Genomic DNA, 72089 nt, shown 5'->3' with positions numbered 1-72089 from the left:
TTTGGGCTTTGTTAACTTTCTCTGTTGATTTATTGTTTTCAATTTCATTGATTTCTGCTCTAGGTTTTATTTCTTTTCTTCTGCTTACTTTGGATTTAATTTGTTCTTTATTTCATTTCCTAAGATGGAAGGTTAAATTATTATTAATGTCAGATTTTTCTTATTTTCTGATATATACATTTAATGTAATTTTCCTCTGAATGCTCCCACAAGTTTTGCTAAGTTGTATTTTCTTTTTACTTCAAAATGATTTTTTAATTTCTCATGCAATTTCTTCTTTGATCCATGTTATTTGATGGCCGGGTGTGGTGCCTCAAGCCTGTGCTCCCAGCACTTTGGGAGACTGAGGAGGGTGGATCACGAGGTCAGGAGATTGAGACCATCCTGGCTAACACGGTGAAACCCCATCTCTACTAAAAATATAAAAATTAGCGGGGTGTGGTGGTAGGCGCCTGTAGTCCCAGCTACTCGGGAGGCTGAGGCAGGAGAATGGTGTGAACCCGGGAGGTGGAGCTTGTAGTGAGCAGAGATAACACCACTGCACTCGACCTGGGCAAAAGAGTGAGACTCCATCTCAAAAAAAAAGAAAAGAAAGGAAAAGAAAGAATAAAAGAAAGTCTTGCTTCATCTCCAAGTATTTTGGGATTTTTTTCAACTTTCTGTTATTGACTTGTAATTTAATTCCACTGTGGACTGAAAGCAGAGATTGTATGATTTTTACTGTTTTATATATGTTAAGATGGGTTTTACGGCTCCAGAATGTGGTCTGTCTCAGTGAAGGTCCCATATGAGCTTGAGAAAATATATAATTTGATGGTTTTAGATGGAAGTAGTCTATAGCTTTCCTTTATATCCAGTGTTTCGGTGGTGGTATTATGTTTAGCTATGTCCTTACTGATTTTCTGCCTGCTGGTTCTGTCCATTTCTGATAGAGGAGTGTAGAAGTATCCACCTATAGTAATGAATTCTTCTATTTCTCTTTATAGTTCTGTCATTTTTTGCCTCATGGAGTTTGACACTCTGTTTTTGTTAGGTACACACACATTAAAGATTGTTATGTCTTCCTGGAATATTTTATCCCTATGTAATGCTCCTCTTTTTCCTGCGTGATTACTTTTCTTGTTCTAAAGTTGGATCTGTCTGAAATTAATAAGCTGTTCTTACTTTCTTTTGATTAGTGTTAGCGTGGTATATCTCTTTCCATTCCTTTACTTTTAATATATATGTCTTCATAGCTAAAGTGGGTTTCTTGTAGGCGTCATATAGTTGAGTTTTGTTTTGGATTCACTCTGACAATCTCTGTCTTTTGATTACTGTATTAGACACTGATATTTGAAATGATTATTGATATAGTTGAATTATCATCTACCATCTTTATTACTGTTTTCTATTTAGTGCCCTTGTTCTTCACTCCTTTTTTTGGTCTTCTAAACTTTTTCTGCCTTTTGTAATTTTAGTTGAGTATTCCATATGATCCCATTTTCTTTCTTTTCTTAGTATATCAATTATACTTCTTTTTTTGTGGTTGCCCTAGAGTTTGCCCTATCCATTTACAACTAATCCAGGTCGACTTTCGAATAACACTATATCACTTCATAGGTAGTGTAAGTATCTTATAATAACAAAATATTCCTAATTCTTGCTGGGCACGGTGGCTCACGCCTGTAATCCCAGCACTTTGGGAGGCCAAGGCAGGCGGATCACAAGGTCAGGAGATCGAGACCATCCTGGCTAACACGGTGAAACCCCGTCTCTACTAAAAATACAAAAAATTAGCCAGGCGTGGTGGCAGGCACCTGTAGTCCCAGCTACTCAGGAGGCTGAGGCAGGAGAATGGCATGAACCCAGGAGGCGGAGCTTGCAGTGAGCGGAGATTGCACCACTGCACTCCAATCTGGGCGACAGAGTGAGACTCCGTCTCAAAAAAGAAAAAAAAAATTCGTAATTCTTGCTTTCCATCTCTTGTATCATTGCTGTCATTCTTCTCACTTATACATAAGCGTACATAGGAATATATATATGTTATAATATAATGTAAGCATACATTGGAATATATATTATATAATGTAAGCATACATTATTGAGTAGACTGGTGATATTATATTGAATAAACTGTTATCTGTTAGGTCAATTAAGAATTAGAGGCTGAGGGGAGTGGGTCACCTGAGGTCAGGAGTTTGAGACCAGCCTGACCAATATGGAGAAACTCCATCTCTACTAAAAATACAAGATTAGCAGGGCATGGTGGTACATGCCTGTAATCCCAGCTACTTGGGAGGTTGAGGCAGGAGAATTGCTTGAACCCGGGAGGCAGAGGTTGCAGTGAGCTGAGATCGCACCATTACACTCCAACCTGAGCAACAAGAGCAAAACTCCATCTCAAAAAAAAAAAGAATTAGAAAAACAAGTTTTCATTTTACCTTCACTTAATTATTTTCTGATGCCCTTCCTTTATTGAGATCCGTGTTTCTGACTTACATAATTTCCCTTCTTTCTGAAGAATTCCTTTTAACATTTCCTGCAAGGCAGGTCTACTGGCAACAAATTCCCTAAATTTTTGTTTATCTGAGAAAATCCTTATTTTTACTTTACTATTGAAGAATAATTTTGCAGGATGTAGAATTCTTAGTTGGTGAGTGTTTTCTTTCAACACTTTCAATTACAATTAGGTTTTCCTATCCTTGCACTTGTTCACAGAGAGGTTTCTGCTTGTGAGTTTCTGCTCTGATAAGTTGTGATTCTCTATATCCACCTGCCTGTCTCTCCAATTTGGGGGACAGCTTTTTGCCCTGTGCACTTACTTTTCTGACAGATCTAAGATTCATTGACTTTTCAAGTTGTTTAGCTTTTTTATGTGTTAGTATCGAGTGGTTTATTCCAATCTCTTTACATGTTAGACTAGAAACCAGTAGTCTCTCATTGCATTTTCAGAGTAATAACTTTATTTACTTTATTTAACCTTAATTACAATGGATTAAACATGTGCAAATAGAAGAATACATGGAGTCTCTTATTTATCCTATGAGAAAGAGTGGTCATAATACTTCTCTTATTGTTACTGGGATCTGATTTTCTTTGCCATTTGGGCTACTAAGAACTTGTAAAGTGACAGAATTAAATATTGCTTCACTGAACTAGCTGGTTCAGTGAAGAACGTCAGGTTGTATAATCTATTTGTACTATGCACAAAATCAGGCAATAATGAGGATACAATTTAGAACACAGCAAACCTCAGACCAAAGTTATTAAGATGAAGAGAGGCTATTCATACTTTCCTCCCCACCACCATTCCTTTGCCCACCCAACATAGTCCTATAATTGCCACCTCAGTGCAGGGCTGGTGTGAAGAAAAGCACAGAAGACCTATGGAGAGAGAGATGCTCGAGAAACCTGGCAAGTGGGTGCAGGGAACTGGGGAGAGAAGAAATTGTTGCTGTAGACTGAATTTGGATCCCTGTTCCAGTTTTGAGGAGGCCTGGTAGGGTTTCGAATTCCTTTTTAATTACTTTTTTTTGGCCACAAGACTATGGCTTCTTGAATGCAGTGCTGCCCTGACATTGAACTGTGTGGGTCCTGGGATTTAGAAGGCTTGCAGAAGCAACTCTACTGTATAGCTGGGTTGGCTTGTGGGGCTTATCTGCTTCAACATGCCTACTGTATGCTGTGCTAACATTTTCTTAAAGGAAGATGATTACTACAAGAATAAAAAAGAAAGTAGAAAATGACATGTAATCTATAAAATAGTTTCTGAGGAGAAATATATTCCTGCCTGGCACAAATAAAATGATTTTTGTATTGTTGTTACTAGAAGAGAGTCAAGTCTACTTTTCAAAACTGAAAACCTCAAAGTTTTGCCTGGAGAAATTTCCTTTTGCAGGAGGATTTTGAAAACTTCGACTTTGATCTACTTTGTTTGATCCATGGGAAGTAATATTAGTAATATCTCAGGGTTCAGCAGAGTAACCCCATTAACTTGCCATGATCATGAAATGATTACTTCTGCTTAACAAAGGCATATTAAAAATAAGACAGAGCCTCCAACCAAAGGCATTTCATGTGTCCTAAGTAGCCCTATATAATGGACACATAACCATTCTCAATAAACCAAATAATCTAGCTTGTCTTCAGAAGTTCAAGCTGATAATAGTATGAGGTAAGTCTTATACCATGCTTGGCAGGACTCTGGTAAGGGATGCAGGCTCTAGGCCACCTCTACCACCTCTTCCTCAACTGTATTTGCTCATTGCAGAACCTGTTTTATATCTTAGGTTAATGTATAAGATGTCATTTGAACAAAGGATTCTGTGCACCCCCCGACCCCGCTGCAATGGTTTGAAAGCCATGGAGTATTCATAGCTACAAATGGGCTTTGTTTTCAAACAATGTATGAGTCACTTACTTGGAACTCAGAACACACGTCTACTCCAGTAGAAATAATATTAAAGATTGTAGGTAGGATCCTAAACTGGTCCATAGATGCCTGATTTGTAACCCACTGTGTCCTGGAAAAGCAGGACAGCTACCGGAACTTCTACAGCAGGTGGGTATTTTAGAAGTAGTAGGTTCAGTATTGTTCTAATAAAGGTCAGAAAATATTAGTAATAACAAAGAATAGTACTTCTTGAACACACTGTATGTGCCAGTCTCTCTTCTGTGTGGTTTATGAGTGCCATCTCATGTAGGATTAATTAAAGTTGACCCTACAGAATTGTGTGTCAGGCACTCCACAGATTTTCTCATTTAGGCTTCTTTTTTATTTATTTATTTATTTATTTATTTATTTATTTATTTTTAATTTTTTTGAGACAGAGTCTCGCTCTGTTGCCCAGGCTGGAGTGCAGTGGCATGATCTCGGCTCACTGCAAGCTCTGCCTCCCAGGTTCATGCCATTCTCCTGCCTCAGCTTCCGGAGTAGCTGGGACTACAGGTACCCACCACCACGCCTGGCTAATTTTTTGTATTTTTAGTAGAGATGGGGTTTCACTGTGTTAGCCAGGATGGTCTCATTCTCCTGACCTCGTGATCCGCCCACCTTGGCCTCCCAAAGTGCTGGGATTACAGGCATGAGCCATCATGCCTGGCCTCATTTAGGCTTCTTGACCACCTATTTTACAAACAGAAAAACTAAGTCAGAGAAAATGATTAACTTGCTTTGATTTGTTCACATTTTGATCAGATTTTCTGATATCTGGAAGAGTGATTTCTTTCAAGTCATTGGTCCCATCTGGTCCTGATACCTGCAGAAGTGCACTTGTGGCCACAATGGGAGAGGTCATAGGCCAGAGGGTGTGACAAACTGGGCAGCAAGTCAGCAGGACCAGGGGAGAGAACAAGTTTGTAACCTGAGTCTCCACTCATCACCTGTGGGACTCCAGCACATTGTGTTAACTCTCTTGGCCCTGTTGTCCTCATCTTTCTACAAGCATAGTCATAGGATCTACTTCATGGGGTTTCAGTAAGGATTAAGTGGGGACCCATTAAATGTCTGAGCAAAGTGTCAGGTGCCCAGTAGCTATAACTCATATCTGTTCCATGTTCCCCTGAGTCACTGAACTAAAAGCCAAATGTCTTACTTCTTTCTGTCTACCATGGACTCCTGACCCACATAAGACTTCAGGCATTTCTGGCAATGTCTAGGGAGACCCAATTATATAATCAAACATTACAATGGGAAAATCCTGTGGTACCCAGGATAATAAAAATGGTAGGTGGCAGACATCTCACCTCAGATTCAGCTCCGTGATAGTATGATAGTATTATTAGTCCTGTACACCTTGAACCTTCTCAGTCTTTTCTAGAAAGGTCTTGAAACTTCTGAAAGAAGTGAGTTGGACCTTGAAGCAAACAATACAGGAGAGGGACAGCCCCTCAGGCTTTCCTGGTGGAAAGTCTGAAAGAAGATGGCAGACACAGAGGCCCAGGAATGGTGTCTGGGCCACAGTGCCAGTATTCCAGAATTCCCAGCCAGTGAACTTCAGAGTCAGGGACAAAGGCTGGCTATGAAGGGCCTGCAGCCAGGATGCTTCAGATTTGCTGTTGGCCATGGGGCTTCTCCAGTATTTACCTATATTTTATTTTATTTAAATGTTGTGAGTGGAGGAAGGGAAGGCTTACCTTTAAAATGAAAACTGGTTTGTGAACCCATGAAGGAAAATGTTAGAAATGGATAGAGATCTGCCTGGGCAGAGAAGTAGCTCCTCAAGCAACATAATTGGGTAGAATTCTCCAAACACCTCAGGCTACAGGAGAGAAAACAGGGCAGAAGGGCTAAGGACAACCAAGTTTTTGAAAAAAAAAAGTATACCTACATATGAACATAAGTTTATCGTAAATTGAAGTCACATAAAGAATTGTAGGCCAGGTGCCGTGGCTCACACCTGTAATCCCAACACTTTGGGAGGCCAAGGTGGGTGGATCACTTGAGGCCAGTAGTTTGAGACCAACCTTAGCATCATGGCCAAACCCCATCTCTACTAAAAACACAAAAATTAGCCGAGCGTGGTGGCATGCGCCTGTAGTCTCAGCTAATTGGGAGTCTGAGGCAGAAGAATCACTTGAACCTGGGAGGTGGAGGTTGCAGTGAGCCAAGGTCACGCCACTGCACTCCAGCCTGGGTGAAAGAGTCAGACTCTGTCTCAAAAAAAAAAAAAAAAAAAAAAAGGAATTGCAGCACAGAATTTATAAACAATAAAAATATCCAATAATCTTAATTGAAAATTCTATATACCTATATAAAGTCATAACTTCAGTGTGACTTCCTATTTCATGGAAAATTTATGGTTTTTATAATTTGCAACTCCATACTGTGACAAAATCAGACAATGAATAAATGCCTGATGACTATTTTAATGAGCAAAATCAGTCATATCATTGAAAAATTCCAATGAATATACAACTAATGAATGTTGGTTGGTTGGTATTTTCATGAGACAAAAGTGAAATAGTGAAGATATAGTTGAAACTTCACTCAATTATGTGAGCAACTTCTTTGCTGAATCCGATAATAGTTGTCTAATGCCAAAAAACTGCTATATAGGACACCCTTTTAAGTTTAATTATATAATTTAATTATATTATTAGATTTTTCTCAATCACTTTGTTAAATTGAGACAATAAATAAAACAACTTACACCAATTCCTGTGGTCTAAATACTCCCATAATGGCCATTTGAAGCTATTAAGTTCATGTCACTGAATGCAGAATTGGGAAGAGATGCACAGTACCACTGTTACATATACCACTGTACACATACCATTGTTACATACTATACAGATATGACAGATGTAAATTTCCTCCAGAACATAAATAATAGGAGTAAAATACTTAGGACGTAATGAGTTTTTAGTATTTATGACCTTTGACTTTAATATAATATAGTATGATTTATTTAATTGCATATCTAACTTAATTTTTAATACAGCTTTGTTTAGCCAGCCCACAAAATCCTTGAAAGCTTAGCAATCAGTGACAGGGAAGTGGACCATGTTCCTGCTTGCTCAGGCTGTGGATCTGGGGTAGCCTCCTTACCCCCACCATGAAGACTTTGGTGCATTTCACCAGGAGCTCCTCCACCACCCCCATCAGGGCTAGTGCTTGTGCTCACCATTGGAGTATCCAAGTGGTAGGCTTGGCAGTCCAGCTCCACTCAGCTTTATTCCCCTCTCCCTGCATCTGGGGCTGAGCAGGGAATTCAGGCCACTCTACATTCCACAGATCAGCCCATTGCCTGAGGCAACAGAGAGACTTTCCCAGTAAACAAAATCAAGCATATACCATCTGCTTCTCTTGAAGCCAGCTCTTACCCACAAAATCTTACCGCAGACGGAAGCTGCTGACCCATGTGCACTGGAGGACAGATATACTTCCTGAGACCTCTGCCACCCTGGCTCTGCAGGAGGCTGTGAGCCTGCTTACATGTCCAGTACATTACTACTACAACCAGAATATGAGAAAGCCACCACACAATGGCTATCTATAACCAGGGAACTCATACAGCATCATGGCCACTAAAAGCACTTAGAACCAAAGCCAAATGACCCTACACAACATCAAGGGGGGAAGAATCCTATCCAAATGAAAGTAAATTAAAAAATAATAAAAAGAGATAGTTTATTCAGATGAGAAGGGCAGAGAAACAATTGTGAAAGTATGAAAAAACTGTTACAACACCCACAAAGGAACACACTGTGTCTTTAACAATGGATCCCAACCAAAATGAAATATTTGAAATACCAAGTAAATAATTTAAAATATTGATTTTAAAGAAGCTCAGTGAGATCCAAGAGAAAGTTGAAAATAATATAAAGAAATCAGAAAAACAATTCAGAATATAAATGAAAAATTAAACAAAGTCATAGATATTTTAAAAGCACAAAAACAAATAGAACTTCTGGAAATGAAAAATTCATTGAAGGAACTACAAAATACAGTTGAAAGCTTTAATAATAGACTAGACCAAGCAGAAAAAACAATCTCTAAGCTTGAAAACAAGTCTTTTGAATTAACCCAGTCAGACAAAAATAAAGCAAAAGTTTTTAAAAATGAACAAAGCCTTCAAGAAGTATGGGATTATATAAAACGTCCAAACCTACAAGTCATAGGTATACCTGAGTCAGAAGAAAAAAATGCTGGAAAAGCCTATTTGAGGAAATAACTGAGGAACATTTCCCTGGTCTTGTTAGAGATTTAGTATCCTGATACAAGAGGCTCAGAAAACTCCAAGAAAATACATTGCAAGATATACTTCACGAAGACATATAGTCATCACACTATCTGAAGTCAAAGTAAGGGAAAAATTCTAAAGTCACCAAGAGAAAAGTGTCTAATCACCTATAAAGGAAACTCCATGAGACTAACAGCAGATTTCTCAGCAGAAACCTTACAAACCAGAAGAAATTGGGGTTCAATTTTCAGACTTAAAGAAAAAACTCTCAACCATGAATTTTGTGTTCTGTTAAATTAAGCTTCATAAATGAAGAAGAAATAAAGTATCTCCCAGCCAAGGAGATGCTAAGAGAATTTGTTATCATTAGACCAGTCCTTCAAGAAATGCTCGAGGAAGTTCTAAACATGTAAACAAAAGGTTGATACTTAACATTATAAAAACACACAAAAGTATAAAAATCACAGGTCTTATAAAACAACTGCACAAATGAGACTACAAAGCAGTTAGGCGACAACATTATGACAAGAGCAAAACCGTGTACATCGATATTAACTTTGATTGTGAATGGATTAAATGCACTTAAAATACATAGATTGTTGGAATTAAAAAATAGATCTAAACATATGCTGCTTACAAGAAACCCACCTTAACTGGTAAAGGCATATAGACTCAAAGTAAAGAGGTAGAAAAAGATATTCCATGCAAACAGAAACCAAAATCAATCAGTAGCTATACTTACATCAGATAAAATAACCTTAAATCAACAATAGTAAGAAAAAAAAAGACAGTCATTATATAATGATAAAAGAATGTATTCACCAAGAAGTTATAACAATCGTAGATATATGTGCACCCAACACCAATGCAGCCAGATTCATAAAACAAATACTATTAAATGTTAAACCCAAGAAAAGAGATTGATGGAAATACAATAATAGTGGGGCACTTCAGCACCCCACTGACCACACTAGACAGATCATTGAGATAGAAATTCAACAAAGAAACACTGGACTTAATTAGGCATCTAGGCCAAATAGACCTAGCAGACATTTACAGAACGTTCTATCCAATGACTGCAGAGTATACAGCGCATAGAACTGTATAGATAGAGCATATGTCAGGCCACAAAACAGGTCTCAATAAATTTTAAAAAATTGAAATCGTATCAAGTATCTTCTCAGACCACAGTGGAATAAAACTAGAAATCAATTCCCAGAGGAACTATGAAAACAATACAAATACATGGAAATTATACAACCTGCTCCTGAATGATCTTTGGGTTAACAACGAAATTAAGATGAAAATTTAAAAATTTTTGAAACAAATAGAAATGGAGACACGACATATCAAAACCTCTGGGAAACAACAAAGGCAGTGCTTAGGGGAAAGTTTATAGCAGTAAACGTCTACAGAACAAAAATTAAAAAGATCACAAATTAACAACCTAATGTCACACCACAAGGAACCAAAAAAAAACAAGAACAAACCAAACACAATGCTAGCAGAAGGAAAGGAATTACAAAGAGAAGGAATAAATGAAATTGAGACAAAAATACAAAGGATCAATGAAGCAAAAAGTTGGTTATTTGAAAAAATAAACAAAATTGATAGACCACTAGCTAGACTAATCAGGAAGAGAGAAGATTCAAATAAGCACCATCAGAGATGAAAAAGGAGACATTACAACTGATACCACAGAAATACAAAAGAGCATCAGGGACTGTCATGAACATCTCTATCTTCACAAACTGGAAAACTAGGGGAAATGGATAAATATCTACAAACATGCAACCTCACAAGAATGAATCAGGAAGAAATAGAAAGCAAATAACAGGCTGATAACATGTAGTGAGATTGAATCAGTAATAACAATAATTTTTAAAAATCCCTCCCTCAAGCAAAAAAAAAAAAAAAAAAATGCCCAGGGTCAGATGGATTCATAGCTGAATTCTATCATGTATACAAAGAACTGGTACCAATCCTACTGAAACTGTCCCAAAAAAATCAAGGAGGAGGGAATTATCTTTAACTCATTCTGTGAAGCCAGTGTCACCATGATACCTAAATGAGGCAAGGACACTACAAGAAAAAGAAAACTACAGACCAATATCCTTGATTAACACAGATTCTCAAAAATCCTCAAAAAAAAACAAAAACAAAAACAAAAAAAAAACTAACAAAGTGAATCCAATAGCACATCAAAGAGATAATAAGCCACAATCAAGTGGGTTTTATTTCAGGGATGCAAGGATGGTTCAACATACACAAATCAATAAATGTGATTCATCACATAAACAAAATATGAGGAAAAACCATATGATCATCTCAAAAGATACAGAAAAAGCATTTGATGAAATTATGCATCCCTTCATCATAAAAACTCAACAAAGTAGGCATCAAAGAAACGTAACTTAAAATAATGAAAGCCATATACAACAAACCCATAGCCAACATCATACACACACACACCACAAAATACTATGCAGCTATAAAAAGAATGAAATCATGTCTTTTGCAGTAATGTGGATGGAACTGGAGTCCATTATCTTAAGTGAAATAACTAAGAAACAGAAAATAAAATACTGCATATTCTCACCTATAAGTGGGAGCTAACTGTGTACACATGGACATAGAAAGTGGAATAATAGATGTTGGAAACTCAGAAAGGTGGGAGGTGGTGGGGAATGAGAAACTACTTAATAGCTACAATGTACACTATTTGGGTGATGGTTACACTAATAGCCCCGACTTCATTCACTACACACTATCTCCATGTAACAAAACTGCACTTTTACTTTCAAACTCTATAAAAATAATTTTCACAAAAAAGAAAAAAATGTTTAGCAATCAACTGCCGAGGCCACTACAAGGAGGCTTCAGCAGACACTGGCTGAAGGCAACTGGGAGAGGCAGCAGGAGGCCTGAGTGAAAAGTGCAGGGCTTGGCCATTATTGCTGGAGGAAAAACCCTGGTAATGCAAGAGAGTAGAAGCAGAGAGAAAGCAAAGCTTGACCATGGATAATGGCCTGTGGAAAGCCATTTTGAGCAGGGGCCAGAAACACAAAAACAAGCACCTTTTTGCTCTGGAATAGTTGTGATGTGAAGAGAGGAAGGTGGCTCCCCTAGCTTCAAGAGCTCCTGGCTAGCTCCTCATTGCTCAGGTCCCAGCCTACAGGGTGTGTCCTCAGGAAGGTTTGCTGTGACTGCTTGGCCTCATGCTTCTTCCTTTCTGTATCAGTCATCCCATTTGTAATTATTTCTTTAATACCCACTTTGCTTCCCCAGTAGATTGTAAGACATTCAAGGGCAGGGACTGTCTGGTTTCCTGCCTTATCCTCGGGGCCTGGCACAGAGCTTGGCACTTAGGAGGTGCTCAACAGATTACTTATGGCAACAAACTAATTTCAGCCTTGTAATGACTCCAGGCATTGCCTTCCTCGATCTTATCTCAGCCTTGGCTTCCTGTTTGGATTCAGGTTGCTGCTAACAGGTGCAGGTGAGCTGCATGGCCTTATCAACTGGGCAAATTTAGTGGAGTCACTTTTCAGATTAAAGAAACAGTGGGAGAGGAAGTTTGAGCATGAGGTCACAGAGGGAACCTCTTGGGCTACTACTTTCCATGATCTCAAAGCAGTTTTGTTATTTCATTTTCTCATTCATTCACTCGTTCTTCATTCACCTGGCAGGTATGTTTTGAAAACTGACTCTGTGCCCAGCCCTGTGTAAAAGCATCTGGTACCTGGTACCTTCTGAGTCATCAGTGGGGCAAGGTAGGTTGTGAAAGCTTCTGGAATCAGGCAGATGTAGCTTCAAATTTCAGGTCTTTACTGACAGTCCATGAAAATTTGGGTATGTCTCTTAACCTCCTTGAACTTTTGCTTCCCTCTTTTGTGAAAAGGGCAAATAAGCTGTCTGTTGCAAGGCTATTGTAGGGCCCAAAGGTGATGAGATATCCAAAGTAACCAGCTCCTAGCTGGAGCTCCATGTATGTTCATTCCCAGCACCCTTCCACCCCCCACACCCCTGCCCACCTCCACCACATCTCTAAGTGTATTTTCCACTTCCTTTTTCACTTAAAATGTTTCCATTCGTTCTGCAGTGGTTTCATTCAGAGCTTCTCCAAGTGCAATACCCAGACCACCAGCATCAGAATTCCCTGGGGAGCCTGTTAAGATGCAAATTCCTGGGCCCTGATATAGTTCCCAAGAATCAGAACCTCTGGGTGTAGAGCTCAGCAGATGTGACTGCAGACATGTTCCCGAGGCAAAGACATCAAACTTGGTGCTTCCAGTCTCTGAGAAGCCCCCTGGCAGCAACGATTGGTGCCAGAGACCTAAATTTGGCTTGAAGAGAACCAGAATTGAGAGAATATCTGGAAACGTGTGTAATTTGCGAGGAAAACAGAGGGGAGGGAGGATATGTGTGAATGATGTTGGCGGGAATGAGTGGGGGTGAGATGGGAATGAAGGAGATGTCAGCTAGCAATGTTCTGGCTGGGCAAAAGCTAGGAGATGCCACCTGAGCCTGAGGGGGAAATCTGCCCCACACTGTAGATGGCTGCACACCCTGGCTCCTCCAGGAGTCACAGGGAGGTTCAGGACCTCCACCAATCCCTGCAGGTGGCCTTCTGACACTGAAATTCTCCAGGTAAGTCCTGGTTTCAAATATTTTGTCCCCTTACTAGATTGCATGTCCTCATGACATTAATAGCTGCTAGCGTTGCAGAGAGCTTCTTGTCAAATGTTTGGAAAAGAGAAGCGGTATTAGGGTCAAAATTGCACTGAAGTCCTGCCTCTGTCCCTGGTAAGGAGGATGGCATTGGGAAAGTCATGTGACTTCTTGGAGCATCTGCTTGTTCATCTGTAAAGTGGGAATAACAGAGTCCGCCTTTCAGGATGGTGGCGAGGGATCAATGACATAGATGATGTGTTTAAAGCCCAGAATGACAAGGCACAGAATACACACTCCTTCCCTTTTCCCCAGCCATTGTCCCAGAACAGGAGCCCAGGAGGCAGGCTGCTCCTCCCTAGAGTGGAAGTTCACAGTCTCCACTGACTCAGGCAGCTCTGGCAGCCACACACCTCTGAAGCCACCCACGGCGGTGATTCTTTTGTCTGTGAGTTGCACTTTGATTGACAGGCCTTTGCTCAACACAGAAAGTTTGCATTTTCCATGGAATGGGAATAAGAGACAGGAAGTAGGGAGGCCTGGGAGGCGAATGATGTAGAGCTGATGGCCAGGAGGCAAGCCCAGAAATGTTCAAGCAGGGAGTCAGAAGTGGAAGTGGAAGTTGCCAGTGAAGGACAAGGGGAACTTGTTCAAGACCAGCTCCTTGGCATTTCTCTTGAAACAAGCTAAACCTTTAGTCATTGCAAGCTATAAAAAGGGTTGTGTGGATGGGAAGGACCCTAGTGGGTTAAGCAGTGATATGTGAGTCCACGTAATTCCACACTCAGAGGAGGGGCTGCTGCTCACAGAGTGGGGGCACATTACGGATTCCAGAAAGGGGCCAGCCTGAAGGCTGTGGGCTCTTCTCTAAGTGGCTTCAGTGGCTCTATGGGCAACACTCCTGGTTGTCCCCATCTCTGAACTCACTCCCCTTTCATCCCCTTTCCCTGCCTTGATCATCGTATTTGATACCAACAGCAGCAGAAGGCAGTGCAGGGGGAGTACAGGAGCTCTCCCCCATTCCACTGGGCTTCCTAGAGGTGCTGGCGGGAACTGAAAGCTAACAAGGTTCAGCTTTCTGTGGGTCTTGCAGGAACTTGCTGTGGCCTCCGGTGGCAGGGAGGTGTGTGCTCTGCTGGCAGTGAACACAAAGTCACTGGAGGGGAGATTAACTGGGCCCCCAAAGGCACCAAGGGCATTTGGCCAGCGTCCTTCTCCTTTATGCTTCTGCTTTGGGTGATCAGAATCTAGGCCAAGTTGGAACTCCAGGGTGGCAGAGTGAAACTCTGGTGAAAATCTGTTTCTCTGACTTGTTTTAGAATTGCAGTAGCTTCAAGTACATGTTCCTTATCATAACCGCTCCATGTCTCTGTCCCTTCAGCCCCACTCCCTCCTGTATAATGGCACTACCCAGCTAATGAATGGACACATGCTGTCACTTCCAGCTGTGTCCCCTGTCCTCATGAACTGGCTCTTTTGTGTTGGCTTTAGGGTCTGGAAGAGTCTCCCATCTCCTCTCTGGTGGGCCATGCCCCACTCTTCAAGGCCCCTCCCTGTTTCAGCTAACCCATAGCAGAGGCCTCCAAACTTGTCTCCTGGTCTCCAGTCTCTCCCCTGCTCTGCTGCCAGGTTACACTTTGTAGGACATAACTCTGCCCGTGCCAAGAAATTGCTGTTTCCTTCTCCCCCGCCACCCCAGCCCAAATGTCAAATGCTTTCAGCAACGCATGTCTAGGCCTTTCTCTGAAGCTCTTTGGCCCTCTTTACCCTCTAGTGGCATGTCAAGTATACCATAGAGAATAGGTACACCAGGCCCCTTCCTTCCAGAAGCTTCTATTCTAGAGAACAAAGAAGCAAATTGGTACGTAATTACAAATAGTAATTAGCACCATGGAAGAAACAGATACCACTGGTCATAGGGAAACCTGGGGCAGGGAGGCTTCTATGAGGCATTCAGTAGTGACTCAAAGGGTAAGGAGGCCATAGCCCTCTCATCCTTGAAGCCTCACAACTCCCAGACCTCCTGTTGGTCTCCTGTGCCAGCAGCACACTTTCTGTCACTCAGAATCATGTCTGTGGTGGAAGCAAATTGGCCAAGACCTGGGATGTGAACCCCCTGCGGCCTTAACCAGCTGTTCTCCCGCTCCACAATCATGGGACCCAGAGGGAGCTGTGCAGGGGAGTCCCTCCCAGGGACTTCATCCTAAGACCCTTGCGTGGTCCCTAAAAACCGAGGCTTCCTTTCTTCTCCCTGATGTGGAATCTATCCTTGTTCTTTCTTCACCTTCAGGTTCCAGTTGAGAAGGCTAGTGTCTACTCATAAAAAAATCACAGGAAAGAGGAAAAGAGCATCTCTCCCAGTGTGAAAGCCCAAACAGAGGAGCTACCTCATGGAGGGAAGCAGTTCTAATCACTCCAGTGCTCCAGAAAACTTCATGCCCAGCAGGACAGCCCCTGGGTTCCCCTCGCCATTTCAGTCATGTTTCCTCCCTCTGCCCGCTGGAGTCCAACCGAATGGCAGCTCCAGCCACAGTGCATTCAGTACCAATCTGGCTTCTGGTAAGTTGTTCCTGGGGACTCCACAGACCAGCTGGGCCCCCAGCCACATCGCTCTGATAAGAAGGCGCCATCTGGCCACCCCCAGTGCCCCTCTGCTCTGCATCGCTGCAGGACTGAGCATCAGGGATCCCCCCATCCAAGGGAAACCGCCTACGAGGCCCTTTCTCTGTGCTGAGTGCACAGACCCCCTCTGCAGGGCCTTCCCAGGAGTGGGTATTTCCCCTTCTCCCCTCCCTGGGTCCTTTAAGACCTGCACCCCACATTTGCACCCCTTGCTCCTCCTGCAGGCCCAGGTAGCATCTCCTCTGGTCTGTTTAGTGTCTCTCACCTTCCTGGGTCCCCAAGTCAAGCTGTAAAGATGGCCACTTGTAATTCAGGAGATGGCCCATTTTGTGCATTCTTTGCTTCTGGAACTTGAGTGGCAACTTTAGGCTTTGATAGCACAGTCTTTTTTAAGAAGACATTTATTGTGCCTTGACATAGGCACTGGGCTGAGGGCAAATATCATGTATTCCACAATCATCAGCCCCAAGGGACAGCGCTAGTATTTTCCCACTTTTATAGCTAGGAAACAGCGGCTCTGAGAGGCTGAGTGACTTGTCGAAAGTTCTAGGACTTGGAAAGGCAATACTGAGATTTAGATCCAAGACTCCAAAAGCACGTGTGTACAGCCACCATGCCACCCTGCCAGCCCAGGTACCACCTGCTGCAGCCTTTCCTGGAGGACTTGGCAGCTCCTCAGCCTCTGTGTGTTTTAGGAAATGGCTCAGCAGCAAAGTGGAACTCCCCATGGAGCAGCGCTGGCCAGCAGCAGGGCCAGGTTCATCCCCCACCTTCAAGGGCAGAGGCCAAGGCTGGAAAGACGGCTGGAAAGTCAGCTGTAAATCCCACAGCTGCCTGCTGCCAAGCTGGGAGTCAGTATGTGGAGGGGTCCAAGGAGGCTCTTGGGGCCCAGAGGCCAGTTCCCCTGGGCCAGTGTCCATGACTCCAAAGCAGGGAGCTGATGGGAGATCTGGGAGCTGTGGTTACTCACTGGGGGAGGAGGGCAGTGAGGAGTTAGATCATTGTTCTGGGAAAGTTCCAAGAGCCTTAGTCGGTCACTTCACAGGAGACCTGGGTCCTCCTAGGCACCAATCTGAGATTGCATAGCCAGGGCAGGACTCACCCCCAAGACCTGGCCTTTAAATGGGAGCTTTTATTCAGTGTGCCCTGAGGCCTCCAGAATGCCAGCCAGTGGCTGTGGGAGCTTTAGAATACCACCAAGAATAGTAATAGCTACCATTTATTTAATACTTTCTGTGTGCCAGGCACTTGCTGAATACTCTGCACGTATGCATCACCTGACAGTCACCACGAGAACCCTGGAGGCTGATGCCATGCTTATCTACATCTCATGGTTGAAGAAGCACAGCTGGGAAGGGGCAGAGCCTGCTCTGGACCCCAAGCTCTGGATGAAGCATGAGGCTTCAATGGCTGTGCTGGAGACATTGTCATTGGTATTTGCTCAACAAACTTTAATGGAGGGTGCTCTGGGGACAGCACGAGGGTAGAAGGAGAGTATAAATCTCTCCCTGTCTCTTTACACACACACACACACACACACACACACACACATACATAGTCTGGTCATGCCAAGGAGACAGATGAACACACTGCTACACAGAGCAGCATACACCAGGGGCCACACCAGTGGGGGGTACAGAGAAATTTGTGTTGAGTTTGCAGGTGAGAAGGTGCACGGAAGAAGGATCTCCTCAAGGTGGCGTTGCATCCATCCCCTCTGCTGACAATGCCCTCAAGTCCCTCTGCTTGGTCAACTCCCCACTCTGCTCAGGTCTCTCCTCTTTCAGGAAACCTTCCCTGATTGCCTCCCTACTCTCCAGGCAATTTTTCAGGCTGTGCCCCATTGTCTTGGCCCTTAGTGCCTTGAATCATATTAGTTTGTATAAGTCTCTGACTTCTCCCTTGGAATGTGAGGTCTGGGGGTGCTGGCACTGCGTCTTCCCTATCTCAGGGTCCCCATTACCCAGCACTGCCCCAGGAAGACCACAGTGTCAGGGGGCCAGCAGTGGTTGTGGAACAGCACAGAGAGGAAGGGGTCAGCAGAACCAAAGGCAAGGCAGAAGGCCAGCCCTGTGGGTGATGACAGGTGCCCGTCTGCTTGGAGGTTTGCTTTTAAACAGGTTTGCTTGGAGCTGAGGGTCCCTACAGGAGCAAAATGGCAGGTGGCTCTGGAGAGGTGGCTTGTCCCCATCCCAGTCCTCACAGTCATGAATGCTGTGTTTGCAGGAACTCTGGGGAGAGTGCGGTGGCTTCTCCCACATTTCTTCAAATAAAATCTGGGCCCAAATGCCCCTAGGCAGCTCTCTGCAGAATTGCCCTGTGTGTTTGTTTTGCCACCTCGGACTGAGCTGACTGCAAGGGCTCAGAACACAGCCCAGGCAGACACTGGGTGTGCAAAGGTAGGGCATGTTTGTGTTAGAGCTGAGCTGTTGGCTTTAATTCTGCATTTCTTGCTCCTGAGGCTTTGAAAAACAAAGCACGCTCTGGGCGGGCTCACTTGGGGAAAAGAGGGGAGCTCTGGTCTTATCTTGAAGCAGCACAGTGTGCTTAGAGAATAGTTATGGACTCTTACAATGCTGGTGAGTTCTGGAGTTGATGCTATCTTCCAAGCCTGGGAGCTGGCAGTGTTGTGGTTCTTAGCTTCTTAGCTCAGCTAGTTCCGAGGTCTTGTCTTAAAACCAGGAAGAATTAGGCGTGTGGACACCGGAGAGTAAGTGGAGTAGAATTTATTAAGCAAAATGAAAGCTTTGAGCAAAGAAGGGACTGGGGGCGGGTGGTTCCCCTACCTGAAAGTGGGAAAGTCCCCACTGTGTGGCTGGGTCTGGGGCCTTTTATGGACTGAGAATGGAGACTGCAAGCTGATTAGTTTGTGAGTATGCAAAAAAAGTTAAAGTGAAGACACCACTCAAAGGTGGGTATGGCAGCATAGAAAACCAGTTAGGAAAGAGCAGGTATATGTAAAATAGGTGAAGGGTGGGGATCAATCAAAGGAAAGCATGCCAAACAGGAAGACAAGTTCTCAATCTGGTCTGAGGGGTTGACTTGTAGCTTGGCTTTCAGGCTTTAAACTGTCTTTGGCTTGGAGGTGGGGATTCACCAGGGACCTGCACCTGTTAGCCTAGGCATTTGGCTGCCTCCTGCCATTCTCACGTCCCCCCTCTGAAGAGGTACATCTCACTGCCATTAGAATAGGGACGAAGACCAATCTTAACTGCTTCCTGCTGACAGGGGGCACTGTTTTGGGAAAACAGCAGTCAGATCTTCCTCAGAGGCTTATCTAAAGGAACTCAGTGAATGGGAGCCATTATCCAAGGCTCTGATTGCATGACCTTTTGAAGTTTGATGGCCTGAAGTCAAGAACAGACAAACCGGGTTATTAGAAGACAAGTATCAAAATGAAACAAGGGGTAAGGACAGCTTAGAAATCCTGAGGCTACTGGAATGCCCAGATAACTGGTGGCTATAGTTATGCTTGCTAAGAGTTGCGTGCATGGGGCTTGGCTTTGGTTAGCTCTATTGGTCTTATTTTCCCAAAGAAACCTCCAGGTAATGAGCACCCTATTTACTCCTATCACCTGGCAGGATTTGCAGGATAATTGCTCAGAACTAGAATATTGATCCAGATTTTTACATTACCCATCCCTTCTGTTTCTTCTAAGCTGCACCCAGAGACCACTGGAAGAAGCAGTGTTAGTCTAAAATGTAAGCAAAAACTTAAAACAACTGAGATTAGAATTCAATGACAAGTGTATGATAAGTTTTGAGACAATTTTTGTCTCTCCAGTCCATATTTTTGTCAAAACAAATCATGATAGGACTGAGTTGTTTTCAAAATAAACTTTAGTCTTATACTTGGCTTGATCATTTGCATAAAGTGCAACAAGAATAATTATCCTTCATGTAGGCTTTTTAAATTGGCTTTGATGGAACTCCATTCCACAAAGAATCTCAGATAAGACCTTTTAAAGCCAAGCCTAGCCATGGGTTTGTACCCTCAAATATTTATGAGTTGGATAAATTCCTCTCTTCTTCAGGTCCCAAGACAATATGGGGCTCCTAGGCCTGTTAGAAAATGACATTGTTTACTCACCACAGCTTAGGAACCCTGTACAGGAACTGTTTTGACAGGGTATGAGGTCAGTTTTCCCAAGGGGATTTTATTGGCTCTGCAAGTCAAGCTCTTCCTTAAAGGGAAGCACACACTTCAATCAAAGCCTTGGTAAAACAACCTGTTTCTCCAATTGCATCCTGTTGCAAAAGAAAATGGATTCTTGTTGCATTGATCCAAATAACTGTATTCCCATAACTTAAGAATACTCACAAATAGTTTCCAAATCTAGAGAAACCAAGCAGAGAGAAAAAAATATGCTCCAAATTTTGTTTACAAGAGTATACCTTACTTATGTTAGAAGCTGTAGATAGCTCAAAACAGTTTCCTTGGCTCGGAAAAAATAAAGGTCAGCAATGTTTTAAGCAAAAAGTTTAAAAAATTACTTCAGTTTTCTGATACTTCAGTCTCTTCAGTTTACTCTTATTCTGCTTGATATTCATAAGCATTTCAGTTCTTCATGAGTCCTGTATGTTTCCCTCTATTCCAATGTCACAATCTCCAAAGCTATCAGAAACCTGCATTTGAGAGCACCTGTCAAAGTCCTATAGCTTTTGAAAAGGATCAAAGCATGACAACAATTGTCTGTGAATGACAAAATATCTAGCGTAGCTACAGTCAAAAACATGATTGACAAAGAAATTTGGTTATTTCTGTGGTTTACAATAGCTTAACATAATAACCTTAATTATGATCAATAGCATATACTCAGACATTAGACTTTTAGAAATCCCATACAATTTTGGAACATATATTAACATTATTCACTAAAATATAACCTGAAGAAGGTTAAACATTATTTTTATTCTGGCAATCCCACGTGACTAAACATGTCAAATAATCCTGTTTACCTTTCCTTCAGATGCTCCAGAGGCCCTCTGTAGCATTCAAAAGTTAGGGGTCAGGAAAGACAACCTTGAAACTGAAGTTTGATTTTGGAAAGACTGTTAAATATGTTAGAGGTTCAAAGCACTTGATATTGTGAAGTAGAATTCCAGATTACCATAAGTCAATTTAGTCAAAATGATGACTCAATAATTTTTTAAAAGACAAAACCTTTCATTATTGTTTACTATTTTTCTTAAACAACAAGTCAGTTCCTTAATAAAACCTTGTTGTGCTTTTATTTCAATGCTTGATTTATGGAAAATCCATATAATACCTTTTTGAGGTTAGTCAGTATGTTCACACACAGAGTTTCTTTTTGCAAGACTGATTTTTACAAACCTTCCACCATTTGCTTAAACCTTCAGCTTTATCTTATCTAATTCAAAACAATCTTTTAACCCTCTAAACTAGGCAAAACTTTGCACTCCCACGTCTTCTTATAATATTTTACTCAAAACACATTTTACTTTCCTTGCACATTTTGCATGTAAATCTCTTTTCAGTAGTTTCAATTGCATGTTATAATGGCAACTCTTAGCAATTTTTAATTTTAATTTAAAACCTGGTGAGTTATTTTAATTATGTACTCAGTGCACATAAAATCTGATTCTTTCCAGCATAGTTAAGGGCATGGTTAATTTCATATGTCCCCAGGCCTTACCAAATTGTAAAACAGGCAAGTCAAACAGTTCTCAAAAGCCAAAGAAGCAGGTTATAACCTTAAAATACTTAGCAAATCTAGTATCTGATCCTCATAATTTATGCCACATATTTACATTTCGAAGACATTTGTATTTTACCAATTATCTTTAAAACTGTATTTCTCAAAGATTAAAGTCACATGAACTAAAAGGCATTGCAACTTTTATTTTTCCTTCAAAAAATATTTGATCTAAGCACTTAATTTTATTTAAGCCAATTTACGAGAGCTGTTTTTAATATAACCAAATCACACATAACACATACATGGTTACACAGATAGACAGAAGAAGATCCAGTAGTTGTAAAATTTTTCATTTGCCCATCTCCTAATTGGATTACTGGCCTCAGGGTGGAGCCCTTCAAGAAACAGGGCTAGGAAAGCATGCAGTTTCTAGGGCCTAATAACAAGCATAGCTGAAAGGCAAAACAGGTTTTAAGAGGGATCTACCTGCTTTTAATTCCTGGGGTTCCAGAAGGAAAACAGAGGGTTTTTCCCCCAAAATGGGGTCTGTGGCACCTTCTGTTTTTGCAAAGGAGTCCCATGCTCTCAGAAGTTATCTTAAGGCCTCTCATGTGTGTACTGAGAGTGGCAAGACAAAATGGAGAAAAATAATCCAGTCGACTGAGAAAAAAATCTTTTTCCAGAAAAACAAGATGCATGAAGAGAAAAACATAAAGGCTTTTTAAATATACCTATGGCTTGGATAGCCACTTTTAATTAAGCTGACTTTTAACCATAGTGCTCTTTAAGAAAATCCTTTTAAATTCTTTGTTACCAGACTTTAGCCACACCAAGTGGCCAATATTTCCAGCCTTTGAACTTTACCAAAAGTAACTTCACAGGTGAAACCAAGAAGCCTCAACTAAGGTTATGACTTAACCATGAGTGTACAAGGTATTTTTAAAAAGTTGGTAAGTAGTTTTTACAAAATCTAGAATCTTTGAAGTAGCTCAGAGAAACCTCCGCCTCCTGGGTTCAAGCAATTCTCCTGCCTTAGCCTACTGAGTAGCTGGGACTACAGACATGCACGACCATGCCTGTCTATTTTTTGTATTTTAGTCAGGCTGGTCTCAAACTCCTGACCTCGTGATCTTCCCGCCTCGGCCTCCCAAAGTGCTGGGATTACAGGCATGAGTCACCATTCCTGGCCGAGAAAGGAAGATTTAAGAAAGGAAGCTAGAAGTTGTTCATGGAAGACAAGAGAATCAGTAAATGGTAAAAGTTACAGATATTAAGCAGAAACTACTCATTCCCTAAGCCAGGATTGAACCCTGGCCACCACTGTAACATGGTGGAGACCAAAAGAAAGAACTGCCACGTTGTTACAAGCTTCCAAGGACATAAGACAAGATGGAGACCTGCAGCAAAGTTTGTTACTGACCGGTTTGCGGGGCTGGCTTGAACAGTAGGCTTATAGGGTACTAGGCCATGCTCTATCCTCAGGTTTTCCTCCTTATGACAGAACCATACAGAAAGACACACAAAGTATACCAGATTGGCTGCAGCTTAAGATTAGCCTCACAAATCCTTTTTTCCATTCATCAAAACCTTACAGAGGATATAAACAGTGATTTTCTCATTCATTCAACTGGTTTGCACAGGGAGAGGGAGACCAGAAGAAGTCTGACTGGTAAGAAATCTTTACCCTTCTGCAGGCATTTCAGGCTTCTGAGTTCCCTTCACCCAAGATCAATTTTAAGTCAAGCAGTTTAAGGGTTGGGGAAATTAACTCTTCCCAGTTTGGGGTACACATCCAAGGGGAATGTCCTATGGTAGGTATAGGGACACAATTACCCATCCACAAAGAGAGGACAGAGGAGGAAAAAGCAGAAAGAAGCCTTTTTTTTTTTTTCCCAAAAGAATCACAGTGATTCAGGAGGCATTTGAGAGAAGTACAGACTGAAGATGATTGGTTACCCATCTTGAAAGAGGGAAACAAAGTGTCCCTAGTTCCTTTCTCTTCCCAGTGAACACTCAGGGTATGTGAGGGAGAGAAAGAAGAAGCATCCCCATTTCTTTTTTGGGACCTTACATCCCTGAGTCCCAGTGACCTTGGCAGGGTGCCACCTATGGGTACCAATGAGGCTTCCACCCATGTTAATGGGGGGCCCTAGGGCATAGGAATTATCTGCATTCACCTACATGCTGCCAGTCCCCCATGCTATCGGTAACCTTTGGGTTCTCCAGACCTCATTTATGGCATGGATACTAGCATGACCTCTATCCTTGAAATAAGGGGGACCTAACCAGCAGGAATTAGTCATGCTCACCTGTGCTGTGCCCCTTGACTTCCATTGTTGTCTGCCTCTGGATCCCTCCGATCCCGTTTTCCTTACTAGGGCTTTAATCTGAAGCTTGGAATTGAGTTTGAGACAAAAAGCTGCCCCAGGAGGGTTCATGGACTCATTAAGTCCCAGGTGGTCCTCCCCAGACTGCAGCCAGCAGCCAACAGCCAACAGGATCACTCCTCTGCTGCTTCCTTACCATAAGTCAAATGCTAAGGTAAAGCTGTAGAGCTGAGTCATCCTCAAACAAGGGAGAGAAAAGGCAGTTCTGTGATTTTGGGTCCTGATCTAGTTAAATGCTTTTCAAAAGGAAAAAAAAAAAAAAAAAACACCTTGCATAGAAAAGTTTCCTGTATTCACAGGGCTGTGTTAACTACTGACATGTTAGAGAAAAGAAAAAAAAAAAAAAAAACAGCTTAAGTGCAGGGCAGGGAAGGTGCCTGGGGGAAAAAAGACCTCTTGCTCTATGCAAATGGGTTCCTCCAATGGGGAGAGATTCTTAATTGCAGGACCCTCCTTCTGGTTCAGACTGAGCTGGACCCCTCAGTCATGGGAGGAAAGACTCAATGGGTGTGTGGTGGGAGGGGGTGGTGGGCAGAAAATGCTGACCAGCTGGCTGTGCAGGGTCCCTAGCACCTGAGACTTCCCTGGGTCCCAGGCAGTAGACATGGCTCACTTGTGCTCTGTGTGGCTATTGGACACAGCACAGGCATGCGGTGGACACAGCCACATGCCCCAGCCAGGAAGGGAGGAGGGAGCCAGCAGCTGCCGTGCACCCATTTGTCCACCATGTGTGCTTATGGCTGTTGGGATGGGGGTAGGGAACGTGCCTCTAAGAACAGATGAAAATCACATTGTTCTGAATTGCATATCTGATGGCTAGGCCAAATGCTCATTCTACCTAGTAATATTTCTGCAGTTTGCAACAACACACTTAACATTGTAAAAGAAGAGATAGGAGCCATTTCAAACCGTGAAAGAAGAAAAGAAAAACACCATAGAAAAGTCTGGAGGTCTTGGCTGATGCCATAATGGGCAGTCAGGGATGGAGCCAAGTCTAGGGGCCTTCTGGCAATTAAGTCCTTGGCCAGATGCCTTCAGTTGCCTCAGGACTTTATTCTGGTCCCATGTGATGGCTAGACCTCCATGAAGGGAAACAAACCAACATCTCTTTGACCTGAAAGAGACAGAGAGGTGGCAGGGTTGCATCCTGTCCTCTGTAACTGCGTCACTCATTCTTAATTGGCTCACCAGAGGTTTGGTGCTTCATCTGCCTTCAGAAAAAAGTCTGAGGATGAGAAGGCTCAGAAACAAAGGTGAAAGAGGGTTTGGGTCCACATTTACTCACCCTCCAGGTATCCCCATATGAGCCACCAAAATGTTGCAGTCTTTCTGCTCCTCAGCTCAGCTAGGCCCGAGTTCTTGTCTCACAACCAGGAAGAATTAGGTGCACAGATACTGAAGAATGAGTGGAGTGAATTGATTAAGCAAAAGGAAAGCTCTCAGCAAAGAGTGGACCCAGGGGTGGTCCCCCTAATCAAAGGCGGGATAAGGCTCCCTGTGTGACTGGGTCTGGGGCCTTTTATGGACTCAGAATGGGGAGTGCAAGCTGATTGGTTTGTGAGTAGGCAAAAAAGGTTAAAGTGAAGACACCACTCAAAGGTGGGCATGGCAGTGTAGAAAACCAATTAGGAAAGCATAGGTCTATGTAAAATAGGTGAAGGGTGGGGATCAACCAGAGGAAAGTGTAACAAATGGGAAGACAAGTTTGCAATCTGGTCCGAGGATTTGACTGGTAGCTTTAGGCTTTAAACTGTCTTTGGCTTGAAGGTGGGGTTTCACCAGTGACCTGCCCCTGTCTGCCTAGGCATTTGGCTGCCTTCTGCTGCTCTCAGCAGCAACCATGTGGGGATGGAGAGAGAGCCGTCCTTCTGTATGTGCAGGTCCCTGAGTGCAGAGACAGTGATGACTCCACATAGGCAATGGCAGGAGATGCTGGCCTGGAAATGTCTGCAGAAGGCTCTCCCCTTGGCATCAGGGGGTGCAGAGATGTTGGCTGTCCCAAGAGCTTGCTGAAGGAAGTTCTTTCTACATTACAGACATCTGGGGGTTCATCACCAAGAGTGGGGGCCTTGTGAGCAGCGCTGATCTGGGAAGAAGGAAATATGGGCAGAGACAGGGAGGTCAGGATGACAGCAGGAGCCCAGGGGACTGAGGCAAAAATTAATCACATTATTTAGAAGACAGAGGAGCTGAAAATATAGGTTTGGAGCTGACACCTTGGGCTGAACGCTTCAAGAAAGAGGACTGTTCACGTAATTCAGAGTCAAATACTTAGAGAGGACAGTGGACCAGCATGAAGGCAGCAGGCTCCCTGGGAGAGGTGTTCCTGCCTGGATTTACAGCTTGTGGCTAAATGAATGTGGTAGACAAAATAAGTCCCCCAAAGATAGTCGCATGCTAATTCCTCAAACCTGTGACCACGTAACCTTATGTGGCAAAGGGGACTTGGCATATGTGGTTCAATGAAGGACCCTGAGGTAGGGAGATTATCCTAAAGTGTCCAGATAGGCCCAATCTAATCCCATGATTTGTTCAAATCAGAGAACCTTTCCCAACTGGTCAGAGGGAGACGTGATCACACACAAAAAAAAGTCAGAGAGATGCTGGCATTGAAGACGGAGGAAGGGGCTGCAGGGAATGGAGTGTGGGCAGCCTCTGGAAGCTGAAAAAAAAAATCATGAGGAAATGGATTTTTCCCTAGAGACTTCAGAAAGGGGTGCAGCCTGTGACACTTTGACTTTAGCCCAGTCAGACCTGGTTAAAACTCTGACCTACAGCACTGCAAGGAGTTGGTGGGGTTGTTTTTTTGTTTGTTTGTTTTTGTTTTGTTTTTGAGACAGTCTCGCTCTGACACCCAGGCTAGAGTGCAGTGGTGCGATGTTGGCTCACTGCAACCTCTGCTTCCTGGTTTCAAGCAATTCTCCTGCCTCAGCCTCCTGAGTAGCTGGGATTACAGGCATGTGCCACCATGCCCAGCTAATTTTTTAGATGCCCAGCTAATTGTTTGGATACCCAGCTAATTTTAATAGATACCCCGGTTTCACCATGTTGGCCAGGCTGGTCTTGAACTCCTGACTTCAAATGATCTGCCTACCTTGGCCTCCCAAAGTGCTGAAATTACAGGCATGAGCCACTGTGCCTGGCCTGTATTGTTTTTAAGTCACCATCTTCATAGTGATTCATAACAGCAGCAACAGGAAACTCTTCTCTCCACCCGCACCCTGCCCTGGCCACCAGCTCCGCCTCCCCAGTGTCTCTGTCCCCACTGCTTCTACCTAGACCCCACTGCTCCTCCCTTCCTCTTCTGTGAACCACTGGCACACCTCCAGCCGGGCCACCTGCTTAGCGCTGTTCCCCTTTAGTCCACTCTGCTAGGTGCTTGAGTTATCTTCCAAAAACCCAACTTAGGTGAGGACAATTTCTACTGAATACTGGTTTTAGTTTCTATTACTTAAGAAGGTGTGTCCAAATGCCCCAACTTGGCATTCAAGCCACAGCTTCCTTCTTGGTCTTCTTCTCTGCCACTTTCCTTCTTGCCATGTGCCAGGTAAACATGTCTTCACACCAGTTCTCTGTGTCCTCCCTTTCCTTCACCACCTCTCCAGCGTTTCCCATGTTGCCTGGATTGTCTTTCATTCTCCCTAGTCTGGAGATGCTCAAGGGGTATCACTGCTCTCAAGTCAGCCCTGCTGGGTAATAAGATCTAAAATTACCCTCTATAAGATTGCTTACAGCGTCAAGTGGCATTTTCTGGGGTGAGAAGACCTCATTCTATTTTGTTTGCTGATTGCTTTACCATCTGGCCTCCCCCAGTCCATGCTAACTCCTCAGGACAGGGATGGGTCTTGCTTTTCTACATATTTCCTTGAGAAATGCCAGTGGAGAGGGTGCCTTAGGCTGTTCCAGCTGCTGTAACAAATTGTGATAGACTGGGTGGTTTAAACATCAGAAATGTATTTATCACATACTGAAGGCTAGAAGTCTGTGATCAAGGTGCCAGCATGGTCAGGTTCTGGTGAGGGCCCTCTTCCTGGTTTGCAGATGGCTGCCTTCTTGCAGCGTTCTCACATCGGAGAGAGCAGAGACAGGAAGCTCTTGTATCTTTTTTTTTTTTTTTGAGACAGAGTCTCACTCAGTCACCCAGGCTGGAGTGCAGTGGTGCGATCTCAGCTCCGTGCAACCTCTGCCTCCTGGGTTCAAGTGATTCTCATGCCTCAGCCTCCCAAGTAACTGGGACTACAAGCATGCACCACTGCATCCAACTAATTTTTGTATTTTTACTAGAGATGGGGTTTCACCATGTTGCCCAGGATGGTCTCGAACTCCTGACCTCAGGTGATCCGTCTGCCTCAGCCTCCCAAAGTGCTGGAAATACAGGCATGAGCCACTGTGCCTAGCCTCTTGTATCTCTTCTGAGAGCACTAATCCCATTCATGAGGGCTTCACCTTCACAACCTAATTCACCTCCTAAAGACTTCACCTCAGCCGGGCGCAGTGGCTCATGCCTGTAATCCCAGCAATTTGGGGGGCCGAAGTGGGTGGATTGTGATATCAGGAGTTCAAGACCAACCTGGCCAATGTGGCGAAACCCTGTCTCTACTAAAAATACAAAAATTAGCCAGGCCATGCTACTCGGAAAGCTGAGGCAGTAGAGTCGCTTGAAACCAGGAGGCAGAGTTTGCAGTGAGTATGGTCATGCCACCATACTCCAGCCTAGGCAATAAGAGCAAAACTCCATCTCAAAAAAAAAAAAAAAAAAAAAAGACTTCACCTCTTAACACCATCACATCAGGGGTTAGGATCTCAACATGAATTTGAGGGGAACAAACATTCAGTAGATAACAAAGGGTTACCTTAAGTAGCTCATGGAAAGAGGCAGAGTGGAAACATCTAAGACCTTTGGAAAATAATCCTAATGGCTACTTTCTACTGCACTTGACCGTTTTCTAATCATGTACAAATCTATGAGCACATTTGCGTCTCTGGGAGCTGGTTTTACCAAGAGTCTTTAAATCCAACTGCTGACATTTACTAAGCACTTGGACTTTAAAACAAACCCCAGGAGGCAGGGAAAATGCCAAAAGTTTCCCTACAGCTCAATAAAGGGAAGCAAAAATAAATTAGAAAAAAAATTAAAAAAGGAAGTTGTCATTCAAAGTTGTCATTCTCACAAATGTCAGCTGGTGGAACTGCTACACACAAATTATACTGTTAACTCCTCACCGTCAGCCTCCAAGACCATGATCATTCTGCCTCCTGAAACAATGAAAGCATGGCTTTGAGAAGAGGCGTACTGCCTGAGGTTCTGTGGCCAGGACATGGCAGACTGGGACTAGAGCTGGACATTTTGCCCCAAGGTGATGGATCCCATCCTGAGCCTTATGGACTTGAGGAATTTTCTCTACCTTCCTCACACAGAAGCCACTTGCTCACTTGTGTTCCATCTTGTGTGCTTGAGCTGAGATGTGCATACACCACCTGTCATGGGCTGAAGTGTGTCCCTGCTCCAAATTTAGATGTTAAAGTCCTCACTCTCAGCACCTTAGAACCTAATGTGTTTGAAAAAACAAATCTTCTGAGAGGTAATTAAGCTAAAATCAAGTCTTCAGGGTGGGCCTTAATCCAATGTGACTGGTGTGCGTATAAGAAGAGGAAATTTGGACCCTTGGAAAGATAACAGAAGCATGCACAGACAGAGGGACACCGTGTGAAGACACTGCGAAAAGGTGACCATCTGCAAGCCAGGGGGAGAAGCCTTGAGAGAAACTAGCCCTGCCGATGCCTTGATTTTGGACTTCTAGCCTCTATAACTGTGGGAAAATAAATCTCCGTTGTTTAACCTGTGGTACTTTCTTATGACAGCTTGGTGTAGTTTGGATTTGTGTCCATCCCTGCCCAAATCTCATGTTGAATTAGAGGAGGGGCCAAGAGAGAGGTGATTGGATCATGGGGGGTGGGTTTTTCTCATGCTGTTCTCCTAATAGTGAGTAAGTCTCATGAGATTTGATGGTTTTATAAAGGGGTGTTCCCCCACACATGCCTTCTTGCCTGCCACCATGTAAGACATGACTTTGCTCCTCATTCACCTTCCACTATGATTGTGAGGCCTCCGAAGCCATGTGGAACTGAGTCAATGAAACCTTTTTCCTTTATAAATTACCCAGTCTCAGGTATGTCTTTATTAGCAGTGTGAGAACAGACTAATACAGAAACGTAGAAACTGGGGGCTGGGGAGTTGCTGCCTGGGATACCCTCCAATTGGTGGTCCCATGAGGCAGGGGCTGTGTCAGTCCTGCTGGGCACACAGTGGTGCTCAGAGGTCATCGGCAGGTGCAGAGCTGAACGGGATGACTGGCTTGGACTCTTATGGACTTGGGCAGAAAAGGAGCTTGCAGCCCACAAGAATGGATGGTTTTGTACAAAGGACACTTGTCAGCAGCCCTCAGCCTCAGCCCAGCATGGCCCAGTCTGGTGATGTCACACAGGGTGCCACCATGGCCACAGAGCGGCAGAGCAGGGTTGGATTTCATTAGCTGTGACCCATGTGACCAGAGCTGCCCTCTGTCCCTCAGACACAGTATTTTAAAAGGAAAGTTTTATTATTAATCAGGTATGGTGAGGCCAACAGATCAGGAGATAGCTGCTGCTGAAAAGAAATTGTGCTACATTCACAGATCCCAGGAGGTGGGGCAGGACACACCACGGGGCAGGGGGTAGGGGGAGTGGGGGTGGGCACTGGGGAAAGCACCAGGGCCTGGCAGGAGGGGGAAGGGTAGGGGGAAATGGGCAGGAACGTTTATTGTGATTTCCAAGGGAGCAAACAGGTAAGTCAGGCCCAGCAGGCGTAGGGCTGGCTGGTGTGCATCGTTCCAGTGGGTTCTGGGGGTGTAGGGCTGTCCCTAGTTGTCTGGTTCCTGGCCCTGAGGTAGCTAGGGCAGGAGAACGGTGGCCCAGAGTGTGAGAGCCCCACAGGGGAGGGGGTTGGGGGTATGGGGTTGGCATCGGTTGGTTCGCTCGTGTGAGTTCTTGTGGGAAAGTGGTTTGCTGTTTGGGGGAACTGGCTAACCCTGAGAGGGACTCAACCAGCAAAACTAGTAAGTACTCATTGTTCATCAAAAAAGATGCTTCATCTCTTTGAGCTTCAGATGCCTCATCACTAAAACTAGGGAAATAATGCTGACAGCTGACTTCTCAAAGAGAACCTCAGGAACGTATACTAGAAGGCAGGGTGCCCACTACCTGCACAGTCTCAGAAGGTAGGAGTAGAAAGAAGGGTATTGACAGGGCTTTCTCTTCCGAGCTGTGTGATTTTAAGGCAGCTCTTGAAAGACTGGACCTTTGGATCAGTGTGCACAGTGAGGCTAGGGTCTTAGAGTAAGTACTGATGAGCAAGCTTTTGGTCTTGATAAGAAAACAGGGCAGCAGCTTTGTTTTCCAGCAGAAAGTATTTCCTAAAGCAAGCAGCTAAATTATTTTTCCTAGTCCCAGTATTGTTTAGCACAGAAACAGGGAAGTATGCTAGTTTCAATAATAATAATAATAATAATAATAATAATAATAATAATAATATTTACCTCATAGGATTATTAGGAAAGTCAGGTGAAATTATGTAGGAAATGTGCTTAGCACAGTCTCTGCTTAATAAACATAGCTATTAATTAGGGTGAGGCAGAAAATAACCAGAGGAGAATGTGATGAAGCCATTTGGGTAGGGTGATGCATTATCCTGGTTTATCTAAGACTGGAGGTGTTTTGGGATGGGGAATTTCAGTGCTAAAACTAGGAAAATCCCAGGCAAATGAAGTCAAGTTGGTTAATCTTGGTTCAAAACAGGAAAACCCAATTGTTGCACATAAATTTTTTGGAATTTAACTTGGATTTTTCTTTTAAGCATCAGAAATGTCTAATAACATTTGTGAGTGCCAGAATAGAACATATGGTGGTCCTTAGGGAGAAGGGAGTAAGATTTCCCAAGTAGCAGAGGCACTATCCTGCAGCAGGTATTCGCTAGAATCCTGCTTTAGGGCCTTTGCTGAGGGTCTTGAGATAGCCCTTTGGAAGCATCTTGAAGGCTGCATTGGAAATAAATAAGCCCCGGGAGGATTACACTGCCCGTGGAACCTGAGACCCTAAGCCAGTCAGAATCACCTTGGTATGACAAGCAGAACTCTGCCTCTTTCTCTCATTTCTCTCTACTGTTCAAATAAAAAACTGAACTTGAATGAAGAAGCACCCAAAACTGGGGTTAAAAACTAGACTTTTTGGGTTCAAAGTGAGACTTTTTTTCTGTTCCTCTTTTTGCACATATGGAGCCCAACACTGCTTTAGTGAGTTGCTTCTTGCCAAATGTTGGGACAGCACCAGCCCATTTAGTTCTCACCAGTGCCCTGCAAGGAGTGTACTATTACCTTCACATCACACACCAGGAAATTAAGGTTGGGAGAGGTTAGGGGACTTGCAAAAGGTCATGGAGCTATGAAGGGACAGGGAACTGGGATTCAAATTTGGGTATGTAAGGAGAGAAGTCTTTCTTCTCAGCCTAGTAAGTGTGGGAGATCAATGGTAGGGTGATCGGATCTCCAAGATGAATGAGTCAACAGGACTTTCAAAGCACTATCTGAAGGTAAACAAGTCAGTATCATCTCTCCTTAGGGTCTGTGAGTTACTTTTCCTCTCTTGAGGGAGAAACTGAAATCTATACCGAATTGAGCGAATTGAGCCCTATGGAATTGCGCCCAAAGCAGGGGCTCGAGTTTCTCTCAAGCTTCCTTCGCTTACAGCCCCCAGGTGATCCTGGCTGGGTGCTATTTCCAGGAGGGTCTCTCCCTCAGCAGGGAAAGGAGAGCAGGATTTGCAGAAGCTCCAGTTGGAGACAGAGCCTTGGGGGCGAGGGTTGGTGGATAGGGGTAGGCACTTGGCTTAAGCTAGATCTGAACTGTTTCCTTCTATCCTGCTCCTGGGGCAGGAGGCCCCCTGCAAGGCCCTAACTCTACTGATCTTATTTCCTCCTGGGGAATTTTCCCACAGGGAGGCAGGAAAGGTCAGCAGTGTGTCCTGAGAGCCCTAAGGCAGGCCACCCGCTTTTCTACCACAGGAGTACTTTGGGAGAGGTACTGGAGGCCACACCTGTGTGCCTACTGGGTCCTTTTAAGACATACCAGGGAGTTGCAAGTGGGGGATGCCACCGCAGTGCCGGGCCTGCAAGGGAGCCCCAGAAGACTCTATTAAGCTCCCATTTGACAAGTTTTAAAAGTGGCCCAACCCAGGCATGTGCACGGGATCAGAAGCCCCATCCTTCTAAATTACTAGGTTGAAAGCCATAGCTTCACGACTCATGCACCGTCCTCACTACTTCTGCGGTAACTGTGTTCCATCAGGGCTGGGTTTGATTTTTTAAATGAACTGGATTTGTTTTATTGTTTTATAATTTGAACAAGTAGAGATGGAGGTAAATAGAAAAACCAGCATCTGTGTATTACACATATAAAGTCACCATAAAAATAAACACTATGAATACTCTTCAGCAATGGGAATGAAAAATCTACAACTACATACCACTGAACACAAACGAAAATCACGAACAACAGGTTGAGGCAGCGAAGCCGAGCCCAGGTGATTCCATTTAAATGACTGATGGAAAACTAAACACAGGCAAAATTATCTTCTGTTGGGAGTCTGGAGAGTGGCTGCCCTTCTGGAAGGAGGGATAGAGAGAGGAAAGGGACAGGGGGAGGGGCTTCCGGGAGCCCAGATAAATTATGTTTTGTGAATTCAAAATTAGCAAATTCTGTTTCTCCATCTGGGTGCTGGTTTCACAGGTTGTTCAGTTTGTGATGATTCACTCCATTTTACATCCAGTTAACATCACGGATGGTGCTAAACTTCAACATAAAAATAAATTAAAAGTAAGTCGAAGGCAGCTAACACACTACTGTGCGTGTTAAATTCTAGCCACAAACCAGGGTCAGTTTAGGGCCTGAGGTCTGCTCCCCTCTTTTTAAGAAAAGGTTGAACAAGTGCCCAGCAGGGGTCAAAGCCTGTGCTGGCCATGTTTTCTGCTCCTCCTCCTCAGGTTTCCAGGGGCATTGGAAAGGAAATGACTTTCTCACTGTGCAATGCCAGGCTTTGTTCAAGCACTTGGGAAAACAATGAGGAGGAGGCTTATTCCCAGCTCCAGGTAAATGATTAAAATGTGATAAGGGTGGGGAGCTGGGGTGGACAGAGTGAAGGGTGGGAGGTGGACGGCTGAGGGTGGGGGGCGTCAGCAGATGTCAGAGTCTGGGGATGCCTCAGTCCTGAGGTTGAGCGGGTTGGGGAGGGGCGCTCCAAAGAGCCCGGGGATGCCCCTGTCACAGCCCTGGCAGAAGGAGGAAGCACTGTGGCGGCCCTACATTCGCAGGGGACCACAGGCCAGGTGCGCGTGGATTTGCGTGGTTTACTCACTCGGATCTCAGGTCTGGCCTAGAAAGTAAACTGATGCTTTCACCTTCCCAGGGCAAGGGGAACCGGTGGAAGGGACTCAGTTCCCCAGTTCGGTGCCTCCTCACTCCCTCCTTTCTCAGGCTCCCATCCTGAGCTTCAGCAGAAACCCCCTTCTGCAAGGATGGCCCCGGAGCCCCAACGCCATAGCCACCCACGACAGCCCTGAACCCTTCGGACCCCCATAGGCCCCCTCAGCCCCCAAGGGCTGAGCCAGGGCCTCCCTGGGACCCTCTGCACTCCCATCAGGCGGGCCTTCTCTGGGCGGGTTTAGTATTAAGCGTTAATGATTAAATGGGGGTTCTCCATTAACCCCGCAGCAGGCCTTTGTCTCTGGACTGCCTAGGCCTCCTCCTTTGAAATGCCACATAAAAATGATAGATGTCCTTCCCTCCCTCCCGGGATCAGCGGGCCCTGTTTCCCTTTAAAGTTGAAGTGGGCAACACAAGGGCGAGCCTTGTTTAAACACAGAAGCGCGAGGCCGACCCGGGGCTGTGCAGGAACGGCCGGGCGGGGCGGGCAGGCAGAGATAAGCGCGCGGCGGCTGCAGGGTCGCGGGGAGCGGCCCGCGGTAGGGACACGTGGGACCGCGCCGGCTGCACCCGGGTTGCGGGGCCGCTCGCTTAGGGCCCGAGAGGATTCGGAGACCGGTAGGAACTGTCTCTCTGCCGAGGTTCGCGTCGATGGCGAATAATGACATCCACTCCGAGAGTGCTGAACCTGTCCACGCGGCGGAAGGAGGTGCAATCAGAAGTGAACGAGAAAGGGTGTGGGTGCGGCTTGTGCATTCGGCGAGCTGCTCGCCTGCACTGCTTAACGCGCGGTCCGGGCGCCGGCAGCATCAGCACCTCCTGGCAGGCTGCTGGAAAGGCGGGTCTCAGGTGGCTGCATCAGACCTGCACATTAATTCGGTCCCTAGGCGACTTGTGTGCCCAGCAGCTTGAGAAGCCCGGCCTATATAACCAGTGGCTCTAGTAACAATAGGAATAATACTGGCTAATATGTACTGAGTGCCTAGCGTGAGTCCAGCACTGTCTTAAGCACCTTACGAAATTGTCCTATTTAATCCTTATGACATGCCAGGTGCACCATTTTGCAGATGAGAAGGTTGAGGTCCGCAGAGGTTTGGTGTTTTGTCAGAGATTACACAACTGATTATTACAAGCCCAGGCTATAATAGGCTCGCATACAAGCACATGTGCAGAAGCCCCTTCTAGGTTAGACCTGGTGTGTGTGTGTGTGTGTGTGTTTGTGTGTGTGTGTGACTTCAAGTTGGAGATTGTCCTTTGAAATAATCAGGGGCCAAATCTTGGCTGCTTAACGTGCACCCAGCTGAGATGGATCAGTAGGAAGCTCACTTGGCTCAAGAAGACACTCCTCCTGCCTCCCACCTCAGTCGGCTCTAGATAAACATGTGGTATGTCTCCCCTCCACCCTGCAGTGTTTAGAAAGGAACACCAGTGCTGGATGGAACCCACCCCCACCGCACACATACCCTCAGGTCTGCTGTGGCCCCATGAAAGGGTTAACTTAGGGCTCTGTCATTACATAAATCTGTGTTTATCTGCTGCAAAGTAAGCTATTTAGGTTTCTGATTTACAATCCTTGGTTTTCATAAAAGTCAGTCATTCCCAGTAAAAGAATGTGGGTTAGATTTATAGGATCTGCGTTAGTCTTTAAAGCCCAAAGCCGGTCTATGACTCACCCTCCGTAATGTTCTTGCTCTAGTCCGGAGATATTCATGTGTAAAGAGAAAGTCGGATCTCTGCCCTGAAAAATAAGACTTTTGAGGGGAACTAATTATAATGGCGTCAATTGTACTATGCTTGTAAATTTGCCGTCAGCGGGCCCCCCTGGAGTCTGTTTTCCAAGGGTTTTATTCCTCAGTAAAATGTGCTCTGGTTTGCAGCTTGGCATATGAGACCTCCACTGGTATGAGCCAATGTTTTTTCCTACCAAATTATTAGAAATAAACAGCCCACCAGTGGAAAGGCAGAAAAATTATAAGCAAGGAAAATAAATCTTGGAATGTTTGCATTTGGCGATTTTAATAAAGTCAGTCACTTAGCCCAGCAGCCCAACTGGCTAAATGGAGCTGGCCTGATATTTTTCTTTTAATTTGAGTTTGTGTTTTGCCAGTGTGAAATGGGGTCAAGACAAGACACCATGGAAAAAGGCTTTGATGTCTCCTTGAAAAATATTTTGCACTGTGACTTCATGATATTTGGTGTCCTCTCCCCTTCCCCACCCCCAGCCTCCAGCTTGAGGAGCTGAACGTCTAACCCATGACCATCACACGTAATAAAGTATCACCGTCATCAACAATCCTCTTTCCAACTCCCTCCCCTCCCCCGTGAAGTCTGAATTCAGGCCAGAATGTCTTACAATGTAGAATACAAATGCTGATCAAGATAATAGAATATGATTAAAGGGGATGGAGGAGACCAGCCTTTTAAACTTTCTCCAAAGTGAAGCCAAGGTGTGAGGCCCAAGTGCGAGAGGAGGGAAGGGAAGGAAAGCTGTATGGATTAGGCTGATGGCCAGTCCAAACAGAGCTGGTTTAGGAGGTGAAGATTTAGCAGTGGGTGGACAAATGGAGAGCAATGGATTGGGAAGGATGGCAGAGAGCAATGATCCCAGAGTAAAAGCCAGTTCTCCCTCACCAAATGTGTGAAAGACAAAGATGCGATTATATTTGCAAAAGCCTTCATTTAGTCTCAACAAGGGTAATGTGAAAGACTTTGACATTTCTGCTCTTGTTTTGGGGTCAGGAAATGTTTACTGCAGACCACAAGGTGTAGCTCAAGGCCCCAGGACGCATAAACTAATGTGACTTACCTTAACTTTTTCCCAGACCAATAAGAAAGCAGAGAAGTTGACAGAAGATTTTAGTACAAGTATGTAGTGCACACAGAATGGTTCAAATCTACCATGCATGGCCCATTCATGGTTCTTTTGGTTTTTTTTGTTTTGTTTTGTTTTTTTTGAGACAGAATCTCACTCTGTCGCCCAGGCTGGAGTGCAGTGGCCGGATCTCAGCTCACTGCAAGCTCTGCGTCCCGGGTTCATGCCATTCTCCTGCCTCAGCCTCCCAAGTAGCTGGGACTATAGGCGCCCACCACCTCTCCCGGCTAGTTTTTTGTATTTTTTTTTAGTAGAGACGGGGTTTCACCGTGTTAGCCAGGATGGTCTCGATCTCCTGACCTCATGATCCACCTGTCTCGGCCTCCCAAAGTGCTGGGATTACAGGCTTGAGCCACCGTGCCCAGCCTCCATTCGTGTTTCAATGTAAACAACCAAATCCTGTTGGGCTTTTTCTTTGTTTTGTTTTTAAGATGGAGTCTTTTTCTGTCACCCAGGCTGGAGTGCAGTGGTGCGATCTCTGCTCACTGCAAGCTCCACCTCCCGGGTTCACACCATTCTCCTGCCTCAGCCTCTCGAGTAGCTGGGACTACAGGCATGCGCCACCATGCCCAGCTAATTTTTGTATTTTTAATAGAGGCAGGGTTTCACCATGTTGGCCAGGATGGTCTCGATCTCTTGACCTTGTGATCTGCCCACCTCGGCCTCCCAAGGTGCTGGGATTACAGGCGTGAACCGCCGCGCCTGGCCCTGTTGGGCATTTTAAGTCACCTTCCCCTTCACCTCAGTGCAGAGTATTGTGGTAGGTGGGTCCTTTGGGAGCCCTCAAAGATGAACAACGTGTGCCTGCCCCAACTGAGTTCAGTAGGACAAGGAAGACATGTGCAATATACCATGTAGAAAATGATAAGGGCAATGCACAGAGAAATTATGTGTGAGTCTAGAGACTAGGGAAGACTTCAGGGAAGAGTTGGTATTTCTGTGGCTCTTGAAGGCTCAGTAGGAGTTTGACGTGTAAAGGTGAGGAGCAAGGATAACCCAGAGAAAGAAGAATGAATAAAAATGTTTAGAAGTAGAAGGGTGGTGGCTCCTTTGGAAAGAGGCAGGAGGACCTCTTTGTGGGTGCTTCGTGGACATGTGAGGAGTCTAGAGGCCAGATAATGGAATCTAGGCCAGGCGTGGGTATGCTTGCACCCTTGCTGAGGAATCTAGACTTGATCTTGAGGGTACTGGGAGCCTTCCCTGACCTACTGAGTCTGGGGTTGGTACCTTATTTGTGGTACCAGAATATAATCACTTCCTCACCCTCTGTTGCAGCCCTTTTCATCCTATTGTACAAGGTCATACTTACCTTACTGATTGGATCGTAAACCCCCTGAGAGTCTTGCTCACTCTTATAATACCAATCCCTAACACCATGCCCAGCACAAAATAGATATGCAAGAAACTTCTGATGCAGAATGAGGGAAATGGAGTTTTCAACATTTCTATGACAATGAATTGAAGGCTTGTAGCAGGGGACAAGTAGCTTGGAACCAGGCTTCAGAGAACTTGGACATTGGGTCCAATGGTAGCCAGGAAGCAGAGGTTCATTGGTGTTGGCGGGCAATATGGGTTGGGTATATGGTGTCAGATGCCTCCCTTCCCATTTGCTGGGAAATGTGAAGGCTGCCTGTGACAGTCCCTGTTAAATGCTGAGCACAGTGCAGCTGTGAGGCTGTGGTCCCAGGAAACGGAAGGGATGTGGATGCCAGAGACTAGGAGGTTCAGAGCCAGGGTGAGGGGAAGTGTCAGGGCCGGCATCACAGATAGGGAGGCTAGGGTGCAGAGTAGTTTGGAGATGATGGTGACAAGAGGAGCACAGTGAATGAAGGAAGGAAAGAGGAGCTCAGTTTGGAATATGCTGCCTTGGAGGTGTGCTGTGACTCCCAGCAGAAGGTTTGTAGCTGGCAGGTATAAATATTTAGCACAGAAACGTCTAACAGTGAGTTCCGAAAGAGACAAGGCGAAGAGAAAGCCAAGGTCAGAGCCCGGGAGGTTGCCTATTTTTAGGAGGTGGAGCATCAGACACTAAATCTAAAATTTCCTTTTTCATCATCTCCATCTTTTTTGTCTGTTTTAGTTGAAATCACTTGGGCTCACAGTGGGTCAGCCAATTTTCCTCTCACCTTGTTTTCTTCTTAAAGCCCCATAAATCAGGGGCCTCTCTAGGCATGTGAAGGGCACCCCCCCCCCGGCCCCCTCCAGCATACTAAGAAATAACCCAGCTGGCAGAAACCCTGAACTTTGTGTCACGTTGTGAAAAGCACTCCTGGACAATGGGCAGCCCTCCCCTCCATAGGCTCCATGCATTGGCTTTTTGCAATGACACCCATTGTCTGCTGTGAGAGTGTCTAAAAGCAAGTGTTTTCTGCTCATAAGTTGAGCTGGCTGGGAGGATCCATGGGTGATGGAATGGAACATTCATGTACAAGTTTTTATTTGAACACCTGTTTTCAATTATTTGGGGTATATACCTAGGAGCAGAATTGCTGGATCACATGGTAATTCTACATTTAATTTACTGAGGAACTGCCAAATTGTTTTCCACAGCAGCCACACCATTCTACCTTCCTACCCTCGGTGTATGAAGGTTCCACTCTCTCCACATCCTCACCAACCCACTTGTTGTTTTGTTTTGATTATGGCCATCCTAGAATGTGTGACGTGGTATCTCATTGTGTTTGGATTTGCATCTCCCTAATGACTAATGAGGGGAATATCTTTTCATGTGCTTGTTGGCCACGTGTCTGTCTTCTTTGGAGAAATGCCTATCCAAGGTCTTTGCTCATTTGTTAATTGGATTGTGTGTCTTTTTTTGTTGATTGGTAAGAGTTCTTTTTATATTCTAGATACTAGACCCTTGTAGGATCTGTCATTCTGTGGGTTGTCTTTTTCACTTTCTTACTAGTGTTCTTTTACGAAAAAGTTTTTAATTTTGATGGAATTCAGTGTATCTATTTTTTCTTTTGTTGACTGTGGTTTTTTTGTGTCATATCTAAGAATCCGTTGTTAAACCCAAGGTCATGAATACTTATCATTATGTTGTATTCTAAGTCTTTTATAGTTTCAGCTGTTACATTTATGCCAAACAGCAACTTTTACAGAGATGTGTACAGGGTTAAAGGAAACCAACAAGGAACGCTGCATTACCCTGGAGCTAGCCAGGCAGGGAAGCTGTTACCATCCCTAGTCCTGAGGGGCAAGAGATGAAAATGGAACAAGTGGAGCTGGAGTTGTGTGGAAAGGGATGGCCACCAGGAGTGTGTCCTTTGATAAAGGGATGCATCCAATCTGCAGGCAGGGAACCAGGGACTCCTCTGTTCTCTGATCTTCGCTGGTGCCCCCCAGTTGGCTAAATTCTACCCGAAGCAAGAGGGCAAGAGAGCTGGTAAATGCAATTCATACAGATCAGTCTCTTAGGGCACCAAAAAGCAGGGAGGAAGTAAACAGAGTGGATCTAGAGATGCGATCAGCTCAATAATAGCCCCAAAGATGTGCAAGTCCTCATCTTCAAAATCTGTGAATATGCCACATTATAGAAAAGGGCACTTTGCAGATACGGACTTTGCAGATGGGGAAATTATCCTGTATTATCCAAGTGAGACCAGAATAATCACAAGGCTCCTTATAGAGGGGGCCTGAGGGTCATTCTAAGAGAGTGAGAGATTTGAAGATGCTTACCTACTGGTTATGATGATGGAGGAAGAGGCCACAAACCAAAGAATGCAGGAAGCCTCTAGATGCTGGAAAAGACAAGGGAATGAATTCTTCCCTAGAGCCTCCAGAAGGAATGTGGCCTTGACAACACCTTGATTTCAGCCCATGAGACCTATTTTGGATTAACGACCTGTAGAACTGACCGGTAATAAATTTGTGTTGTTCTAAGCCCCTAAGTTAGTGGTCATTTGTTATAGCAGTCATAAGAAACTTACACAGGAGGGGTTAGTGGAGGTTCACCTCTGCCTGGGGAGACCTCAGGTTACTGGTATGGGAAGAACTCCAGGTCACCACATGTTGACTTTTGTTGGGGAGACCAACTTTCATCCCAGCCCCTGGTTTCTCTAGCTGGGGAGATGCCAGAGCTGCCCTTGGTGTTTGCGTCTCACAGTCTCAATCAGAGAATCAGAATCACTCTGAGTGATAGAGAATCAGGCATTTCTCATAGGAATTGGGCTATATACAGTATGAAAAGCTGGTGGGAAAATCTATGCAAGGTGGTTGCCTCTGGTGTTAAGCCTGAAGTTGATATAGATCAGCTAGACCCAGCAGAGAGGGAAAAAATGTCAAATGTGAATAGAAGGGAGCATGGATAAGCTGGAATCCGTGAGGACTAACTGGAACCCAAGCTTGTCTCCCATGCACCTTTAATAACACAGATGATCTGCTGAAGAAACTGTGCCCTTTGACACAGAAATGCACAGACACCTGGCCCAGGACTTACAGAAGTTGAAGGAGGAGATCCAGTGGGAGCTGACAGAGCTGCAGGAGCACCTGCTGCCTCATGGCAACAAAGTGAGACAGCAGAGCAGCAGCAGCATGCATGAGCTGCCATGGTGCACTGTGCCAACTTTCAGAGCATGAAGTGGCTACTGAGCCACCTGTGTCTTCCAGAGTTCCCACTGATGTCTCCCCTGGCCAATCCTAACCCAGAGCCATTCAGGAAAGGGAATTCTGGTTATCATGGCTCCAGCCTGTCTAGGATGACATGTTTCAAAAATCAGTGGTGTGGAAGGTTAACCTTCATTAAGTGCCTACTGTGTGTCAAGTACTCCAACTTCATTGCCTCATTTAGTTTAATCACCTTGCCAATTACTCCAAGTTATAGGCAAGGAAACTGAAGCTCAGAGGAATTAAATGCCTTCCTAAATTAGGTACTCCAAAGAAGATATACAAAAGGCCAATCATTATAGGAGATGCTCAACATGATTATTTATTAGGGAAATGCAAATCAAAGTCACAGTGAAATGCCTCTGTGCACTCACTAGGGTGGCTATAATTTTTTTAAAAAAGATAGAACATAAATGTGTTGGCAATGATATGGAGATATTGCAGACTTTATAGACTGCTGGTAACAACGTAAAATTGTGCAGTCACTTTGGAAAACAACCTGGCAGTTCCTCAAAATGTTATCTATAAAGTTACCAAATGTCCTGGCTAACACGGTGAAACCCCGTCTCTACTAAAAAAATACAAAAACTAGCCGGGCGAGGTGGCGGCGCCTGTAGTCCCAGCTACTCAGGACGCTGAGGCAGGAGAATGGCGTAAACCTGGGAGGTGGAGCTTGCAGTGAGCTGAGATCTGGCCACTGCACTCCAGCCTGGGCGACAGAGCGAGACTCTGTCTCCAAAAAAAAATAAAAAATAAAAAAAAGGTACCAAATGACCTAGCAATTCCATGCCTATCTCACACAAGAGAAATGAAAGCATGACTCCATGCCAAAATCTTGTACACTAATGTTCACAGCAACCTTATTTCCAATAGCCCCAAACTGGAAACGGCTCAAATGCCCATCAGGAGATAAATGGATAAATAAAAGTTGGCATATCTATGCAGTAGAATATTACTCAGCCATAAAAAGGACTAAGTACTGATTCAAGGTACAACACAGATGAACTTTGAAAACATTATGCTAAGTGGAAGAAGCCAGATACAAATAACCACATTTTGTAGGATTCCATTCATATGAAATGTCTAGGATAGGCAAATCCATAGAGACAGAAATAAGATTAATGGTTGCTTAGGGCTGGGAGCCTAAGGGTACATGGGGAGTGACTGCTAATAGATGCAGGATTTTTTTGGGGGTGATAAAATTTTTCTACAATGGTTGTAGTGATGGTTGCACACCTCTGTGAATGTACTAGAAACCACTGATTTGTGCATGAGTGAATTTCATGGTGTATGTATTCTATCTTAATAAAGCTGTTTTTAAAAATCATGCCACTAGCAAAGAGCAAAGCACAAAACCCAGCAAGGGTTTCTCTGACTCCAAAGCCAATATCCTCCCTCAGTACAGCAGATCCCCAACTTCCTTGGGCCAATAATCACCTGGGGAGCTTGCTTAATATGCAGATTTCCTGGCTTACTTCCAGAGTCTAATTCAGTAGAGATGGATAGGGTTCGGGGAATTTAGCTGCTTACCAAGCTCCCCGGGGAAGTTGAGAACAGGTGGTCTGAGACCACACCCAGTCACACACTGTCACCACTCTGCAGAGGACTTCTGCATCTCAGAGCCAAAAATGGCATCTGGGAAGTCAATGAGCTTGGAGAAAGTAGAGATTTTGGAGGCCAATTTTTCTATACAGGGTGATTTTATTTTTCAGAGGAGGATGGAGGGAAAGGAAGAATCGAGAGAGAGAGAGAGACAGAGAGAGAGAGACGGAGAGAGAATGGAAGGCCATGAACTGTGAGTTGTATTGGACAGAGGTATGGGGGAGGCCAGGCGAGAGACCCATTTGAGGGAAGGTGCATTGAAGATAAGAGGAACATAAAAGGTTTGTGGAAGTCACTTACAGAAAGCAAATTGCTCACTAGCCAAGTTCATCGCCTGCCTGGGGTTTCCAGGATGACTTGCTTCATAGTCAAGTGTAATCCCTGAGAGAAAGAAAATTTCAGTGAACTTGAGGTAACATCAGTTCTCTGGGGCTTCTTTTTGACGAACTAATCTGAACAAGCTTGGAAAGCACCCAGCAGTGGAGGTTAAATTTCAATCTTTTTGTGCTGTTACATCTTTGTTCCCTTTACCTTCTCCTTGAAATGGAAATGATTGATGCTTAAGTAACTCCAGCTATTGAGTAATGTTTATTCAGACTGCAGGGGAACAAGATAGGGCTTAAAAATAAGGTAGAAATTTTTCCTTTGAAAGGTACAAGTTGAGCCTTTGAGAGTCAAGTGTATTCCCAACTGCACAGTATAATAAAGATAAAGGAGCCAGCAGGCAAAAGGGCTCCCATAGATGATCAATGTACAGTAGTTAAGTGGAGCTCAAATAGTCTCATGAAGCCACCTGAGTTAAAGCCCTGGGTTATAAATATTGACTGGGTCTTGGATTGTTTTGAGAACATCTTATGTCTTTCTGTGAGCCCTTTCAACCCTGGACCTGGAGGGCTTTGTAAATAAGCTTCTAAGGCTCTGAAGAAGTAGACAAATCATGTTCCCATATCCCAAGGTCTCTCTGGATAATGCCAGCCAAACCCTCAGAAGTAAGTGGGGACCAGTGAGGAAAAGCAAACACTTCCCAACCCCACTGGTGATGATGGTCCCTGGAGGGGTCCCAAGGTGCTACCCATCCACTCTCTTGTATGTGGGGGATTTCATCCTATCAGCTCAAGTTGGTCATGTAATAGTGGCCAATAGGACTCCAACCAATACAAAGCACATGCAAAGATTGTTTGATCTTAAAATCTAAAATCATCCAAGTGAAAAACAGAGAAGAGTAATTATTTCTCTCTATTTCACTAGGATACTCTAACAACTGAGTTGGTGATCTTTGAAACTATAGATTAAAGATGGGAGGGAGGGGCTGAGAGTCTTCTGTGAAGCAAGAAGAAGTTATGATTTTCTGGGTGCTTTGCAATGGGTCCATCGACCAGTGTTGTAAGGAAATGACCCTTCCTTCTCTTGAAGGGGGAAGAATGGGGAATGGAAGGAAGGACTAAAAGTCTTCATAAATGCCCCCCTCTCCCACTCACCAGTGCCTTGGTCCCTGGGTCTGCAGGGGAAGAAAGTGGTGTTCTATACAGAGAGGACCACCAACCCATTGCCATCCATTCCCACTAGACCACGACCAGCGAGGGCTCAGGCCCAGCATGAAAGGGAAGGGAGAATGGAGGAAATTTTTCAGAGCTTCCACATGGGACTCCAGGGCCGGTTCCCCTAGACAGGGCTGAGGGGATGGAAAGGACACAAGATCCAGAGTTGGCCTGTGCTTGTGGTTACTTCAGTGTACAGAAGATGATCTCCAGAACACTTCCATCTTTTTATGTGTTTATATTTTTATTCCCTACATCTTCAATTTTTTTTTGAGATAGGATCTTGCTCTGTTGTCCAGGCTGGACACACCAGGAATGCAGTGGTGTGATCTCAGCTCACTGCAACCTCAACCTCCTGGGTTCAAGTGATTCTCCTGTCTCAGCCTCCCAAGTAGCTGGGATTATAGGCATGCACCACCAGCCCCGGCTAATTTTTGTATTTTTAGTAGAGATGGGGTTTTGCCATGTTGACCAGGCTGGTCTCGAAACCCTGACCTCAGGTGATCCACCTGCCTTGGCTTCCCAAAGTGCTAGGATACAGGCATGAGCCATCACACCCAGCCTCTTTTAAAAATTTTAATAAAATGATCTTTGAAAACTCCTAACCATTTCCTTTGAGCAAAGCAACAAGAGACCCTTCCTTTTGCTGGAGCATGCGGCATCAACAGAATAGAAGAGAGATTTAGGAGGAGAGCAAGGCAAGATAATACTGACGAGGCTGAGAAGAAGGGCTGGCATTTCAATGCTCCTCCAGCTGAGCCAGCAGCCCCTGGGACTCATCACTCTGCGTCCCTCTGAGGTTGTTGGGTTTTTTTCAATATTAAGATATGATTCACACACCACACATTCCATACTTTTAAAGTACATGATTTAAAGCAAAGTGTACAATTCAGTGGTTTTTAGTGTATTTACAAAGCTATGCAATCATCACTACTATTTAACCACAAAAGAGTTTCATCACCTCAGAAAGAAACTTCATACCCATTAGCCACCAACCCTCCCGCTCCCACTTAACCCCTCCATACTCTGCAGCCTCCCAGTACATTAGATAACCACAGATCTACTTTTTATCCCCCTGGGCTTACCTATTCTGGGCATTTAATGTAAATAGAATCATGCAGTGTTTGGCCACTTGTGACTGTCTTCTTTCCTCTAGCATAATCTTTTCGAGGTTCATCTATGTTGTGGCATAAATCATTACTTTATTATGGCTAAATAATATTCCTTTCTGTTGTTTTTACTTTGGGGCTATTAGAAGTAATGCTGCTATGAACATCTTGTACATTTCTGTGCATTTTTTTTCCAGGGATTTTCACCCCGTCCCTCAAAGCACCCAAGTTTAGGGCATACAGGATGCTAAAAAAGTACACTTGAAAAGATGTAATCTGATCAAGTAGCTAAGGGAAAGGGGCGGACACCTAAATTTATTGAGTACATACTGTGAGCTAGGTGACATACCTCGACATTGTGTGATAAATGTCCTTTTTACAAATAAGAAGACTTTTAGAAACAAAAAGAGAGATAAAAAAGTTTGCCCAAGAATACATAACTGTCATACTAAAAATTTGGGGCAACTTCCCTGGCATCATATACCATCTGCAGATAATTCATTAAGGACAGAGGTCAAGTGTCGAATAATAGGCTAGATCTCCAGATATGCTGATTCTGAAGCCAGAAGAAGCTTTTGTCTATTGGTATAAAAATCTGAAGCCAGAAGAAGCTTTTATCTATTGGTATAAAAATCTGAAGCCAAAGATGTGATGTGACTTTCTCAAAATCACACAGGTTGCAAGTGGTAGAGCCAGGGCTGTAACCTGGGTCACCACTGGGGAAGAAGGAAACCTGGATATGCCCTGAGTGGTCCAGTAATGACTTCTGTATTTGTCAGAATGTGCTAAGTTATGCTGCAATAATGAAAACCTCCAAATCTTCCTGACTTACAGCAACAACAGTTTCAACCCCATGCATATTGAGAGCTGCAAAGTGAACATGATGGCTCCACTCCTTAATGTCTTCTCATTCTGGGACACATGCCAAAAAAGTATCTTATAGTTTGGATATTGTATTCTCTTGGGAAAGGGAAAAGAATAAGAGGCAGAGCAAAGCCATGAAACTGCTCTAAGAGCTGTGCAGACATGGCTTCTGTTACATTCACATTCACATTCCATTGGCCAAAGCAAGTCAAGTGGCCAAGCCTGGCAGTGGAGCAGGAAGCAGCCCCTGCAGTCACAGGCCAATGAAAGGGACGCGTAGTCTTCCTACAGAGAAGTGAGTAGATGGGAACACCAAAGCAATCAGCCACAGCTTCTACAAGGCAAAGGAGCAGTTGCTTATTATCTGTAAGGCTTCGACTGCTGGCAAACATTCATTCGTTTAACACATTTTTATTAAATGTTCACACACACTCTACAAGGTGCCGGAGTGCAAAACAAGTATGTATTCTGTCCTCATGGAGTTTACCATTGAAAGAGAAAGGCTGAGATTAATGACAGAGGTATATAAACTGACAAATGCCATGGAAGAGAAGTGTGTGGTAATCATTTGTGTGTAAAGGTGCAGAGACCTAGTCAAGGAGATCAGAGATGTCCAGAACCATGGGCACCAACCCAGAGAGAGAAACTGGCTTCCTGGGCCCATGGCGATGCACACCCAACCTGATGGCAGTAATTTTGTATCAGTAACTGAGTGCCCATGAACCTGTCCAACAAAAGTATGTGGGAATAACCACCTCCACAGGAGGGCAGGGCAACAACTAGGTGGAGGATAACAAGAATTTAGTCTCACCTTTGCTCTCTAAAACCTAGGTCTCTGGCTACATGTTAGTTTTCTCATCTGCCAAATGGGTATAATAACGCACAGCTGACTCACGTGGCTGTTGTCAGGGCATGGAGATGGAGTCATGGCTCCCCCAAAGATGTTTATATCCTAATCCCCAGAACATGTGAATGTGACCTTCCATGGCCAAAAGGACTTTGCAGATATGACTAAGGGAAGGATCCTCAGATGAGAAGATTATCCTGGTGGGCCTGATGTAAACACAAGGGTCCTTGGAAGACAGAGACAGGAGGGTCAGAGAAGATGTGAGACAGAATAGAGGTCAGAGTGATTTGAGGAAGGCGATCACCAGCAGAGGAACACAACAGCCTCTAGAACACAGAGAAGTGAAGGAACCCGATTTTCCCCAAGAGGCTTCAGGAGGAATGCAACCTGCCAACACCTTGATTTTAGTGCCCCAGAACTTTAAGGCAATAAGTCTGTTGTCTCAAGCCATGACTTTTGCAGTAACTTGTTACATCAGCAATAGAAAACTAATACACAAGATAAAATAAGATCATTGGTGTACACGTTCTCTGAAAAATGAAAAGCGCATCTTGGTGGAGATTGTAAGTGTCCGTCGCAAGTGTTCAGAGGCTAGCAGAGACAGGGGCTGCTGCAGAATTGACTCCATAGCCCTGCAGACAGATTTGTCACACTCGCTGTCCCTATCCATAGTTTGGTAAAATTCCCAAGGAGTTAAATGTTAGAAAGCACCCCTCCTGCACCCACTGAGGCCTGTATGCCTGCCTGGTAGAGGGGAAGACCCACCCAGGAGCAGAAACAAAGAGCCTGCCCGCTCTCCTCCAGCCTGGAGCCTTTGGCCTCAGCCAATAATTCTTCACCCTGACATCACATTAAAATCACCAGGAGAGCTTTAAAAATCATTCAGTCACCGGGCCGCAACCCCAGTGGTTCAGATTTACCGTGTCTATGGTGTGGCCCAGTCATCAGCATTTTGTAAACGCTCTCCTAGGAGCATCCAGTGTGCAACCAGAGCTGGGAGCGGCTGGCCAAGAGGGCCCACCGCACAGGTCTATGGGAGAGTCGTCCCTCCTCACAGCCTTGCTGGTGTCCAATTTCTTCCAGCCCCTGCAGCCTGGCTGGCGTCAGCCTTGCCCACTAAGCCAGCTCCTCCCAGACAGGCAGACTCAACCATAAATTTTAATTCAAACTATTCCTTTTTATTATTTTCAAATTCTCAAGGCCCTAAACATGATGAGAAAGTTGTTCTCACGCTGTGACCCTCAGATCAGCAAGGTAGAGAGCTTCTCTGCATGTTCCCTTTAGGGTACATCATATCTCAGCAGCCCTGAGGTCTGACCCGCATGTCTCCTATACACAAACACACACACACACACACTATTAGACTGGTTATTCTTTACGTCTGTGGATACTGCTCTATCCAAGAGTAAGGCCAGTGACTTCGTTCTGTTGAACTCTTTGTGTGGCAGCTCCTTCTCTGGGGCCAAATGGAAAGAAAATCCGGATAATCATGGATAATGTAAGTGCTGACAGGTACGGGTGCGTGACTCCACCTGTACAGGCCTCCTCCTCTATGAAACACATGTAACTTGTTGCAGCATGAATGACTGCTGCTCAGCGGCATGAGCTCACCTGCATTCCTGGGTTGTTTTGCTTCTTGATGGTGTGTCTGATGCCCCTGTGCCTGAGAGTGACTGAGCCCTTTCTGGCGGGCCTCCCACCTGGAATATTGGAAAACTGAAGCTGAAGCCTTGCTTAGAACCTGGAGGGAATTCCTGGTTTCGCTCCTGCCCTGTCCTGTGTGGCCTGAGCCTGGGAGTGGAAGGGTCCATCCTTCAGTTTACATTGCTCCAGGGAGTGACCACTCTTGGTCCAGGAATCCTCAGGAAGTCACCCATGGCTCTGGAGAGCTAGGGAAATCTGATGCAGTGGGTCTGGGTGGGGCCTGAGACTCTGCATTTCTCACAAGCTCTCAGGTGATGCTGATGTTGCCGTCCCTGGGCCACACTGTGAGGAGCAAGGCCTGGGGTTTCCAACTGGCTCTGGATCTAGATCCAAACCCATCTCTGGCCTTCATGAAAACACTGCTGGTTTTTAGACAGAAAAGCTACAAAGCAAGCCAGGGGTACACTGGAAGGGTGAAACAGTGGTGTGACCCCGTCCTGGCTGTGACTGATGCATAGCAATGATGTTGCTAAAAAGCAGTCAGTGGATGAGGCCTCTGTTTTCCTTCCTTTCCCTTCCATTTTCTACTCTGCAGCCCAGAAACAAATGTCTCCTCGTTGGGCTTCATCAGTAGCTCCTATAGACTAGGAGGTGCTCTCCTAGTTCCTCAGGGTGGCATGAAGTGTCCCTCCCTTGAATTACAATCCACTTCTCCGGCCTGGATCCTCTCCAGCCCTTCAGTCCCTCCCCCACTAAGTCCCCACCATCTTTCAGGTGTGGCCCCAGGACACCCTTGCCATCGTTGGAGACGTGGCTCGGTGCTGGCCTGCTCTGTGAGGCCTCCCTACCTTCAGCCAGAATTAATCCTTCATTCTCCAGGCTTCTCCACACTCTGCACCTTCCCCTACTTTGGGGAATTTTGTTGTGCCAAAATTATCTCCCTGCCACCCTCTGAGCACCTCAAAAATAGCACCTGCCAGGCACATGGTAGGCATTCAGTGAATGCCTGTTTAAGGTACAAATGTAGAAAGTGTCTTGTCTCTGTGGCGTCACCATGTGCACAGAAACCGTGGTTTCCTAACAATATAACCAAAATGCAGCACGGTTCAGAGCCCAGGGAAGCAGACAGGGCACTTCTCAGTAAAGGAGAGCAAGCAGAACAGAGAATTCTTGATCCAGGATAGGAGGAGATAGATGGAGTTCTCATTCTCTCCCTTGAATGTTCCCACTTAATCATCCTTCACGAAGAAGGAAGGCCTAAGTCTGTGGCACCGGCCTCTCTGTGCATGTGCTGCATGGCTTCCTCGCCAGGTTCTGACCATGAACCTAGCAGGGGAGTGCAGTGTTGAGGGCGGGAGTGCTGAGGATCTCTTTGACAGTGAAGTTTTTTCCTGGAGACATGTGGCTGGCGCCGAACCGGGGCTGTGGTCCCTGCGAGGCCTTGGTACTTTTGTGACTGAACAGATTCATGTTCCTTCCATCTCTTTGCAGGTTTCTTTTGGGAGGGGTAGGTCTATGTTAAGAGCTTTACAAGCCTCAGGCACTTGCTTTTGGGGAAACGACTCCCTATTATATGAAACAGATTGAAATACATCCGCGGCAAACATTAGAACACAGTTTTATGTAATGATTGAAGTAGAGTGACCTCGACTTTCAGAGGTAATACTATGTTTTGGAGACATTCACTTCAACATTATTGCAGTTTTGTTTTTCCACTTCCTGTCTCAGAGGAAGGCTTAAACCCTTCTGTAGGGTCTTTGGTCCGATAAGCCTAGGCAGACCCCCCTGGCAGCCAGATGGTGTGAGGGTGGATCCGGCTGGGGAGCAGGCGGCCCTGCTATTTCCTCCCTTTGTCTTCTTGGACAGGTGTTATTGCCCAGCTAATGACCTTTCTTTTTGCCCTCAAGATTCTTCCTCCAGGCTTCCCCCTGTCCAGGAGAGAGAGAGAGTTTCCTCTAGGGTAGAGTCACACACTCCAAGCTGGAAACTCATTGACAGCCCAAGCCTTAAGCCACCAGGGAGTCATGAGGACCGAGAAATCAGCTTACAGGTTTGCACTTATCCTTGAGAGGAACCCTCAAGGTACAATTGTAGTTTCTTCCTTTTAATGTTGCACAAGCCCAAAGCCATAGGGCCATGGCTGTGCTTAGAGGGAAGCTCCTGCTGCCCAGGGTGACTTCTGCCCGGGGGCCATCCCAGCCTTTACCTCTCCCAATCCCCTGTCTCCCCCAGCTGGTATCGGACAGCGCCCTTTAACTCCAGGTATCTTCAATGCCTGGTCCCTGCCCTGTTAGACGCCCCTGGAAACACACCTGCAGCCCGCAGCCTCCTGACCTGGGCTGGGCTGAGCAGGTGCAGTGACTGCAGCCGCCGCCACTCCACATTCCATGGTGCACCTCACCTCCGGGCCGGTCCAGACAAGCACCAACTCCCGGCCAGCTCCGGATGCACATACAGAGGCAGCGAGAGCCGCTGAGGACTCTCTGTCACCTCAGCTGAGCCTACTTGCAGCCTAGATGTGAGTGTCAGGAGGGACGGAGGAGAGCATGCTAACAAGCCAAGAGGCTCCTGCCCTGAATTCTTTGGCAGTGAGGACTCGGGTGCTGAGCTGAGCGTGAGGCGAGCAATGGAGACAGTGCAGGGACGGGAGCTAATTAAGCTGTAAGCCATCCCCAGAGCCCCAGTTCATTTGTAATTATGCTCTCTGATCTCAGAATCGCCTCGGGTTCTCAGGAGAACTGGGCGGAAAGGGGGACCAGGTGATTGAAAAGTTGATCGGGGCTTTTAGAATGGATTTTCATGAAACTGACATTTACACCACTCGTAGAGAATTTGGCTGCTTGAAAAGAACCATAAACCATGCCTAATTCTGCCACGTGATCCCAGGAGCTCCAATCGGCCACCCTCAGGGGGTAATGCCTTGTTCTGTGTAGGTCAGGAGACCCCTTGTGTGATGTGATTTTTGGAAGGTCCCCCTGCTCCTGCCTACAGCCATGCCTCCCGGCGAAACTCCTTGATGCTGAAATTGAGTAGCCCATTTTGTCCTCTGATTGTGCCTCAACATCACAAAATCCAAATGCTGGGTTTTGCCGTGACAGACACATGCCTCTGCAGGGAGGAGTATGATCCAATCTCCAGGATGGGACCCCTTTGCTCTATGCCCAACCTGCATTTTTTTAAGTCGACAAATCAAAACATGACCTAATTTTTCGAACTGATTTTCCAAATGGGTAACCCAACGGCCAGAAAGGATGAGTGACTTAGTCAAGGTCACGTAGGCAGATGTGGCTGACTGGCACCTGCATCCAAGTCTTCTGGCCTCAAATCCAGTAGGCTCTGCAGTTTTTAAGTAATGGAGTAAAACGAAAAAGCTGGAGAGTCGGGGATTCGTCAAGTGTCACACTAGAGAGACTGGTGCTAGGAAAGGTGCCATGTGGAAAGGGTGGGAGCCCAAACTCGGTCCCCATTATCACCTTTGGTCATTTTTTGATTTGTTGACTGTTAGAAAAATACAAGTTGGGGATAGCGCAATGCTCCAAAGGGTAAATTACAAGCAGAAACTCTCACGCCGATGGGCTGACATCTGTTAAGCTCATCTTCGTGCAGTAATGGGCCCTGCTGACAATTGAGTCGTTTCTGGGCAGAGTACCTTCTCTCCCAGAAACCCCGTTCCCCAGACAGTCCCACATAACTGAATAGCAGCAGCTCGTCTTTGCTCCGGCTTTGAAGAAAACCAGATAATACAAGGCTCAACCCAGTCCAGGCAGTGCCTATTTCTTTTAAAAACAGAGAAGGAGACAGACAAAATTCCTGCCTGAATCTGTTAGTCCTGTCCCTGTGGCCAAGCCCCAGGAATTCTGCCCTGGCTGGAAAGACTCAGACCTCAGCACTTTTCTGAGCAGTGAGGACTGGGGCCAGAGTCTCCACCTCTGATTCCGGTTCCCAGAATGGCAGCAAGATGTGTCGGCGGGAGCTGGCCTTCGAGGGCCTTCCAAATCTGAGGAATGAGGTTAGGGAATCTTGAGGGTTTTTTCTATTTTTATTATAAATAGTGAAATATAAGTGATTGTTTCATAGAATTTTAATAAAAATTCAAGAGTTAAGGAACTTAGCCCTGTGTCTGGCATAGAATAAAAACCTTAAAAAGCTTCACTGTGAAACAATATATTTCTAATTATAGAGGCAGTTCTTTCACTGTAAACAAATTTAGAAAACACGGAAAAGTACAAAGAACAAAACTAAATGCGTCTATAATCCCAACTCCCAGACATGGTACCTTAGTAATATATATAATTTCAGAATTTTTTCTACTCAGAAATTGAATATATCTAGATTATAAACTAAATATATCTGTTTTAGACATCATAAATAAAATATATTAATCACAAAAATGGGACTATGATGTGTGTATTGTTTGACTGTACTTTCACTTTACATTTCATAAACTTTTCTTGTTAATAAGTATTCATCAATGCATTTTCATGATTGCATAGTGTTCCATTAAATTATAAATGAGCATCCTTGCACACAGTCATTCACTCATTTGCCTGATAATTTTCTCCAGATAAATCTGCAAGGTTGAACTCCCAGCATCAAAGATTTTAGGTGCGCACAACCCAGCTTCCCTCCCGAACAAGTGTACCAGTTTCCAACGTGAGCTCTTCTCTGATACCAAAAATACATATAATTGATCCTCATTGTTCATAAATTCCATGTTGGCAAATTGTTCTACTTGATAAAATTAATTTGTAACCCCCAAATTGACACTTGCAGCATGTTCACGGTCATTCACAGACAAGCGCAGAGTGATGAACACATATGTGCACGTTCAGCTCTCACACTATGAGCAAGTGTCCTTTCATGCTCTGTTTAGTGCAACATTTTTCTCATTTTTGTGCTTTTTTCTTGGTGATTTCGCTGTTTAAAATGGCCCCTAGGCACAGTGCTGAAGTGCCATCTGGCGTTCCTAAGCGCAAGAAGGGTCTTTCCTGCCTTATAGAGAGACTTTATGTGTTAGATAAGCTTGTTCATGCATACGTTATAGTGCCATGGACACTGAGTTCAATATCAGTGAGTCAACAGTATACATTAAATAAGGTGTCTTCATACAGAAACACGCATAAAACATGGTTATGCATTGATCTGTTGACAAAAATAGCATGATCAGAGGCTCACAGGAACCAAGCCTTGTATTTCCCCTGGGAGCAATGAATCGGGACATGCTAATTCGGTGTTCAGAGTGCCTGTATTGAACATAACCACCACAGATGATGAGAAGTGACTGTATGTGTCTTAGGTGTACGAATCTTTCAGACTGCAGCAGTCTTGCCTGTGGGTTACAGGCCTCCTGTATTCGTGGACATCCTTTCCCAAAAGCTTTCCAGAAAATCTCTTTGGCAAATAGAATTCAAGCCTTTTATCTTTTAACTCTTAATGCCTGGTACATAGTAAGCGCATAAATACAGTGTGTGTTGAATGAGTGGGAAAATAAATATTAGAGGTTGTTATACACTTCGGATCCCAGTTCAGCATAATGCATTTCTCAGTTTCTTCTTTCATTAGGCCTGCCTTTGGCTGGGTTCCTCCTAGACATCTCTGAGGCATAAGCACCCAGCTCACATGTCCCCTTCCAGAGAAGCAAACTTCTGATGACTCCCTTGACCTTCACCACCCACTTAATCTAAAGGCCATTGATAGCACTGAGAAAAGCAGTGACATGGCATGAATAATCACATTTCCCATGTCAAAAAGTAGAAAACAAGAATGTTATCTGACTTATAAATGCATTTATGTGGAAGAAGAAGATTTGCAGAAGAATAACATTTTGTGAAATTATACAAAGTGAAAGTTATACAAAATTCAAATTTCAGTGTTCATAAATAATTTTATTGGAACATGACCACACACCCACTTATTAGCGATCATCTGTGTCTGATTTGGTGATACTACAGTAGGGCTGAGTGGTCCCTACAGAGACCAGACAGCCCCAAAAAGCCTGAGACATTTATTCTCTGGTCCTTTACAGAAAAAGTTTGCTAATCCTTGGTCTGGAGGTATGAAAAGATATGTGGTCACAATATACTTTTAAATGTACGTATGTGTGCACGTGCAGTAATGTGTACTGACACACCAATTTGTACAAAAATTCTTTTGCTTAGAATAGTGGTTCTGAAACTATTTGGTCTCAGAGCCCCTTTTGAATCTTGAAAATTGCAGAGAACCCAAAAGAGCTTTTTAAAAATAGGGATTCTGTTTATTGCTATTTGCCATATTTAGAAATTAAAACTATAAACATTTAAAATATTTACTTGAGGTAGAGCACAGTTACTCATGCCTGTAATCCCAGCACTTTGGGAGGCCGAGGCAGGCAGATCACCTGAGGTCAGGAGTTCGAGACCAGCCTGACCAACATGGAGAAACCCCATCTCTACTAAAAATACAAAATTAGCCAGGCATGGTGGCACGTTCCTGTAATCCCAGCTACTTGGGAGGCTGAGGCAGGAGACTCACTTGAACCCGGGAGGTGGAGGTTGCAGTGAGCCAAGATGGTGCTACTGCACTCCAACCTGGGCAATGAGAGCAAAACTCTGTCTCAAAAAAAAAAAAAAAAAAAATTTCCTTGATAGATCGTTGGATGAAGGTCTAAAAAATAAAATGCTGATTTATTTACAATAACATAATAAACTTGTTACATGTTAACTTAAATAATGCATTTTGGTGAAAAACAACTATATTTTTCAAAACAAAAATATCAGCTGAGAAGAGTGGGATTGACTTATATATCTGCAAATTTCCTTAAAGTCTGGGTGAACAGAAGACAGGTGGACTCTGTTGGGACGTTACATACACACAGCCACTGGAGAACTCTGCCGTACACTTAATGAGGGAATGAGGGTGAAAAGACAAATAACATCTTAGTAATAATATGAAAATAGTTTTGACCTAGTAAACCCTCTGGAAGTTTCTTGGAGAACCTAGAAGTTCCAGAGCCATACTTTGAGAACCACTGGTTTAGAAACACAGGATCCAAAACATTCATAGGGCTGGGCATGGTGGCTCATGCCTGTAATCCCAGGACGTTGGGAGGCCGAGGTGGGCGAATCACCTGAGGTCAGGAGTTCAAGACCAGCCTGGCCAACACAGTGAAGCCCTCTCTCTACTAAAAATGCAAAAACTAGCTGGGCGTGGTGGCAGGCACCTGTAATCCCAGCTACTTGGGAAGCTGAGGCAGGAGAATCACTTGAACCCAGTAGGTGGAGGTTGCAGTGAGCCGAGATCGTGCCACCGCATTCCAGCCTGGGCGACAAGAGTGAAACTCTGTCCTAAAAAAATAAATAAAAATAAAACATTCATAGGGTGAATCCCCTAAGAGATAGCTGACTAGCCTGGGGCATAGAGGGCCTCTCCTGCCTCTGCTTCCAGGAAGATAACCAGAGAGTCAGAGATGGAAGAGGTTAGAACACCACAAGTCATTCCCTCATTTGTCGTGTAAACCTAGGGTGGGGCTAGTGGCTCCCATGAAGTCTTGGCAACCAAAGGCTTTGGGGACAAGGTTTGTGAGTGGCAGTTTTTCCCAGATCCAAGGCTTTCTCCAAGTCTCATCTGTCTTCTACTTCCTCTTATTCCCTCTGCCCTCACCCATGAGCTTGGGAAGATAAGCTACCATGACATGTCACCTTATATGTCCTTGAGAAGAACCAGAGGAGTTCTCATTGGCATTACACTTGGCCACATCTGTCTGAAACCTTCCCACTAGCCGGAGGAGCATGTCCCCTGGACCAACTGCTCCTCCAGGGCTCCTCTTGCCACCACAGTGCACCAATGCCCTAAGCATCATTTAGGTGCAGTTAAGTTCTCTCTCAGGGAACCTAAGATTCAGTCTAACTATTCTATGCCAGATGTAAACCACCAAGCCTGGCTAATTTTTATATATTTTTTAATAGAGACAGAGTGTCACCATGTTGGCCAAGCTGGTCTCGAACTTCTGACCTCACCTCAGCCTCCTAAAGTGCTGGGATTTGCTCACCTCAGCCTCCCAAAGTGCTGAGATTATAGGCATGAGCCACCACACCTGGCCAAAATGCACTTTTAACAACTATTTAGCTATTTTTAATGTTTTAATTGTTGTAGCTACTCTGTTAAAGCAGAAGGGCAGTCTGTTTACTCAACCTGAGCATGAAACTCAGTCAAAAAATACTCTGAGCATGGTGATGAGGCCTATGATGTGCTTGAAGCATGACTAGCTCCATCCAATATGGCGGACTTCTGATAAGAGTTAATAGTTTATGTACATTGTCTGCTCACTGAGTACCAGGCACTGTTTCAAGCAGACTACAAATTATATACTCTGATAACTGCTTTGCTACTTTGCTTTAATTATAGAACCCATGGTTTTAAGCTAGGCACATGGCTTCCCAGTATAGAGACCACATCTACAAGCCTACAAGCCTCTCTCATTTAGGTGCTGCCGTGGGACCAAGTTCCAGTTAATGAGATGTACAGAATGAACCCTTTGCCTTGTGTTTCTCTCTTATTTCTTCATGCTAGCTGGAGCGAAGACCTGATGGCTGGAACTCCGGTTGCCATCTTAGGTCATTAAGTGGAAGCGACTTGTTGAAGATGGTGGAGCAGCAACAACTTAGAAGGAGCCTGGGTCTCTGATACTGTGGACTACATACCATTGCCTAGCTTTGGTCTTTCTTTGAGGGTAAGAGAAATCTTTCTTTTTTTAAGCCACCGTGTTATAGACTGAATGATTATGTCTCCCAAAATTCATATGTTAAAACCCTAAACCCCAACATGATGGTGCTTGGAGGTGAGCTTTTGGAAGTTCATTAGGTTTAGATAAGGTCATACAGTGGAGTCCCTATCATGGGATTACTGTCCTTATAAGAAGAGGAAGAAAAACTAGAGTACTCTCTTTCCACCATGTTAGAAGGCAACTGTCTGCAAGCCAGGAAGGGGGTCCTCACCAGGAACTAAATCTGCTGGAACCTTGATCTTGGACTTCCCAGCCTCCAGAACTGTGAGAAATAAATATCGGTTGTTTAAACCACCCAGTCTATGACATTTTGTTATAGAAGCCCATGGTGACTCAGATACGTTGTTATTTGAGATATGCTATTACAACAGCCAAACATAATCCTAATGCAGAGTTATTGCTTTTAATTGCCTTAATAATATGACATCAATATTTTTCAAATGAGGAAACTGAGGCATATAGAGATTATATAACTAACCCAAGGTCATACATCTGAAGAGGAGTGCAACCAAGATTCTAACTCAGGCAGAATTCAAAGAATATACTTTAAAAAATAAAAAAATAAAAATAAAATAAAATAAGAAAATAGAGTCTCATTCCATCACCCAGGCCGAAGTGCAGTGGCATGATTCTCACTCGTTGCAACCTCTGCTTCCTGGGTTCAAGGAATTCTCATGTATCAGCCTCCCAAGTAGCTGGGATGAGGGGCATAAACCACCAAGCCTGGCTAATTTTTGTATTTTTTAGTAGAGACGGAGTTTCGCCATGTTGGCCGGGCTGGTCTTGAACTCCTGACCTCAAGTGATCTGCTCACTTTGGCCTCCCAAAGTGCTGGGATTATAGACATGAGTCACCACATCTGGCCAAAATGCACTTTTAACAACTATATTTCACTGCCTAATATTTTAGTATATAACTGACCTTCCTTTGGGGGCTGATTTTGTGGCCTCTTTCACTTAGTTTATGAAAATCTCCCATTATTTGATATCAGCTTCTAGTGTAGTCATTGGGTTGCCAGCTACAAAATGGACAGATTAAAAATTCCTGTTTATTATATTCTCAACTCATCTGAACTTTCTAGATACGTAGACACACACACACACACACACACACACACACGTGATGTTTACATATTCTTCTCAGAATGCCAAATGTTCACCTAGCTCATCAGAAATTGACTTTTAGACTCTCTACACATGATCATAATCCTGAACCCACAAATATATGCCATAATAACAATCATGTCAAATATCAAATATTTATTGTGTCCAAAGGAAATGTCCTTTATTGGCCATTGAGGGTCTCATTTTAAGTCTTCCTAAAACAAAAGTTAGGTGGAATTTTTCCCACTAGCCAAGTAGCTTCTCACACCTGGACCAGCTAAGTGGCGTGCTTTGTAGATAGGACCACTCAGCTAGCCTCTCATGAGCCCCTTGCCAACTCCTGCTCCTGCTCTTTAGTTGTGGACCATGTGTATTAGTCAGGCTAGGCGAGGCTATACTGCAAGAACTACTTACTCCTAAAACTTTAGTGTCTTAATGGAACCCAGTATGGGTTGGCCAGGGGCTGAGGGATATTCAAGGGAGCTAGTGCTCTACATAGCCACTTAAAGAACCAGACTAATGGTGATTCCTGCATCTTGTGGCTACATTCTTGGGAACATATGACCTCTACGATTACCATGGAAGAACAGAACCCTTGGATATCCCAACCCAACCCGGAATCACGCATCAACCTGGAAGTTTCTTGGAGAACCCTAGAGGTTTCATGTATCATTTTCTTTCTCAGCTCATTGGCCAGAACTAGTCACACGGCCCCACCTATCTGCAAGGAGGCTGGTGAATATGCTTGGGAAAGGGGATATGGCATTTGGTGAACAGGAAATGTCTCCACCGTCCCATCTCAGCATCAATAAGTCTACAATAATGAGTCTTACTAAAGGATTGTTTTAGTTTTGGGGACAGGGAGGGGAAATTCTGAGCTTTAATTAATGAGAAAGTACAGATGCACAACAACTTTTATGTGCATCTCTATCCCAGTGGCAGACTAGGTTAGGACCCTGGTAAATATTTGATGGTTGGTGCATAATTGGTCAAGTGGGGTCTAAGAACTAAAAGAGGATGCTTAGTGGCTTCAGCAGAAATAAGCCAGTTAAGGTTTATTTGGGTCTGCCTTAAGGCCGTGAAGAACCCTGGAGTAGCATCCATGGTTCCCACCCCTCCCCTCTATGAGCCCTGTCAACAAGGATGGTAGGAAATAGATTTATGAAGTTTAGAAAGAGATGAACTAAAGAGTGTGTATCAAGAGAAATGTACATTTGTATTCATACCCTGAGTCCTCCAGTTTAAGCATATTAGAATTTCTGTTTTGATGAGAAAGGGTCACCTTCTCTGTTGATAGTTGGCCAAGTCCAGCTAATGCCTAAGGACCTAGTTGAACCAGAGCCTGGCTTAGCTATATCAGTCAGTCACTCAGATATTTACTTTGTCTCTATCATGTGCCAAATACAATGTGAAATATTTTGATGGTTACCAAAGAAAAGTACAATGGGGCTACAAGGCAATGAGACAGGTTTCATAGTAAAACATGGTGCTTTTGTAAAATGTAGCCCAGAACACCTTGTCTTTCACAGTAGTCCCCTTAGAAGGCTGTGCATTTATTTCTGAGATGTAGTTGAGAAGGGCTCCTTCATCCAGTTGGAAATGTCTTTGGGCCCTGGTCAGGTCTCAGCTGGCTGTTACCATTATAACATTTCCTATTCCGGATCCACTGTCATCCTGCAGAGTTATCTGCGTTGTTTGCTGGAGTCAGCTTTCAATATCTTTTGTCTGTTCTCACAAATCAAATACATGTTCAACAGTGGAAAGGTAGCCACACCACCAAATATCTAGAAAACAATGTCCAGTAGCCTTGAAAGGCAAATCCCAAAGTATATTTTTAAACTCTCTGGCAGATTATATTTTCCAAAACAATACTTCTCATCCTACATGCTTTTCGAGAAACTTACCATTCACCCATTGAGAGGTGGAGTGTAATTCTTCTCCCCTTAAATGAGAATGGGCTTCTGACTCACTTGTTCCCAACAGAATGCAGTGGAGGTAATGTTGTCAGACTTTAGTGGCCAGCTCATAAAGCAATTCAGCTCTGCCATGGGAACAGAAAACTAACTGGAGCCCTGAGAATCACTTTGACTGTTCTGACCGCCATGTCGTGAGGAAGCCCAAGCTATCATACATGCAGAAACCACGTGACAACAAAGTGTGAGAGATTCCCAGTCAACCCCCAGCTGCTCACCCTCCCCCTTTCCCAGCTCCAGCCACACCCTCTGACTGCAACCACATAAGAGACACAGGACCATTTAATCAAGTCCCTCTCAATTTCCTGTCCCACAGAAACTGGGGGAGACAATAAAATGTTGTTTTAAGTACAGCCATTGGTGTGCTTGTAAATTTTTCTCCATGGGAAAAAAAAAGCCACCCTGATTTGTAGCGTTCAGCCATTTCTGTGGTGTAAAGCTCCTACAATGGCCAATCTTAAGCTACTAATGTGATAAACAAGAGTTGAGAAGAGATGCACACAATTGGTTCTCACGAGTAGTGTGAGCGGACTCCAGCACACCCCTATATACAGCACTAGAGTAAATCTTTAAAAGGGACAGCTCTGAAGGCCAATTGCACTCCTGAGGATGTTTTAAAGTTCTTTTTCCAATTTATGTGACAGAGTCCAGAGCCACGAAGCATTGGGATTGGTGGAGTCTATCTGCCTATCTTTGGCTAAGACACAGAATGAGGCCCACTGACTTCATAGTAGACAGAGCACGGAAACATCTTCCCAGACCTAAGAGACCCCTAATTTGACAGTATCTTACGCAATACAGAAAAATGTAGGGGAGCAAGACCTGCACCTGTGGAGAGGTAGATCCGCAGATGGCTGTGGGCAAGTGAGGCCACAGCTCCTTGAGGGTTTTGAAGACTCTCCTCCCCTAGTGGGCTGCTGAGGGATTGGATGAATGTAGAACCAACATGCAAGAAGCTAATGGGAGTGCCAGGCCCACTGCTGCGTGAGAACACAGCCGTGTCTCCTGCTTAGCATGTTTTCACCACCGCCCGGGAAAAACATCTGCCCCCACCAGCTGCCAACAGGGTCTGTGTGGGGAGATCACACAGAGGTGGTCAGGCTATTTTCAATAACTTGTTTTCTATAATAAATTTATGTATCTTATTGTGGAAAAAATGAGCACATAAAAAGAGAAAATTATACCCAATTCTCACTAACCCCACTGAAAACTTTTGGATTTTTTCTTTTTTTAGTTCTTTACTATATACAATACATACCTTTCGATATCCAAAGTCTTGCACTTAGCATGACATCATGATCATGCCTCCACATCCTTAAATATTTAAAAAGTTAATGGCTGCATATTATTCTAGCATTTGGATGGTAGCAATTCTCATTACTGGTTAGAGAGCTTATTTCTCAAAATGTTTAATCCCCAAAGTGGGCATCCCTGAAAATAAGTCTTTGTACTTTTATCTGATTGTAGAGCATTTGTAGAAATAGAAAAAAATTACAAAAGTATATGACCACTTTTAGGCCCTCAGTCAATTACACAAAGTCTCTGTCGGTGGAAAGTCACACCTGCAATGTGTAACGGTGCATGTCGTATAGGAATTTGATGGGCAAAATGAATTTTTATTTTGTTTTTGATATTTGAAAATCTTGTTTGTTGAATATTTGTATTTTTATTATTTCCTTGTGTTCTTTGTCCAATTTAACAGTATTAGGATAGCACTTTTCTCATTGTTTTGCAATAAACTTTTACATAAAAATTGATTCTTTCTGACATTTATCCAAACATCTTTCCAGTATTACTGATATCTAGAAGTTTTAATGTTTTTGTCGTCAAACTCAATCATCTTTTACTTTTTAACCTATTCCTAAGTGTTTGTATCAACAAGGTCCTACTCTCAAGATCTGAAGTTTACCTGTCTTTCATTTGTATGTTATTTTTGCACATAAGTGTTAAATGCATGTGGAATTTATTTTGGTATAGGGATTACCTTTAATTTTTTCCATATGATTGGTCTTGACATCATTTATTGACTAATCTCCCTTTCCTCACAGATCTTTACCACATACTAATTTTTTTGTCTATATTACTTCTATTAGGGCCTGTGTTTGAGATATTCTGTTATATTGATTCATCTGTTCACGGTTTAATTTGGCTATTGAAGCTTTAAAATACCATCCCCTCACCTTTTTCTCCTCATTGTGATAGAATATTTTTAATATACTTCTTTCTCAAAATCTTCTGGGCTGAATTGTGCTACTAAAAATGTCTTCAAAGGCACAGTCCAGGCTACAGCAGACCTGGTGTGTACATAACTCCTGTTGACCTGAACAGCCAACACTATCTCCCTCTAAGAGGTCAAGTTTACAACTTTCTTCCAAGAAACTGATCTTTTGATTTTTCCAGGCTCACAGTGGCCTTTTGCTTTGGAATGGAGAAGCAAGAAGGACAGAGTGAAGGAACTGCTTGGGCCTTGCTGGGACACGTTGACAGGAAATTAACATGTATGGTCACCCTCTTTTTATTAAGAGAATCATGTGCTATTGGCCAGAAAGCAATAACTTGCACTTAGCTCTCTTCACTGCACCCTGACAGAGGGGCACCCATAAATGAGACTGGTAGCTGTCCATTAAGGAACACTCAGCAAAGGGTAAAGTCTCTATTTGCAACCTTATCACCGAATTATCTTGGGTAAGCTATCTCATGGCGGAGTTCCACCATACAACCTGTGACATCCAGCCTGGACATCCTTCCAGCTCCAACATAGGGCCACTGGTTACAGGCAGCCCTATCCAAATCTTGCAATGAAATCCTCAAAGTGTCTGCCTTTGTTTCCTGAAACCAGCATTTGTCGGAACTCTTCAACAATGCTGAATTTAGACATCTTTTTGTTTTCCTGAGACTTCTTGCTTTGGGAATGATCGTTTCAAGATCCCAGGGATAAAAGTGTCCGCAAAGTTTGAAACAGATAAAAAGCAATCGCTTTCATACAAGAAGAAGAAAGTTGAGTTTTCTTCCCTTCCTCTCATTAGTTTAACTTCTGACTGATTTAGACATTTGTTACACTTTCCCTGGAAATGTAAAAGTTTAATTTGGAATGCAGTCACGGAGCAAAAATTCTGCTGAGTATATAATGCAAAAATATGGTTGCTAATGAGTGGCACTGATTTAACAGGAAATAAGGAAGAAAAATACAAATTTTGGAAGAAAATAAGCAATTTTATAATGTTTCCACTTGTTCCAAATCCAACTTCGTTGCTTCAAGGGGTAGCTTGGAAATTTTTCTCAAGAAAGCACAGTAAATATTCCTGAAGGCGAACTATTTTCTGGCCTGGAAGAAATGGGTAGAAATGACAAATTTCCTACAACAACCTCTGAGAAATTTGTGTTGGTGACACCTCTGATGTTAAATTCTTCTTTCCTCCAGCAATACATATAATGAAGAACAAAGAGGGCAACAAATTCCCACTTTTTAAATTAAAATCCTTTAGTCCTTGTAGCTGCATTGTTTGTGTGTGAATGTGTGTGTTTTAAAGATATTTTGAGATAGTTTAGGGAGATATCACAAAAAAATCTTCTTCCTCCCATTAGAAATTCTGATTTTACACCGTTAATTGGCATTTTCAAAACACCAAGCGCCCAGTTTGAAGTCTACAAATAAAACACAAGCCCAGATGTTGCAGTTTACACTTGCATGCATTTAACACTTCATAAGTAGTTCATTAAACTGATAACATTTTAAACAGTAACACTGGCTCTTTCAGTCTCCCTCGGCTTGTAATTGTCCTGAGGCACCGAATGAACCCTTCCTAGGCTGGGAACCACAGGAATTTACATTCTTGACGTGTATCTCTTAATTATCGACACTCTGGGGTCCCTGGCTCACTCAGGGAGGGCCGGCTCGGGTCTGCACGCCCCAGTGACCGCGCACAGGGACAGGCCGGAGGGCCGGTGGGCCAGGGACACCGAGCAGGGACACAGCCTTGGGACTCACGCAGGGCAGACGTCAGACACCGAACGGAGCGAGCTGGAGCCTCCCCACCTCCTCAAGCACCGCGGCTGGGTTTCCACTGAGCCTCTTGGGTTTACTAAGCAGCTTCTTTCTGACCAAAACAGTTTTCCAGCAATGCCTCTCCCCATGTTTAACGGCCTTGGGATGAATGTTCACCTCCCTCTTGCCTTTCCTTCCAAGGGTGGCATTCCCGGCTGCCCAAGTTCTCCCTAGAAAATGGGAGACCTTGGTTCGGCGTGGGTCTCATCTCCAGGGAATAAGCCTCTAGGCCCTGGGGTGATCGTAGTGTTGGATAGGCAGCGGAGGCCCGGGGTGTCCTCCTGTCCACTGACGGGACAGGCGCAGAACAGGGAAGGGAAGGGTTGCTAGCGGTGTGCCAGGCACCGTGCGCAGCTCCGCAGGCGTTTCGTTCAGTTCCACCACACGCCGATGCCGCAAGTACAGGGCGGACCTCGTGCCTCCTGCGGAGATAAGCCCGGGTCAACCTGCCCGAGCCCACGTGGATGCAGACGATGCGCCCCGCGGTGCTGACTCGGCGCGGGGCACTGTGCTTAGGAGCCCTGTGCTGCCCCATCTCCGTCAATCCTACCAACTGGTCGGGATCTTTATCATCCTCATTTTCAAAAGAGAGTGATGACAGAAAGGAAGGAGGAATTGGAACTCAAGTCCGTCTGGCTGCCTTCCGACAGCGGGCTTGGCCTCTAAACTATGGCCCCCTCTGCAGACACGGGGTGTGCATGGCGAGTTAGAGAGTCTCAAAGCCTGGGCCCAGAGATTTCACCCCAGGGGATGGAGAACCCTCTTCGTTCGCCCCTCCAGCCGGATCCGGACCCGGGGCGCCCTGCGCTCCCACGCCTCCCGCCCTAGGCATGGTCCCCAGCCCCACGCAGCTGATAGGGAACGGATGGATGACTGAGCGGCTGCTGATTGGTTAACCTAGCTGGGCTGCAGCGAGGCCCGAGGCGGCCAGCGAGCTTCCTTCCCAGGCAGAGAGCCCCGCCGCCCCACGGAGCCGGGAACCGTAGCCCTAACCCCTACTCCGAGCCTGGAGTCCGGACCCAGACCCGAGAGCGCGAGCGGGAGCCGGACGTGCAGGGGCTCCGCGGCCGGGTGCACAGCGCCATCGCGTGGCCAGCTCGGGGCCGCGCCTCCGTCCCTGTGGACGCGGCGATGGGCGGAACCACTGCGTCCCTTCAGGATCATCCCCTTATCTCCGGGACTGGGCTCCGTGTGGCTGCAGCAACAAAAGCAATGGGCCAATGGAGTCTTAGCGGGGACGCCTTGGTCAGTTCTGAACTGTTCGCACTGTTCTTAGTGGAGGTAGCAAGACCCCCGTCTTTCCTGGTGGGCAGTGGGGATGTCGCGGAGACAGAAGCTCAGGTGGCAAAGGGTGGTGGAACCTTCTGCACTTTCCAGAATACACGGGTCCATGGACATGGGCACGGCCATGTTAAGGCTCACGTTCATTTGTTCAGTTCGCTTATTTAATTCATTTGTTCAGTGGTTCCTTCATTAATTCCGTCAACAATATTGTCTTGAGCATTTACGGTGTGCCGGAACCCAAGATCGGGACTAAGGATAGAAAAGAGAACGCGGGAGGCTGAGGCAGGAGAATCGCTTGAACCCGGGACGCGGAGGTTGCAGTGAGCCGAGATCACCACTGTACTGCAGCCTGGGCGACAGAGTGAGAGTCTCCGTCTCAAAAATAGCAGAAAGAAAAGAAAGAAAGAAAGAAAGAGAGAAAGAGAGAAAGAGAGAAAGAGAGAAAGAGAGAGAGAGAGAGAGAGAGAGAGAGAGAGAGGGAGGGAGGAAGGAAGGGAGAGAAAGAGAGAGAGAGAGAGAAAGAGAGAGAGAAAGAAAAGAAAGAAAGGAAAGAAAGAAAGAAAGAGAGAGAAAGAGAGAAAGAAAAGAAAGAAAGAAGAAAGAAAGAAAGAAAGAAAGAAAGAAAGAAAGAAAGAAAGAAAGAAAGAAAGAAAGAAAGAAAGAAAAGAAGAACGGAAAAGATGGCTTACCGTCTTTCTTGTCAGTCTCATGAGGCCAGAATATTTGGAAAAAGCATAAATATACACAGGATTATGAAACAAACCGATTATACTGATATGCAGTTATCAAAATATTTTTAAGCAGTGCTATAGTCGTATATTTTCTTTGTTGATAGAGGATGTAACGGGATCTACAGACCAATCTATTAACTACAGTCATTTCAAAACAGTGATGAGCCCAACTGATATTTTGAGATAATTGCATCAACTACGATGTGGTAGAAAAACAGCTGTGATTTCTGTTGGAGACAAAGTCACAGACACTGCTAATACACTGTGGCATGTTGCCTATTTTCATAATTGAGTAAACTGTAAAATCTCAGTTAGACATTAGTGAAAATAATGATATAAATGTCTCCCTGTCCAAGTTCATGGAACCCCCTCCTCCAGATTTTATTCACAGACTCCTTGGTGAGCAGAAATAAACAGGGTGAGTGTGGACAGTGATGAGGGCTTGGAGGAAATCAACAGGGAGAGGGACTAAAGATAAAATCGGAAGGGAGGCCCTGTGTGGCCTCATCGGGGAAGGCCTGGATGAGACCATGGTTCACTGTAAAAGCCCCATACAAAGGTAGGAAATGGCTACTAGGGACTCTGACTTAGCCCGTAAATCTGCACAGTCTTCTTGAACGTTTGTATCTGGTGTTCAGGCCTGGACTCACCTTGTGACCACAAGGCCTCCCAATCCCAAAAGTCCAGGTCAGCCTCGTGGACATCCAGAGATTTCATCCCAGGGCACTGAAGATGAAATCTCTGCCTGGGCCCTGAAGGCACTTGATTTTGCAACTTTACCACCTAAACTTTCCTGGGTCACTCTTGAGGCAACCCATCCTGGGCAAGAGTAGTTTGCATGGCAAATGGAACTTTCCAAAGTTTAACCTGAAGAAGGTGGTCGGCATCATGTCCTATTTAGAAACCAGGCTCCTTCCAGCCTGGGGATCCCCTGAATCTCCCAGATCTTTATCCGCCTTTCATTCAACCTGTGATTCCCCAGGGCCCCTTCTAAGCCAGCAGCTGCGTGACATCTCTGTTCTCATCCACCCATTTCCAGGCAGCAGCGTGTTGGGGGTGGTTGGGGAGTGTAGTGCTGGGTCACAGGCAGCCTTTGTAACTGCATATGAACCAGTGTGGCAAGCTTGCAGGATGATGTCAGAGCTGGCACTGGCAAAGAACAACTTTGTTGACAAGAAGATTAATTAGACAAATGTAGTGCCCATCAGTTACTGCCACCGCCTCCTTGGGGGTCAGCGCTAGTCAGGCCTTTGCTAGAGATTTCTTTTTCGTCTTTGTAGAGAAAGCTTAATCTCCTAACAAGGCAGCCAAGAAACAGTTCATGGCGTGCCAGAATAGCAAGTGCATACAAGCATGTTCTGAAGTGAGGGTGCCTGCACACCGCCAGGCTGCAGGGCTGGGGCTGGCCCAGCCTTGGAGCCAACTGAGCCTCTTCCTTCTACCTGTACAGACCCAGCCCCAGGAAGCGTGTTGAGCCCTGAATCCTTCCTCACAAGGGAAGACATCCATTTGTGAGCTCTCTTGGCCCCCTCTTCCTCTCTTGCTTTCCTGGGAGAGCTGCCCCTTTCATGGAGGGGCGGGCAGACAGCCATGCAGGGTCTTCAGAGCTTGGAGGCTTCCGCCACCTACACCTTCCCTCTTTATCCAAAAGGCACCTGCCCCATTGTCCCGTTGTGGGAAGAGGCAATGAATGAATTGCTGAGTGGTAGCGGCCTTATTCATCATTCATCAAATACTCAGTAGGTTTACAGGCATATTATATCCCAGCAACACTGCAGTAAAGGAATGATTCCCACATATCAGGCCCTGGCCTTGGGGAAGGGGTTATATTCTAGAGGGGGAGGCATGGCAATGTGCACCTGTGGTAAAGGCCAAGAAGGAGCTAGGAGAGGGGATGTGGTGGTGAGGGCCGGGAGATGGCAGCCGTTTTGGAAAAGGTGCCCCTGAGGAGGTAAAATTAGAATTGAAACTTGAGGAGGGAGAGACTCTGTGGGGAAGAGCTGAACTGTTCATACGGTTCTTAGTGAAGGTAGCAAGACCCCCGTCTTTCCTGGTAGGCAGTGGGGAAGAGCTGACTCTCTGTTGGCTGCAGGGGACAGGAATCTGACAGTGCTGAGGGAGGGGATGTTCTGTGGATATCTGTTGACTGCATGAATAAAACAAAATGTTTCCAAGCTGTGCTTCTCACACTTTAGTGTTGTGTTAGAATCCTTAGGAAGGAGGGTCTTGTTAAAAAGTAGATATCCAGCTCCACTGATTCAGAAGGGCTGGTGCAGGGCCCAGAGAGCTGCATTTTAACAGCCCTTCCTCCAGGCAGCCCTCCCAGCCCCTCCCAGAGCCCCATCTCCAGGAAGGCACTCAGCCCTGGATTGTAGTCCTGTCTGTCTGTCTGTCAGCCTACCTGAGGTTTCAGAAAGGCCTCATAGTCAGGATCCCAGGGGCCCAAAGCCAGTGTGGCTTTGGTGGGACCATCCTGACAGCTCCTTATAACTCCAAGGCCTCCACCTCCCACTGGCCAGCAAGGAGCCCTGGTGGGCAGGGGCGGGGCCTGCTCTGTCTCATCAGGCTCTGGGTCCCTGGGGCTGGGGATGGGCCTCCCCTGGATCCTGTTCCCCTTCTTTTAGAGTAACGGACACCTGGAACCCTGAGCCAACCTCCAGGTCTGTGTGGGCCTCTCTCCCTGGGTCCCTCATTCTTCTGTGGGTGATGGTTCAGCTGGAACTGGGTGGGGGCGTGGACATGTGGGGCTGGTGGGTATACACACCGGTACACACACACACACACACACACACGTGTGTGCACTAAAAAACCAAGTGGGGTGAGGTGTGAAGGGGGTAGGCTGCAGCCTGGCTGTCTGTGCTGCTTTTTTCTGAGAGGCAACTCCTCAGAATTCTAAAATCAAACCTTGCCTTCATGATGATGAAGATGTAGTTATCAAGGTAGAAAAATTATGTGTTTGATCTTCTAACAACTGATTGATTGGTAACCTTTTTTTTTTTTTTTTTTTTTGTTGAGAAGGAGCCTTACTCTGTCACCCAACCTGGAGTGCAATGGTGCGATCTTGGCTCACTGCAACCTCCACCTCCCAGGTTCAAGCGATTCTCCTTCCTCGGCCTCTCAAGTAACTGGGATTACAGGTGACGGCGCCACGCCCAGCTCATTTTTTTGTATTTTAGTAGAGATGGGGTTTCACCGTGTTGCCCAGGCTGGTCTCGAACTCCCGAACTCAGGCAATCCACCCGCCTTGGCCTCCCAAAGTGCTGGGATTACAGGCATGAGCCACTACACCCGGCCTCAGATTGATAACATTTTAATAGTTGACACATGGTATGGGACCTTCACTTTTATTCTCATCTTGGGTCCCCCGAATGTTAGGATGATTAGAGACAGTTGCAGGGAAGGTACCAGAACCAAGGAATTTTCCCTGTGAATGGGGAGTATGATTCCAAGAACGGAGACTGTGAATTCCCAGTGTTGCCTGCCACCTATGTTTTCATCTTCACCACCCAGGCTTAACCTCCAGGCCAGAGATTGGCCAGGTCTGGTTGGGCAAACCACCGTCAGCGTCTGTTTAGCAAGTGGATTCCAGGACCACACCCAAACCTCATGAATGCAGTCCCTGCAGGTGGGGCTCAGGAGGCAGAATTTTCTGCCCCCTCCCGGTGACTTAGCGGCACTAGGAAATGTGAAATCCACGATGGGGGAGAGGTGTGGGCCCTTCATTCAGACGGATCCACACTTGGACACGAGGAGGGGGTTCTGAGCTTAAAGACCAGCTGGAGAGGCGCAGTCTGCGATTCATCTGCTGTCTCTGAATAGATGTTTGGGGACTCCAGGGTCACACATTTACAGGGAACTCCCTTTTCCAGCTCCGTGTAGAGGGGGCTCTAAATGCACGGGGCCCTACTTGGGAAACCTCTCAAGTCCTTCCTACATCCATGAGTCCCTGGGGTTCCTCCTGCCCCCCGGCACCATGGAAGAAAGCTACCCTCATGACCACTCGCCAATTCTCTTCTAGGAGGGAATGTACAACTCAGCTTGGGACGGAGCGGAAAGGCCCATGCGTGTTCCTGAACCTACCACCAGCAGGAGGCCAGGGGCTCTTCCTCCCCTCTCTGGGCTGCAGTTTTCCTGGATGTAGAGGGGTTTTCAAGATGATACAAGGATCCAACTCTAAGAAATACATTTCAGTGTAAGGCATCACTTCACTTTTCTTAGTCACTGGAGAGCAAAGGGATGAGGAAATGTCTTTTTTCTTTGGCTAATGGTCACTTTTCTTAGTCATTGGAGAGCAAAGGGATGAGGAAATGTCTTTTTTCTTTGGCTAATGGTTTCGGCCGTGCTGAGCGACAGGTGAGAGAACTCATTTCAGCAGTGGGAGCAGCCGCCTGCCGGGGCGCCGTTTCCTGATCTCTGCTGCCCTCTGCTGTCCGGTGCCAGCTGAGACATGCCGATGCGACGCACAGTCCACAGCATCGCAGAGCTGCATCCTAAGAGGTGGTTTGCCAACAAGGAATCTGAGGCCCAGAATGGGCAGTGACTTCCTCCAGGCCACACAGCAGGTCACCAGAGCTCCTGCCTCCCTAGCAGTCGG

At 45.0% G+C, this 72089-nt stretch overlaps 2 long non-coding RNA genes across 2 annotated transcripts in view; both read left to right on the top strand.

Moving 5' to 3' along the window:
• Positions 1-24213, top strand: part of LOC140712430 (uncharacterized) — a 29645-nt gene extending 5432 nt beyond the window's left edge. Inside the window, exons 2-3 of the long non-coding RNA XR_012094067.1 lie at positions 15625-15893; positions 17201-24213. This is a non-coding gene — a long non-coding RNA (uncharacterized lncRNA). The remainder of the gene's footprint in view (positions 1-15624; positions 15894-17200) is intronic.
• A 9896-nt stretch (positions 24214-34109) lies between these two features.
• On the top strand, positions 34110-66561 carry LOC140712429 (uncharacterized). Its single transcript, XR_012094066.1, has 3 exons — positions 34110-34180; positions 58146-58305; positions 63836-66561. It is a non-coding gene; the product is annotated as an uncharacterized lncRNA (long non-coding RNA).
• The last annotated feature ends 5528 nt before the right edge of the window (positions 66562-72089 follow it).

Source organism: Chlorocebus sabaeus, chromosome 9 (genome assembly GCF_047675955.1).
Source record: "Chlorocebus sabaeus isolate Y175 chromosome 9, mChlSab1.0.hap1, whole genome shotgun sequence".
NCBI classification, from domain to species: domain Eukaryota; kingdom Metazoa; phylum Chordata; class Mammalia; order Primates; family Cercopithecidae; genus Chlorocebus; species Chlorocebus sabaeus.
This window is presented reverse-complemented; position numbering and strand designations above follow the sequence as displayed.